Source organism: Takifugu rubripes, chromosome 1 (assembly GCF_901000725.2).
Source record: "Takifugu rubripes chromosome 1, fTakRub1.2, whole genome shotgun sequence".
Lineage (NCBI taxonomy): Eukaryota > Metazoa > Chordata > Actinopteri > Tetraodontiformes > Tetraodontidae > Takifugu > Takifugu rubripes.
The window spans coordinates 7289530-7360489 of record NC_042285.1 but is presented as its reverse complement, the minus strand read 5'-3'; the positions used below and the strand labels follow the sequence as shown (position 1 = coordinate 7360489).

Here is a 70960-nt window from a genome sequence, read left to right as displayed (position 1 = left end):
CACCAACTCCTCTCTCTTCTCTCCTCTCACGCACTCTCTCTCCTCTCTCCTTTCTTCTCTCATTAAGTATTAGTTTTGTGCTGAATGAATTGAAGGAAATGAAATGCTGAATTGCTGTTGATCACATGGTCAGGCATTGAACATGGGGCAGACTGCACAAGACAGCTACCCAGGAATTTTCTGTGCTGAATAAATGGCAATATCTTGTTGATTGTCTTGTTTAGATAGCTAAAGAATTTCATCGGATCACGAGCAAAGACCTCCTGGGGACTTTTAATGCATCCCTTGGCAAATTAGTGCCTGGCCTGCTGAAACTCCACCGGTCTAAGAAGGGAGCTTTTGGGGAGAAGATGGAAGACCTCCTGGATAAACTTGATGAACAGGTGAGTGAAGTGCTCCTTTGCCTGACATTTTTAGAAGAGTATGAATATACTTCTCTCATAAGAGAAACAGAAAAAGATGTTAGCTTCAGCAAAAACACATTAGTGGATGTGTGTCAGTAAAAATGAATGTCAGCATGCATTGCTTTATGTTGTTATTTGTGTTTATGTTGGTATTTGATTTAACAGAATTTTAATTTGTAAAAGTGAAGTAAAATTGTTAACATGGTTGCAGTGTTGTTGTATTTTTTATTTTTTTTTAAGTTTTACATGTTGCTGGGTCCTTTATCTTCATTACTATAAATGAGTCCTGATTTTGCATTGTGTTTAAGTACATTATGTATATAATAATTATATATAGAATATACTAATTGAAATGCTTGTTTTCCACTGAATACTCTTTAGACATCTGACATTGTGTCCCACCGAAAGACAGCAGCACTGAGAGGCCTGCCCATTTTTCTCCGAGAAGATGCAGCAAAGGTTTTCCTGAAGTGCTTGGTAAGTACAGACAAAGTAATGCAAGTAAAACTAATTCCTAATTCCCATGAGATGTTTTAAAGGATGAGTTCATCCAGAATGGAAATATACACCTCCTCAGTGCAGTCCAGATAATTTTATAGTGAGGATTGCAACTCTCACTCCCTTTTTTCTGCTGAGAAGCAGCTGGGCATCGTTGGTGGGTGTTCCGTAGCAGAAAATACTTTTCAAAACTCATCACAAAGTTGGCAGGTGAAAGCTACTGTGTCATTAAAGAAAAAGATGCTTTTTCTTATTAAAACCTCCATGAGTCAAATGACCAGCATGGTACAGAAGTTTAAGTTCATATCAGTAGAAATGTATTTTGTCTTTAGTTTTTCTTAGCTCTCAATAATACATCTGTTTTCTTCAGGACACTGACAATTTGGAACCAGTGCTGAACAGTGCATCTGTTGCCATCCTCACCATCCTACAAGATGACGATGCCGGTACATCTGTGTTAGAGGAGGTAGTTGTGTTGGAAGGGGAAATCGTGCTACATGACATTCCTGATCTCTCTACTGCCTTGGCATACCTCTTTGGCCTTCTGTATGCCCTCAACATTGATTATCCAAAGCAGACGAGGCATACCTTTGAAGCGATTCAGGCCATCTTTTTTGAGCTTGGCGGTTCTCGATGCTCACATCGCATACGGGCCTTGAAAACAAAACTTTTGCTCTGACTATTAATGGGGAAGCCAGACATTACTTTAACTGTGTTCTTTAGCCTGTTCAAGTTTTTGTAGTTGAAAACAGTAGTTAAACCCCTTTGCCTCTGATATAATCATTTGCCAGTTAACAAGAGTTGCATATTTAGTGTTTGAACTGTTCATTATTGTCTATGTTGTTGACAATATATGGTGAGATTTTGCCATGTTGCCATGCCATTTTGCACTGTTCAACAAAATAAATAAGATTTCAGACAACATTCAGTTGTGCTTTGTTTTATTCAATATCTATTTATTGAGCATTTTTCAAATATAATGACAACAACATACATTTTCCTTTATTTATATAGGTAAATTTTCAACTCACTGGAGTAAAAATTGTATGTTTATTCAACAAGAATATCTGTGTTTGGTGAATTTAGGAATACATGGCATTGAAGGAATAATTGTATGTTTATTCAACAAGAATATCTGCATTTGGTGAAGGCAGAAATACATGGCATTGAAACCAGAATTTCTTTGTTAGCCTTCCAGGATTATCCTAATTAGGTGAACAAGAAGATCCAAGTTGGCAGAACTCTTGTCAGAACTTGTAAACCTTAGTTAAGTCAACAACAGTAGGCAAAAGTTGAGAAAACTCAAAAATCTCTTGCATCATGTTGCCTTGAAATTTTACGTTTTCTCAACTTTTTCTTTTTTACAGTGTAGGCAGTTCTATCCTGGACCAGATCAATGGTTCTTTAGTGTCAGGTTATGTACCCCGGTCCTACAAGGTGGCAGTGATTAAGCCGTTGCTTAAAAATACATCACTGGATCCTGATGTGTTAGCAAACAATAGGCCGATATCCAACCTTCCTTTTATCTCTAAAGTTCTAGAGAAGGTGGTGGTGACTCAGTTACTGGAGCACCTGCAGAGAAACAGCCTGTTTGAGATGTTTCAGTCAGGCTTTAGAGCTCACCACAGCACAGAAACAGCACTTCTTAAAGTCACTAATGATCTTCTCATAGCTTCAGAGCATGGACTGGTCTCTATGCTGGTTCTGGTGGATCTCAGTGCTGCTTTTGATACAGTTGATCACTGCATCCTGTTACAGAGACTGGAACATGTGATTGGGATTAAAGGGACAGCACTAGAATGGTTTAGATCATACTTATTTGATAGATATCAGTTTGCTCATGTCCATGGTGTTCCCTCCTCATACAGTAGGGTTAGCCATGGAGTTCCTCCAGGTTCTGACCAATCCTCTTCACCTTGTACATGCTTCCCTTAGGGAACATTATTCGGCAGCATGGGATACATTTTCATTGTTATGCTGATGACACTCAGCTCTGTTTATCCATGAAACCCGAGGAGACAGAGAAGTTAGTGAAGCTCCAGACCTGTCTTAAAGACATAAAGTCCTGGATGTCTTCAAATTTCCTCCTCCTTAACCCAGGAAAAACTGAGGTCATGGTGTTTTGTCCTGAACCTCTCAGGGATGGATTAGATCACATGATCACTCTAGATGGTATCTCATTAACATCTAGTCTCTCTGTGAGGAATCTAGGAGTAACTTTTGATCAAAATCTCTCCTTCAACTCACACATTAAATTAGTCTCTAGAAGTGCCTTTTTTCACTTGGGGAACATCACAAAGATCAGGAAGCTGCTGACGCGGCATGATGCTGAAAAGGTAGTCCATGCATTTGTTACTTCCAGGCTGGACTACTGTAATTCTTTATTATCAGGGTGTCCAAACAACTCTTTAAGAAGCCTCCAGTTGATCCAAAATGCTGCAGCCAGAGTTCTGACAGGTATTGACAAAAGAGATCACATAACTCCTGAAATGGCGTCGCTTCATTGGCTGCCCGTTAAATTTAGAATAATTTTTAAAACCCTTCTTTTGACCTACAAGGTCCTCAGAGGCCTAGCTCCATCCTACCTGGAGGAGCTAGTGATACCTTACCAGCCCAATAGACCGCTCCGCTCTCAGAATGCTGGTCTACTTGTGGTTCCCAGAGTTTCTAGGAGTAGAATGGGGGGCCAAGCATTTAGCTACCAGGCCCCCCTGCTATGGAACCAGCTCCCTGTCCAGGTACGGGATGCTGACTCGCTACTATTAAGATTAGGCTTAAAACCTACCTCTTTAAAAAAGCTTATTGTTACTAATTCTGTAGTTCCAGTTACTATCATAGACAGACAGATTATCATACTTAGGGGGTCGTCTAATCGTTAGGTCACATCTTAGTTATGCTGTTATAGGCCAAGGCTGCCGGGGTCCGGAAACATGATCACCTGACGGGCCTCTGTCACCCCACTGGGTCATGGTCTCCTCTCCCCCTCTCCCTCTCCCTCCTCCTCCTCCTCCTCCTCACCAAGCAGACTAGTTATGCTGATTCTTGTGTAGTTTTTCTGCTTCCCCCCCCCACTCTCTCTATTTATTTACAGGTATCGCCTCCTTCGGAGCTGCATGATGACCTCCGGCCCCGCTGAAGTGATTGTATATCTTATTTTTGTGTGTGTTTCTGTGCTCTGTGCCTCTCCTCTCCCTCTCCTCTCCCTCCCCTCTCCTCTCCTCTCCTCTCCTCTCCTCTCCTCTCCTCTCCTCTCCTCTCCTCTCCTTCTCCTTTTCCTCTCCCTTCCTCTCCTCTTTCCCCTCCTCCTCCTTCTCCTTCTCCTCTCCTCTCCTCTACCTCCACTTCACTCTACTTCTCCTCTCCTCTACCCCTCTCCTCTCCTCTCCTACCTATTCTATCCTCTACCTGTCCTCCCCCTTCTCCTCTCTTTTTACCCAGCCGGCCATCAGCAGGAGCCTGGTCCTCCTCAAGGTTTCTTCCCGTTAAAGGGGAGTTTTTCCTTGCCACTGTTGCTTGTCTGGGGTCAGGCCCTGGGATTCTGGAAAGCGCCTTGAAACAATTTTGATTGTATAAGACGCTATATAAATAAAGATTGATTTGATTTGATTTGGGTGTAGGTAGTTCCTGTGCAGGTACATTTGCCATTCTGTGTATTTGCCAGGAGACACCCGTCTCATCATCTTTGGGTCTTACATAGGCGGTTAACGACGGGTATAGAGATTGAGAAGGACTAGAATAAGGTGGTGGTCCTTCCTCCACTTTTTCTTTTAATTATTTGCCTTTATTGTGACCTTCTTGTCTTTTAACAGACTCATTGTACCAGACTTTTGCACAATGGAGGCCATATTAATCCTCTTTTCTGGGATCAGATTTTTCTGTTTCTTTTATTTCTTTCATTAGGGCCCTTAATGTCTCTGGTTTATCCAATTGTCCATCAATTTCAAATTTATCATGCCACATTTTGACAAAATTTATTGACCCTGGATACCTTTGTTCCATGTATCTACAACATGGAGGATTTTGAACTGGTCTCTTGCCTGTCCTTGTCCCATTCTGAGTTATGTGAGTCCCTACAGGACGTATAGTCTCAGACTTCAATACTTCCTTTAAAATCCTTCGTTGGTACTTGTCAGGCTTCTACCTCAATGAGGCGGACAAGTCTTGCTTCTGCTTCCAACTCAGGAGGATAGTATAGGATCCCCACGACAATTTTGTCGAGACCCCCGATGGGTTCTTGGTTCCCTGAATGAACCTGAGTCAATTGCGGGAACGCACCTTACCCGTCTGTGTCATTGGTTCACCAGAATGTAGTTCGGAGTCCATCACTGGAGGACTTCTCGTCTCAGGAGGCCGCCCAACCGGCCTCGCGCCGAATTCACGACCGAGTTCTTTGATACAGAACCGCCGTTGATGGGTTCTGGCTGTGGACTGTCTTCAGCGGCCGGCGTCCTGCTGACGATATTTCCTCATAGATGTTGGGATCCGGCTCGAAGGACCACATTATGTTAGAGTTGAAACAGAGCAACCTAGCAAAACCCTGCGTGAATCAACAAAAGACACAGACACACGGGTAACCTTGCAAGGGAGAGCAAGCAGCAGTTCACTCTGGAACACCCTCCGTCGCTCTGCTGCTCCTCTGCAAACCTCCTTCCTTTATTCACATCAGCTCATTATCCATGTGGAATTTTCACCTCCTCCCAAGATGCTTTTAGGGTTTCAGATAACAATCTCACAGTAAATCTGGTGCTCTGGACAAGTGTACTAAATCGAGAGAGGTGAAAAACACTCTGTTTCTCCTTCATGCACTTAGGTACTAAACATACAAATGCCTTTAAATGATAACAATGTAATAGTTAATTCTCACACGTACGTCGGCCTGTACCGAGGGCACTGCCACCTCGTCCTCCGGGATGAACAGCCGGTTCGGTGGAACCCCACCTTGATCCGAGACAGGTTGCTGGGCCTCTCGGACTCTCTCCCCCACTTGCCAGGATGCGGCCCCCAGGATGCAGGAAGGGAATAAGATGGGGTCCGGCTCCGCGTCAACTGGATCAGACCATACCCTGAAACCGCAGCAGCTCTCTTCCCACGGCAGACTCCATCACCGACCCTGGCACCTGGACTGCGCCACCTGGCAGCTCCACACGGGGAAAACGCCCCACCCCCTTAACAACTCTCCTAGAATGGTCCGAACCAGCAGGCGTGGGGGTGAGAGCAGAGCGAACCCAGTTGGTCTGACAGGGCACGCTCCAATTCACCAGTCTCCCGGTCGACCAATCGGGTTGTGGCGCGCCAACCAAGGAGCACCACGAACCCTCAGGGAAGAGGATGCCGGGATGGGGAACAGACGGATCTGCTCTCGATGGTTCCCAGAGATGAGGGTGAGAGATTGGGTCTGGTGCGTCACTGCTGCCAGGACTTCCCCGTTGAGAACAAGGAAGCTGAAGCTGTCATCTGCACTGGAAGAGCACGCCCGGCAGAGTTAAGCAGGACAGCACTGAGCAGGCAGAGGAATCATTTGCCGACACTCCTACATGTGTCAACGAGCTTAGTCCTTAGTCCAGGCAATTGACAAGGAAGTGGCCAGTGTGGCCACAATACAAACCAACCTTTGTTGCCAGCCGGCGCTTCCGCTCTGTGTGGGAGAATTGGGTTCATCCCAGCAGCATTGGTTCGCCGGCGACGTCCTCCTGAGGTGGAGCAGGGACCAGAGTTGACGATTCAATTGGAGCTTCACTCCGCCAGGACGGACTCTCCGAACTCCTCACTGGGCATTCGCTATTCCTCTGCCAGCATCTCTCCTGCAGTCAGTTATCCAGTCTGCCTGCCTCACCTGAATACCGCTCCGGGATGGGTCCGTGAGGCTCCCGTGGTGCGGCGGTAACCGGCGGAGGGACAGCTCTCCATGCCTCCGCAGGTGGGGAAGTTGGAGTCTCTCCCGGATTAAGCAGGGCCATCACGCAGGCGATGAGAGTCTGGAGTGAGGTCCAAATGTCCAAGAGGAGCTGGTTGTGCTGCCTAAGCAGCCTCCCCTGAGCCTGCAAGTGTTCGGCATACTGCGTCTTGGTCCGCCAGGTCCATACTAGTCGAAGAGTTCTTTTGAGATTTAGGTTTCTTCCAGGACCCAAAAGCAGGCAAAACACAGTGGTAAAAGTTCAAGACCAAGTCTTTATTCAAGACATCAAATTGGCAGTCCTTCTGGACTGCAGGGAAGCACTCGTCCAGTCTTCTAGGGTACACAGGGAACTCAAGCAGGGAGACACCACAGGTGTCAGGTCCTGCGCATTCTCCAGTCTAGCAGGGCAACATGGAGACCATGGTAAACCACCAAAACTATCCAATGCTGGTAGACCGGCGCTCCATAAATAGGTGGCCTGATGAAGATTGCCGACAGGCGCGCCTGCCTGCAGCGCCAGCTAACGCCCACACCCCCTGCAGGAAGAAACACATAACCACACAAACACTGGTCCAAAAATGTTTGTTGGTTGTGAGCAAGGGTTAAACACATCTTCCTGAAAATTATCATGAAAATTAAATATTTCCAAAACTATTAGGTATTTAAATTCTGCAAATAAACATCTGATGTGAAATAATCTGAATAGAGAAGATTTTGTAAAATTTTGCTAGGAAATAAAGAAATGCAATATATGGAACTGACCCTCTAGTATTCAGTGCATAGCCTTCACTGGGGAAAAATGGATTTAATCAAATTAATAAGCTCTTTGCCTTTTGTCCTGAAATTAATTTGTAAGAAGAGACAAACGATATTGGAAATTCAGTCATATAAAACATTGAATGACTTCTTACATGTGGGACAGTAATATGATTTATGGGGCTTGTGTTTCCTCCACAGTATTTCTGCTTCATCAGAATAGAAATTGGTCCAGGTTTGCCTGGAGGTCTCGTTCCACCCGCCACGTTCATTCCCCCATTGCTAATCATAGGCTTTAAGCTTGTTCAAGTGTTTATTTCAAATTGCCTTGAATTATGGTCCAGGGGACAGCAGAATGACATTGGTTAACATCTGAATTTACCTGCTGACTCAAGGCAACTGATACTCGTGTTTATCCTCAATCACTGGCATCCAGGTTCTGTATAAGTCAATCAGTAATGTGCTGCAATGCTTAATTGTGTCAGGTCAGACAGCTCTGCTTGAAAGGAAAGGAGGGTCTGCACTTATACCAGCAGCTTGTATTATAAATGTATTTCTATGATCTATACCTAGTCTCTCTTCTACCAGTCCTCCCCCTTCTCCTCTCTCTCTAGCCGGCCACCTATATATACTATATAGGGGGGAAATCAAAGACACCCCAAAAATGAAAGTGAAAAAATGATGCAACAGACTGGTCCATTTTGCCAAAATGTCTTTGTAGCAACTCAAAATGATTCTCAGTAGTTTGTGTGGTCCCCCACGTGCTTGTACGCATGCCTGACAACGTCGGGGCATGCTCCTAATGAGACGATGAATGGTTTCCTGGGGGATCTCCTCCCAGATCTGGACCAGGGCATCACTGAGCTCCCGGACTGTGACGGGTATGGTATGGACCCAAGTGCAGTACAAAACAGGCAATGAACTGATGATCAGTTAACAGGTTTATTAACTGTAATCTGGCAAACAAAGAACAGTTCGAGGGCGGGGCAGTGGACTTGGTCGAGGCAGGCAAAAGTTCAGTAACCGGGAGGCAGGCAGAATCAGGCAAACAATCCAGAGGGAGACTGGCTGAGCTCATGGTCAAAACAGAAGACAGAGTTAATTTACCGGGGGTCAGGAAGAACAGGCAGGTCATACACAGGCAGGGTCGATTCCGGGAAAACAGGCAGGTAAACGCTGGAAGGTCATGCATAGCGGCGACAATCTGGCACAGAGTGAGTGTGAGGCTGGAGAATATATACTGGTAGGTGAACTGATTGATGAGTGAGGGCAGGTGTGTGATCAGTGACTGAGAGCAGGTGTGTAATCAGTGACTGAGAGCAGGTGTGTGATCAGAGGGTGTGGTGTGAGCAGGGGAGTGGAAAAGAACTGAGTCCATGGGCTGGAGCAGAGTGTGACACGGACAGTCTGAGGATCAGCCTGGCAGCGCCGGATGGATCTAAACATAATGTCCCAGAGGTGTTCTATTGGGTTTAGGTCAGGTGAATGTGGGGGCCAGTCAATGTTATCAATTCCTTCATCCTCCAGAAACTGCTTGCATACTCTAGCCACATGATGTCGGGCATTGTCATGGACCAGGAGGAACCCAGATCTCACTGCACCAGTGTCGGTTCTGACAATGGGTCCAAGGATTTCATCCGATACCTAATAGCAGTCAGGGTGCCATTATCTAACCTGTAGAGGTCTGTGCGTCCTTCCAGGGATATGCCCCCCCAGACCATTACTGACTCACCACCAAAACGGTCATGCTGAATGATGTTGCAGGCACCATAACATTCTCCACGGCACCTCCAAACCCTTTCACATCTGTTGCATGTGCTCAGGTTGAACCTGCTCTCATCGGTGAGGAGCACAGGGTGTCAGTGGCATAGTTGCCTATTCTGGTGGTCCATGGCAAATGCTCTACGGTGCCGGGCAGTGAGCACAGGGCCCACTACAGGATGTCGGGCCCTCAGGCCACCCTCATGGAGCCTGCTTCTGATTGTTTGATCAGAAACACAACACACCAGTGGACTGCTGGAGGTCATTTTGTAGGGCTCTGGCCTGTGCTCATCCTGTTCCTCCTTGTACAAAGGAGCAGATACCGATCCTGCTGAGGGTTTAAGGACGTTCTACGGCCCTGTCCATCTCTCCTGGAGTAACTACCAGTCTCCTGGAATCTCCTCCATGCTCTTGAGACTGTGCTGGGAGACGCAAACCTTCTTGCAATGGCACGTATTGATGTCCCATCCTGAGTTGGACTACTTCTGCAACCTCTGTACCAGGTACCACACCATGCTATCTAACAGAGATGTTGATCCAAGCCAAATGAATAACTACAACATTAGAAAGTCAGTCAGTAAAAAATAACCCAAAAGAGATGAGGAGGGAAAAAAGTATCAGTGGCCTAAACCTGGAAAGGCATTCCTGTTTTGGGGGCCATCTCATTGTTGCCCCTCTGATGCACCTCTTATTGATTTAACTAACAACAAAGCAGCAGAAACTGATAAACAACCCCCTCTGCTACTTAACTGACCAGATCAATATCCCAGAAGTTTGATGGATAGGTGTTGGATCGCAATACCTCATACAGTATGTGTCACTGCCAATCCGCATGTTCTTTGAATGAAGACTTCAAGAAGAAAAATGCCAATTTCAAAATGTATTTAGCAAATATAACCAATTCAAGATACAAATATTACAGAGCACCGGGCCAGTTCATAACCCTACAAAAACAAAGTCAATTGTCAGGACATGAAGTCTGACAACCTAACTATCCCTTGACCCAGTCTTTTATAGAAACAGATATGTAAATTATTGATGCTAATCCAGTCCAATGCAGTCCTTCTGCTTGGATGACCTTGTCTACTTCTTCCCGTTCCATTGGATGCTGGTACAGTCCTTGTTTTCCGTTTTCCGTTCCCAAATGGCCAGGTCAAAGTTCACATTCTTCCCACAGCTGAACTTCCATCCATCCATCCATTCTCTACCGCTTATCCGGGGTCGGGTCGCGGGGGCAGCAGCCTAAGGAGAGAAGCCCAGACTTCCCTCTCCCCAGCTACCTCCTCCAGCTCATCCGGAGGGATCCCCAGGCGTTCCCAGGCCAGCCGAGAGACATAGTCTCTCCAACGTGTCCTGGGTCTCCCCGGGGGTCTCCTACCGGAGGGACATGCCCTGAACACCTCACCAGGGAGGCGTCCAGGGGGCATCCTGACTAGATGCCCAAGCCACCCCATCTGGCTCCTCTCAACGCGGAGGAGCAGCGACTCTACTCCGAGCTCCTCCCGGATGGCAGAGCTTCTCACCCTATCTCTAAGGGAGAGCCCAGCCACCCTACGGAGGAAGCTCATTTCAGCCGCTTGTACCCATGATCTTGTTCTTTCGGTCATTACCCAAAGCTCATGACCATAGGTGAGGGTAGGAACGAAGATCGACTGGTAAATCGAGAGCTTCGCCTTTCGGCTCAGCTCTCTCTTCACCACAACGGACCGGTGCAGAGTCCGCATTACTGTGGACGCCGCACCGATCCGCCTGTCGATCTCCCGCTCCATTCTTCCCTCACTCGTGAACAAGACCCCGAGGTACTTAAACTCCTCCACTTGGGGCAGGATCTCCTCCTTTACCCGGAGAAGGCACTCCACCTTTTTCCGGTCGAGAACCATGGCCTCGGATTTGGAGGTGCTGATTCTCATCCCAGCCGCTTCACATACGGCGGCGAACCGATCCAGTGATAGTTGGAGGTCACGGGCCGATGAAGCCAACAGGACCACATCATCCGCAAAAAGCAGAGACGCGATCCTGAGGTCACCAAACCGGATCCCCTCAACACCATGACTGCACCTAGAAATTCTGTCCATAAAAATTATGAACAGAATCGATGACAAAGGGCAGCCCTGGCGGAGGCCAACCCTCACCGGAAACGAGTTCGACTTACTGCCAGCAATTTGGACCAAACTCTGGCACCGATCGTACAGGGAGCGGACAGCCCGTATCAGTGGGCCCGACACCCCATACTCTCGGAGGACCCCCCACAGGACCCCCCGAGGGACACGAGGGAATGCCTTCTCCAAGTCCACAAAACACATGTGGACTGGTTGGGCAAACTCCCATGCACCCTCGAAGACCCTGCGGAGGGTGTAGAGCTGGTCCACTGTTCCACGCCCAGGACGAAAACCACATTGCTCCTCCTGAATCCGAGGTTCGACTATCCGGCAGACCCTCCTCTCCAGTACCCCTGAATAGACCTTACCAGGGAGGCTGAGGAGTGTGATCCCCCTATAGTTGGAACACACCCTCCGGTCCCCCTTCTCAAAAAGAGGGACTACCACCCCGGTCTGCCAATCCAGCGGCACTGCCCCCGATGTCCACGCGATGTTGCAGAGTCGAGTCAACCACGACAGCCCTACAACATCCAGAGCCTTAAGGGACTCTGGGCGGATCTCATCCACCCCCGGGGCCTTGCCACCGAGGAGTTTTTTAACTACCTCGGCAACTTCAGCCCCGGAGATACGAGAGCCCATCTCCAGGTCCCCAGGCCCTACTTCCTCACTGGAAGGCGTGTTGGTGGGATTGAGGAGGTCCTCGAAGTATTCCTTCCACCGATCCACAACATCCCGAGTTGAGGTCAGCAGCACACCATCACCACTATACACAGTGTTGACAGTGCACTGCTTCCCCCTCCTCAGACGCCGGATGGTGGTCCAGAACCTTTTCGAGGCCGTCCGAAAGTCGTACAGCTGAACTTATCTACACCAATATGCTGTCCAGTTTTACGATGTATGTTTAACACTTTTAGCTTGACTTCCTCCTGCGATTAAAACTGTCTAAACAACAATCATGTCAAGGACGGGTCAACTGACTGCTTATCTTTATTACTGTGGTGAATTTCTGCTGATGGTAACCAAGATGTGTTGATGAGGAAGGAATCTTCGCAGTTATGATAGATGTTTATTGGAGAGATCAGTCAGGTATCTATTGGACACTGCAGTTTGCCTGAGGGAGGTTTCGTGGTCCTGTTGGTAGTGATGGGACGAGCAACACTGGTGCCAGTGTTGCTCGTCCCATCACTACCAACAGCACTGTGCCGAGAGCTCAAGAGTGAAACGCCGTATCGGTGTGTGTATTGCTTTAAGAAAGAATCATGTGACCGATACAGGAACTGTATCGTTTGGATGTGCCGCGCCAAAGTGTGTTTATAAAGAAACAAACTGTATCAACATGTCATGGGTTTGTTGGATGGAGTTTTGCAGTTGCGTAATTATCGTTCTAAGAAGTTTTCCCCAGTGTGGAATAATTTTGATCTTGTGACGCCAAACAAGGTAAATCTTATTCTTCTTTGAGCATTGTTTACTGTTATATACTATTTTTTTACGGTGGTACATTGCAATCTCTTTATCAGTTTATCAAGTGAATGACCTGTGATACATATGATAGTCAATTAAAGACCCTTACAGTTGCTTTATTCATTTTATCTCGTAATTACGAGATCCTGATCTCGAAATCATGAGATAGGGAGTCTATTTTTTTAACAAGTGAATGCAATGTGCCACCTTAGTTTTTACTCTGTTCTGGTAAGAGGTTTGAATTGTTTTCAGATAAATTAACTTTTTATGTTATTGTAGGTGAAGTGTCGGCTCTGCTCCACAGAGCTATCTTACATCAATAAGAGCACTTCATCAATGCTGAGGCTTTATAGAGCTTGGCATGGCAATGAAGAATTGGCAGATACTCGTGAGAGTACCCCAGGTATGTTGAAATTCTCTCTAAAAAATTGTGATTAAAAAAAACATACATGCAAACAGACAGGCCCCAGGCCTGGTATGGAACCTCCAGCACTCTTGCTGTGAGGCAACAGTGCTAACCACCGCACCACCGTGTCGCCCTATGTCTATTTGATATTGTTTGTAAAAATTACAGTCCTTTTATTAAGCTTTTGACAAAATATTTCCTTTTGGCTTGCAGTTCCTAACAAGCAAGCAGTGGATGAGGCAGTGGTCAACATGATCATCAAAGACTGTCAGCCACTCAGCTTTGTTGGAAATGAGGGATTCAGGGAGCTCCTGAAGCTTATTATACCCTCGTATGCTCTACCAAGCAGGAAGGTATGTTTAAGAAATGTTATTATATTTTTGTACTAACTATATAACTATATTTTATTGGTGTAACAGTATTTGTATGGTTATTTTCAGACCACCAAGGACTTGGTGAGCCAGAGATATGAGGAGGAAAAGGAGAAAACAAAAAAGGACCTCCAGAGCGCCGTTGCTGTTACTTTAACAGCTGATATGTGGACGTCTATGAATATGGAGGCATATCTAGCTGTTACTGGCCACTATGTGGACAAAGAAAGCCATGAACTCCATTCATCAGTCTTGGGAGTGCAGCATTTTCCTCAGAAACACACTCCAGAAAACATTGCCACGGTTAAAAGGAGCCTCATGGAGGAGTGGGGCATAGCGGGAAAGGTCAGGTGTCTTGTCACTGATGCAGCAGCAAACATGACTTCATGTGCTCGAATGCTGCAAATACGGCATACCATTTGTATACCCCTTTCCATGAATTTAATTGTGAGAAAATCATGTGATCAAATCCCAACAATAACAGAAATACGCAACAAAAAACAACACATTGTGACATACTTTCGATCGAGCGTGACTGCTAAAGAGAAGCTCACTCAAATAAGGCAATAGCTGGGAACACCGGTCCATAAATTAATAAACGAGGTGCCAACACGATGGAACAGTACCTACCAAATGTTTGAAAGAATGACTGAGCAGAAGGAGGCAGTCTGAGTGTCAGGAATCTACTGATGCGGCATGATGCTGAAAAGTTAGTCCATGCATTTGTTACTTCCAGGCTGGAATATTGTAATTCTTTATTATCAGGGTGTTCAAACAACTCTTTAAGAAGCCTCCAGCTGATCCAAAATGCTGCAGCCAGAGTTCTGACAGGTATTGACAAAAGAGATCACATAACTCCTGTAATGGCATCTCTTCATTGGCTGCCCGTTAAATTTAGAATAATTTTTAAAACCCTTCTTTTGACCTACAAGGTCCTCAGAGGCCTAGCTCCATCCTACCTGGAGGAGCTAGTGATACCTTACCAGCCCAATAGACCGCTCCGTTCTCAGAATGCTGGTCTACTTGTGGTTCCCAGAGTTTCTAGGAGTAGAACGCGGGGCCGAGCATTTAGCTACCAGGCCCCCCTGCTATGAAACCAGCTCCCTGTCCAGGTACGGGATGCTGACTCGCTACTATTAAGATTAGGCTTAAAACCTACCTCTTTGAAAAAGCTTATTGTTACTAATTCTGTAGTTCCAGTTACTATTATAGACAGACAAATTATCATACTTAGGGGGTCGTCTAATCATTAAGTTAACATCTTAGCTATGCTGCTATAGGCCGAGGCTGCCGGGGTCCGGAAACATGATCACCTGACAGGCCTCTGTCACCCCACTGGGTCATGGTTTCCTCTCCTCTCCTTTCCTCTCCTCTCCTTTCCTCCTCCTCATCAAGCAGACTAGTTGTGCTGATTCTTGTGTATGCTATGCAGGCAGATTCTTTTGCTTTCACCGCCGATTAGACTGGTTTACCAGTCTGCTTAATATGTGGTGAAAAATTGGCAACAAAAGTCAAACAACAAAAAGTCAAAGAAGAAACACTCTAGAAGCACTCTACCTTCGCCATTCTCGGACTTCAAAAACAAAGATGAAATTTTGCAGAAAATAAAAGACATGCCTCTCTCTGCAAAAACTGTCCAAGACAGAACTGTGAAGATGGCAGAAAACGTCACCAGACAGCAGATTGAAGATATCAATTCAGCTTTGGAGTACGCAATCGCCTGTGATGCGTCCAAAGACAAAAATGACATTGAACGAATAGCGCTGTTCTGCCGATACGTGAGTGCTGCCAGGCCACAGGATTGCATTTTTCGTTCAGTGTGGGTTGGGTAAGTTTGAATTTTTATTTCTTAAATACGAGGACTCAAATAGACACCGGGTATTTTATTTGAAATTAAGCATCAACCAAGTGTAAAATGCTTTTTGTTACATGCATAAATAAAATCCTGTGTTCTCTGCAGCAGTTCATTGATTTCATAAATACAACATAGTATAGTTTTTTGTACGTAGTATACAGGTTATATGTGTATATATGATGTCAAAATGGGTTGTGGCTCCGGGTGCTTTTTTTTTATTGGGAGGCGGTCCCAAATGGCTCTTTGAGTAGAAAAGGTTGCCGACCCCTGCTGTAGAGAGTGCATATGGAAAAAACAAAACAAAAAACCCTTGATGGGATTAAGTTTTATTAATTGTTGCAAAATCATGAGAATTGGAGGGGGATGCGCAACCAGTGGGATTTCTGCGACTTAGTTAAAACATTTTTACGTTGGGCATTCAAAGGCATCATCTCGTTCTCAATCCTTTGAATACCCCAGCTGGTCACAGTGACGTGGGGGCGGGGTGAGCACAGGTGAGTCCACTAGCAGAGATGCTGCCGTGGGAAATGTGCGTCCTGTCAAACAAGTGGAAGTCCCTACCGGTGTCAGTCTCCTGTCGGATATGGGCCACATCTGCCTGGGGAAATGCGCCTCGCTCTTCCTCCTCGCTGTTGTGTTTGACGCGGCCGGTCTGCTCGTGCTTCTGTTCGGAATTTTCGGCGATCTGAGTTCGAGCGGCCGCTTCTACGGCGATTTCCTCATTTACACGGGCTCGATCGTTATTTTCCTCAGCCTTATGTGGTGGGTGCTTTGGTACACCGTGAACGTGCAGCTCTTTATGGAGGAGAGGCCAGTCTCCTTCGATATCGGATTTACGTACTGGACCAAGAAGTTGTCTGAGCGCCTCTCCAAAAGCGCCGAGAGTCCTTTGGGAGGCGTGGGTGAGAAGATGAATAAGAGTGCGGGTAATGGAAGGAGATGTGCGAAAATGTGTGCCGTGCCAGGTCGGGTAACGTGGGAAGACAGCGGATCCGTGTCAGGTCAATACAATGGAGGTTTTGATGGAGGGACAGAGTCTGCAAACAAAAACGTGGAACTGGGATTGTTGGAAGTCTCAGTCGTGGCTCCATAGGCGCTGGATAACAAAACGGAGAGACAATTCTGACCAGATCTGGTACGTATTTCACCTTAAAAAAAAAAAAAAGTTTCCTGAGTTTTCCTTCTCAGCGTCCTACCTGTAGGACCAATTCCAGTCAGGCCCCTTCCAAGAAACCATATATTATTTTGTCTGTGTAAATTCTCAGTCATCCAGGTCATTGTATCCAAGGTAGTTTTCTCTGTCAACTGGACTGGGTTTCTTCCCAGTCCAGTTGACAGAGAAAACTACCTTGGACATATATTATTTTGAATTTTTCATCGAGAATTCTTTTTTCTCAGAATTCCTTCCATTAATTTATTTTTTCATGAAATCTATTTTTAATCACAATAAATCTATTTTCAAATTAGTCTTAATCTATGACTTTTTTTCCTTCAAAATCAGATGTTTAGCTTGGTGGCAGAACTGACCTGAAATACAACAGACTTCTTGTATTTAGATGACAGATGGATGCCATTTAATGTTACCAGTTTTATCACTGGATGTTCCTCCAATAAAGACTCAACTTCAGCACAGTTCTTTAGAAAGCAGGTCCTTGTGCCTTTAAATTGTCCTAAAGCATCACATTTACCAGTCAGATCTGACAAGTTAATGCTGTAAATACTTTGCTGGGTATAGCAAGACCATTGTAATGTTCTGTATATGAAAAGAGAGTTGTGAGCCTCATGTTTAAGCGATCATTGAATGACTGCTACTCCAAACTAGTATGGTTTTGGCCCTGCTTTTGCATTTGATTCAGATTCAGGTCCTTTATTGTACCACACGGGGAAATTTACAGTGCAAGAGCACGCAGAGAAAAATAAGATAAAATAAAATCGAATAGAATTTGGAATATACAAGAGGATGTATATTTACAATAATCCAAGTAAATGGATACTCAGCCCCTGTATACCTGTACATAGTACAGAGGGTGAATACAATATACATATCAGAATATATAATATTCAGATTGTGTGAGCGGGCATTATGTTTATTGTGCAGTCTGACAGCAGCCGGCAGGAAAGATCTGCGATACCTCTCCTTCACACAGCGAGGGTGGAGCAGCCGCTCACTGAAGGAGCTGCCCAGTGCTGCCAGGGTGTCCTGTAGGGGGTGGGACTTGTTGTTCAACATGGATGACTGCTTAGCCATCATCCTCCCATTTCCCACCACCTCCACCGAGTCCAGGGGACATCCCCTTACCAGTCTGTCTATCCTCTTCCTGTCCCTGTCCGTGATGCTACTGGACCAGCAGACAATCCCATAGAAGATGGCTGATCCCACCACAGAGTCATAGAAAGTCCTCAGGAGTGGTCCCTGCACTCCAAAAGACCTTAGCCTCCTGAGCAGGAACAGTCTGCTATTGCCCTTTTTGACAAGGGCATCTGTGTTGTGTGTCCAGTCCAGGTTATTGTTTAGGTGAACACCCAGGTACTTGTAGGACTCCACCACGTCAACATCCGTTCCCAGGATGTTCAATGGTGCAGGCGGAGGGTTGTTTCGCCTGCGGAAATCCACCACCAGCTCCTTGGTTTTGCCAGCGTTGATCTGGAGGTTGTTCCGCAGGCTCCAGTCCACAAAGTCCTGAATAAGTTCCCTTTACTCCGTATCGTCCCCATCAGTGATGAGGCCGACAGCAGCATAGTCGTCAGAGAACTTCTGGAGGTGACATGAAGACGTACTGTGTGAAAAGTCCGCGGTGTAGAGGGTGAACAGGAAAGGAGCCAGAACTGTTACCTGCGGGACACCAGTGCTGCAGAGAAGCCAATCTGACTCGGAGCCCTTCACCCTCACAAACTGTGGTCTTTGCGTGAGGTAGTCCAGAATCCATGTTGTGAGGTGGTGATCCACCCCAGCTACCTGCAGCTTGTCCCCCAGCAGCCTTGGCTGGATGGTGTTGAACGCACTGGAGAAATCAAAAAAACATGATCCTCACAGTGCTTCCAGCCTTCTCCAGGTGAGTGAGGGAGGTGTGGAGGAGGTAGATGACAGCATCGTCCACCCCGATGCTCGGCTGGTAGGCGAACTGCAGCGGGTCCATGAAGGGGCTCACCAGTGGGTGCAGGTGGGCGAGGATGAGTCTCTCCAGCGTCTTCATCAGATGAGACGTCAGAGCTACCGGCCTGTAGCTGTTGAGCTCCTTGGGGTGCGGTGTCTTTGGCACTGGGACGATGCAGGATGTCTTCCACAGCTGTGGCACTCTTCCCAGCTTCAGGCTCATTTGTGTTGTAAACTCTAGTTTTCTGGTCCAGAAAGATGAAATACTTATTCAAGTTATCATTGTTATTGTATAAATTGCATCCAGAAGATAAATTTCCACACACAATGAAATTAACTAAATATGGAGGGAGCATGTGACATTTGGGAGGCTGTGACACTGGATGTCTGTAATAGTAAACAGGATAGCACGACTGCCCTTACAAATAATGCTAATTATGTGAATTTGCATTGTTTTGATTGCATTTTGGGTGCTTTTCTGGTTCTTTTTCTGGGTATTGCTAACACAGATGTGCCTGTAGTTGCCCCTGCAAGAGTATTGACGAAACCCACAGGATAATGCCCAGTCAAAGAACAAGCTTGGATTCAGTCATCTTTGGCAATTTCTTTGGCGGTTTCATAGTACAATCATAGTACAATATAGGCTACAGTTCTTATTATAAGAGCCTATTTTCTTTTTTGCTACTGTTCCCTATTCTATTAAGTGAAGCAAATGCCTAATCTTTTTTTTTCCAGGTGGTGTAGAGCTTTCCTGGAACAACAGACTGAACACAGGAAATCTGTGAACTCAAGTCACCTAATACATTTTTCTGAAGGGAAGTGCTATGCAAAGTTATGCAAACCTGTTGATTCTGAAATTTAATTTATTTTCAAGAATAAAGTTTACTATATTTTCCTCACTATAAGCCGCACTTAAAACACTGAGATTTTCTCAAAAATCGACGGTGCGCCTTATAATACGGTGCGCCTTGTGTGTGGACTAAGTTCCAAAATCTGCTGTGTGCCTTTGGTGGGTGCACTACGGTAAACGCTCTGCCCATCGCTTAGCGGCACACCTATGCATAAGGACCCCCTAAAATGGCACCGGTCAAGTGACACGCGTATGAGGCTCACTTTAAACCATCGAGTATGCGGCTGAAAATGGCAATCGAGCAGCTGCAAGACATTTTAATGTAAATGAGTCCATGGTCAGAAAGTGGAGAAAACACGAAAGTGAACTGCGCCAAGTAAGGAAGACGAAGCTGAGTTTCTGCGGGAACAAAGCACGGTGGCCCGAGCTGGAAGACCGAGTGGAACAGTGGGTTGTGGAACAGCGAACAACCGGAAGGGGTGTCTCTACTGTCACCATTCGACAAAAGGCCAAAGCAATTGCTGAAGAAATGGACATTGAGCACTTCCAAGGTCTTGGCATTTTCGCTTTATGAGGAGGCGGCATCTCTCCATACGTGCGAGAAAAACTGTGGCGCAGCGGCTGCCCATGGATTACCAGGTTCGGGTGGTCATCTTCAGCACCTACTGCCGCGACAAGATAACCGGCAAAAACATCGCGCACAGTCACATCACCAACATGGATGAGATCCCGCTGACTTTTGACATCCCTTTGACCCACACAGTGGAGAAAAAAGGGACCAGCATGGTGGCGATATGCACAACGGGGCACGAGAAGTTGTCCTTCACCGTGGTTCTCGGCTGCCATGGAAACGGACAGAAATTGCCACCAATGGTGATTTTCAAGAGAAAGACGTTGCCGAAAGAAGCGTTTCCTGCCAGAGTTGTGGTCAAGGCAAATCAAAAGGGCTGGATGGATGAAGAAAAAATGAAAGAGTGGCTAAGGGAAGTGTATGTGATTCCATGCGCGCCCACCTCACAGACAGCATCAAACAACACATTAAAAGGTGAATTCAGAGCTCACCATCATCCTGGGAGGACTCACAAAGGAACTCCAACCGCTGGAAATTGGTGTGAACCGGGCTTTTAAAGTCAAATTGCACGCTGCGTGGGAGCGCTGGATGACGGAAGGCAAACACTCCTTCACAAATACTATGTGGCAGTGGTGGGCAAGTTATGCCACCATATGCGGCTGAATTGTGACGCATGGGCTATGATACCATCTTCATGTATTGTAAGAGCTTTCGCAAAAGCCAGCATCAACGTTGAAGCGGAACCGGTCGGCAAGTCTGATTCAGATGATGAAGAAGAGGAACTCGGGATTTTGGACATTGAAATAGCGCAGTTGTTTAATTCAGATACAGAACATGAAAACTTTGATGGTTTCGTGGCGGAAGAATGAATATTTTGTTCAATAAACGTGTCAAAACTCACTGTTTTACTTCAGTTATCATTTTTTACTGCGTTTTAGTATGCGCCTAATAATACGGTGCGCCTTATGTATGTGTTAAATACAGAAATACCACCCATAACTGAGACTGCGCCTTTTAATACAGTGCGCCTTATGGTCGCAAAAATATGGCACGTGTATATATGAGGACAAAAGTCCTCATATAATCCAATATCCATCCATCCATCCATTGTCTACTGCTTATCCAGGGTCGGGTTGCGGGGGCAGCAGCCTAAGAAGAGAAGCCCAGACTTCCCTCTCCCCGGCTACTTCTTCCAGCTCGTCCGGGGGGATCCTCAGGCGTTCCCAGACCAGTCGAAAGACATAGTCTCTCCAACGTGTCCTGGGTCTTCCCGGGGGCCTCCTACCAGAGGGACATGCCCTGAACACCTCACCAGGGAGGCGTCCAGGGATCATCCTAACTAGATACCCAAGTCACCTCATCTGGCTCCTCTCAATGCGGAAGAGCAGTGGCTCTACTCCGAGCCCCTCCCGGATGGCAGAGCTTCTCACCCTATCTCTAAGGGAGAGCCCAGCCACCCTACGGAGGAAGCTCATTTCGGTTGCTTGTACCCGTGATCTTGTTCTTTCGGTCATTACCCAAAGCTCATGACCATAGGTGAGGGTAGGAACAAAGATCGACCGGTAAATCGAGAGCTTCGCCTTTTGGCTCAGCTCTCTCTTCACCACTACGGACCGGTGCAGAGTCCGCATTACTGTGGACGCCGCACCGATCTGCCTGTCTATCTTATAATCCAATATATTCAGTCAAATAGTCAAGCTTGGCAACTTATTCTCTAGGAATCTTGCCTATTGATTTTACCAATGCTAAGGTAATTATTCCATATTTGTATTTTTGACTATTTTGATTGTTTATAAAGTACAATGCACCATTTTATTTACTTGTGGTGAAACACCCTATTTACAGTGTGGCCAGTGTACAGTGTAGCTTCACTACAATTCCTGGTATAACACCTGCTGAAAGGAAAAACTGAAACAGTCAAACATATGCCTTTGATGGTTTAATAAAATTAAGGTTATTTCAAAGTGTGCAGTGTCTACATTTGTTCTAATCTTCACACCTTTATTTCTACAGTTTTTCCAAGAAGTCAACTTTGCAGAAGAGAAATAATTGGAAAGCTTTGTATTACTAATTCATAGCTCAGCACAGACAGTTGCATTATAATCTCTCAGAGCTGTGTAACAATCCTTCCATCTCTGTGTCAGGTTTCACCTTACACCTTGTTTGTATATCTATGGTCTTGGGCCAGTGAACTGTGTGACCCCTGCCTATATTTCACTATTTAACCTGAAACTATATTGTAAAGGGAGAGGGCAATTAATTCAAGAGTCCCGACACTGTAGTACTGCAAATAATTACACAAATACCAATTAAATTACATAAATAAAATAGTACAGATTTACTTCTTTTTCCCTGCTACTTTAAATATAAGTCCTTCTGATCACCCATACCTGAGAGATTAATATGAATTGATAGACAGATATGAAACGCAGAGGTTAACTTGATAAAATAATGCATTTGCATGTTTAATTTGGAGTGGAGACTGAGAATAGAACACAATTGTGAAGTACTTTTAAATTACTGCAATATAGTAAGTAACCAGCAGATGGGAGTAATGCATTATTGTTCTTATTAATGTCAGACGTCTGTGTAGATTCTCAATCATCCAGATCATAGTATACCAAGGTAGTTTTCTGTGTCAACTTGACTTTTTTTTCTTCTTTTTTGAAGACGTTTCGCCTTCTGTCCAGAAGGCTTCTTCAGTTCTGAACTCGCTGGGGACAGAGCTTGAAAACATCCTTAACATACAGAGAGGATAAAATTTAGAACATATTAAGTAGGTATCGATTTCTTACGACTCATAGAAAAATGCCTTATTTTGCTTCAGCAATCACTAATGCCGCTTGTTTAACAGACGGTGTTTCAGACGGTGGTCAAGAGTAAAATGCGCTGCTAACGGCTAAACGCAGCAAACACAAAAACACATAACAAATGTAACAGAAAAACGACGAAAAAGAAAAATCTTGCACACAAACTTGAACCAGGTGCAAAACATACAAATCCACAAAACAAGTGCAAAAGAAATGCAACTACAAAACCCCCCACAAAAGCCCAAAACTACTGCAAGAGAGAGACGCGACGTATTCACTCCACAACCTTAACTACACGTCGTTCTGTACAAGGCCACTAGGGGTAACTGGAAGGCTTGAAAGAGCAGCAGAACAGATTAAAGTGAGCGGTGCTTGCCGTTTCTTAACTTTGACCAGAATAGAAAGGCAGGCCAGTGCTGAGGAGCGCGACGTCCCTAACAACACTGTACAGTCCTTAGAATGTAATGATTGGTCAGACAAAAATACCTTGATTTATAAGACTGGTATGCCTGACTGACCAATCACTGTAATCTGACTGTTTTTGGCGTTTGTGTTTTTTTTCCGCATTTATGGGTTGGTAAGTTTTTGCTCCACAGTTTCCGTGATTGTTACATTTTTCTTTTGTTTTTCTGTTGAATTTATTTTGTTTTGCATCAGTTTTGTGTTTGGTCGTTTGCAGCGCATTTACTCTTTTGCAGTGCATTTTGCCCCTGTCGTCCACCGTAGTTTCCGGTAGGTTTTATTTAAAGGTAGTTTATAGAATCTTGGCGTCGTATTTTAACCAATAACTTTATCTCAGATTAGTTATTTCATCAGGAAACATTTGTGTAACAGGTGGGATGACGTAGAGAGCTGTTATATCACGAATAGAACCCGATACAGTAGCTGCTAGCACTGTACCAAGATGGTGGCAATTTAGGCACGTCCCTCCACAGTCAACGCGGCGGCAATATGTATGCAACATTATTAGCAACATTGTTTTGAATGTAACACAGTCACTAATACGTCACTGCCAAGAGTAAACGAGCAGTATGGCCCATGGTCCTTCGGCAATTTTACTCATTTATATTGTTGCAGTGCTAAAAAATAGCACTGAATACAACATTTCATCAATGACTACCAAAACGGTGAGAAATGCGGTACACATTTGAGCTTAATTTCTATTCAGATTTTGTGGAGACTGCTAGTTAACTAAAGGTTAAGTAGATGAAATGGCTTTGAAATGCTTTTTACGGAGCATGATTCATGCACAGTGATGCGTATTAAAAAAAACGTATTTTAGAATCTATTATGTCAAATGTGCATTTGGAGTGTATGCGTGTTTCTGACCATATAATGCAATGATTTTTGCAAGTGTTGTGAAATTTACTTGGAGATTTTAAACTTTTTTCTAAATTTCAAAATTTGTTTCTTGTGAACCGCAAATAAACAAAACAATGCAATTGTTGAGAAGGGCTGACAGGTCTGTAGACAAATGGACATTCCGAAATCCTTCATATAAAATACACGTTCTCGAACTCCTCATTTAATCTCTGCAGCGCGTTTTACAGATAACCGTCTGCGTGTCAGCCCCGCGCTGCAACCGAACTCTTCTGTATAGCTATTTTTATTATTGTCACAATTGGTAAACATATAATGTATCAACCTACCCCTGCGGTATTTCTATTGGTTGAAAGAAGTGTCTGTCGATGCATTTACGCCCGTTTGGCTGCTTTTGATTGGCCGAAGTCCCATTTTTTGTCCTCGTCTTCACGGCGGTGGGTTGGAGCCGCTGTTCTCCCCCGGTCTGGCACGTTCCTAGCCAAATTATTAACGGTGTAATATTGGATTTCCCTTAATCATAAAGACCAGAAGCAATCTCTTCTCTATTTCTCTGTAGCCGCTAACACATTTCCGTCTCATAAATATTTCCAAAGCTCTAGGAGACCACTCTGAAGATGGCGGTGGTTAGCGGGATGTTGGGGTCGGCTGTAGCCCGACTCGAGGGCCGAGAATTCGAGTATCTGATGAAGAAAAGGTCGGTCACAATTGGGCGGAACTCCTCCCAGGGTTCAGTGGATGTCAGCATGGGACACTCTAGCTTCATCTCCCGGCGACACCTCGAAATATTTACTGGGGGAGAAGGTGGCGCTAGCAACGGGGAATTCTACCTCAGATGCCTCGGAAAAAATGGGGTGTTTGTTGACGGGGTGTTCCAAAGAAGAGGGGCTCCACCTTTACAGCTTCCACGAATGTAAGTTCTATAGCAGTCTTAAATTTGGTGTAAAGAAAAAACTTAATTGTAAGATTTGTTATTGTTTTGTTGTTCTGAAGTGATGCTGCACGTGTTTTGTGTGTGTGTGTGTGTGTTTGTTTTAAGTGCAGTGTGGGAAAAATGTCACAAATCCTCGTGAGAGTAAAAATGCGTGCAGTCGTCGCAAACGCCAAACAAACAAAAAACGTTGTTTCGGGAGTAAGTCTTGAATAGTTTCCTGCTATATACGTCAATAGGAGGACGTCAGTCAGCAGCCACATATGCTTAAGGTCTGAATTAGAATGGTCAAACTGAATATTTCACACATTTGCTCTTTGGTCTTAGTTTTTGTTAAACTGGGGACATGATCGATAGTGTGTACATGAACTGGATGTGAAATTAACAAGATGGCCGAAGGGATTTAAATGATTGGTCATGTTAATAACAAACAAACAAACAGACAAAAAACACGCAATTTGGCTTAAGTCATTTGCTTTTGTCCCAATATGCTAACTACAGTTAGCAACATTGCAACGGTTTATGATCTTTAGCCGCTCCGTAAAATACTGCAATATGTCTTATTCTGCATGTTGCACGTAGTAGACCTTCTTTGCCTTCAACAATTCACAAGTGAAGCTATTTTTAATACTTAAATGCATTTGATCCAGCACAATATTAACCTGCCCGCATGCCCTGTCACTATCTTTACACCTTTTACCCAAAGTGTTTTTCCATTGGAATAATAACATTTTTGTTCAAGGTCACGTTTTAAATCTAAGAACCCTTTTCATGCTATAATTTAGTTTAAAAGGCCAGTAAGTGGTTGAAATAAAAGCCCATATTGATAATAAATGGAAGACATGGTGTGTTACAGACTGATCATAGTGGATGCAGAACAACATTTCAGTGCTTCGCTCTTCATTTTAGATAGACCTCACTGGATTTTCTGGCCAGCAGGCAGCACAAGCTTAATGTTTGTGACTAACTTTGGCTCAATTACAGAAGAAGGACCCTAGACAATCAGTTACTTATGATAACAATAATAAGAAGTCGTACCACATGCATTTTTGCATGTAATATATGTGTTCTGTCCTGTTCTGACCCTCAGACCAGATCAAAAAAAACTTTAAAAGAAAAAGAAACCTGAAGGAGAACCAGAGATGAAGGATCTCTCTCCCTGGGATGGACAGACATGCAGTTGATGCCACATATACAGTGAGCATCATTAACAGCAACAGTTTTAATAATCATATAGTGATATGGCATTTGACATCTACAAGGACAATAGCAACAACAGCAGTAATAGGGACAATAAGAGCAGCATTTGTTTAGTCTTTTTTCCCCTGTTTTTTTCCTGACATCTTTTTTTTCCTCCACAGTATTTAAAAGTTACATATAGTGTGCAGGATTGCTACTAGAAAATAAACTCGGCAATGGACTTTTATGTTTGCAGCATTGGATGATAAAACAAGGTTTGACACTTGTTGGCATTGACTGTTTGAAGTGACTCATTTCCCCCTTTTTTTCATGAAGCGTGCCATTTTGTGTGTCCCTGATTTTTTTTGATTTTTTTTCCCCCTAACCATCAACACTAACACTTTGACTTTCATTGTTAGGTGTTGTTTTCGGTTCCCCAGTACAAGTATAAAGATCACATTCACAGCCCTCTCCAGTGACAAAAAGGAGCCAAGGAACGTGCCGGAATCACCGGTCAAATCTGTCCAACCTCAAATTTCCCCACTGACCATCAACATTCCTGACAACATTGCCCATCTCATGAGCCCACTTCCTTCACCTACTGGTACTATCAGGTGGGGCTGGCTTTTTGTTAATGTTGTCTAATCCATGATGCGTGATAATTTGCTGAATTTAATCTTTAAATTTCTGAGTAGCCTGTTTTTTTTAATTGTTTCCTAAGTGCGGCAAATTCCTGTCCATCAAGTCCACGTGGAGCAGGACTATCCAGTTATAAAACAGGCCGTGTTATGGCCTCAGATCTTATAGGAGACAATTCCCAATCAGAAAATGATAAGGAAGCCTCAGGTGAAGATAGTCCAAAGGTGAGAAACTCAAATGGCAGATGAATACTGCTTTGTTTTATTGAAGAAGAAATTCACATCCAAGAAAATGCTGGACATATGCATTCCAACAGTCAGTGGATTCATAATTTTTATCCCTGGTTATTTATTAAAATCTTTTAAAAAAATAAATAAATTCTCGCAATAACATAACTTGGAGTATTCTGGTTCAACAGCGCTAAATCTAAATACTTATTTCTAACATATATATATCTAAACCTATCACCTTAGCAGCCCATGGCATGTTAAATTTTTTGTCTTCTTTTGCAGGATGACTCCAAACCTCCATATTCATATGCACAATTAATAGTCCAAGCCATCACCATGGCCCCAGACAAACAACTGACACTAAACGGAATATACACCCACATTACCAAGAACTACCCTTATTACAGAACTGCTGATAAAGGCTGGCAGGTCAGAAGGTTTGCTTTTTCTTTTCATACTAGTATTGCTGGAATTTGGGTTAATTTACAGTTAATTTTTGTAGAAGTCTTGAATGAATCGCGGGGGGGGGGGGCAACACGTCATCTCTTAAAGTGCAACATTGCATTTGTGTATTGTGTTGCAGAACTCAATCCGCCATAACCTATCACTCAACCGGTACTTCATCAAAGTAGCTCGCTCTCAGGAGGAACCTGGCAAAGGCTCTTTTTGGAGGATTGATCCTTCTTCTGAGAGCAAGCTGATAGAACAAGCCTTCAGGAAGCGCAGACCCAGAGGAGTGCCCTGTTTTAGGACCCCTGTGGGCCCGCTATCATCCAGGTATGCAACACAGAGAAATCCATAGTATTACTTCACAGATATGTTTTAGTACTTGTAGAAAACATCGTGTCATTAACTTATAGTCAACCAATGAAATTGGGCTGCGAGATAAATCAAATTTTAATCGAATTTTGTAATATCAATTTTGATCTCTTTGCTGTAGACAATCGATTTTGATCTCTATCATATCTCCATGCTGCACGCCCCAAGGTATTGAGGCTCTTCCTTCTGGTGAGAGCACTCTCTCCACACACCTGTGTACGGATGGTGTCTGCAAGGAAACGCATAATTTCATTGCTAAAATTAACAAGGGCAAGAGGAGCAGGACAGGCCTATGGAATTGCTACACGCAAGAGAACAATAACTGGCTAAGAGTTCTTTTGAAAATTATGCCTGTAACATCAGTGATACTGTTTTTATGGTGTCTGATCTGGCCAGTCTGTTCAAAAGGACGCGCGTAAGTGATTAGCAGATGGAGAAGGTGCTATGAAGACAGACCTGTAGTCACTTCATTCTTCAAATTTGTTCACCATTTTCTAAAATAAAACACCTGTTGTCTTTTGTAGTTTAAAAAATAAATCAAAATTTAAACCTGAGACTTTGGAACAGGTAGAAATATGAATCAAGTGTTAGATGCAAGCAATTGTGTATCAAGATAAGGTCATTAAAAAACTTTAATTGTTTTAATAACCAACCTGTGATCAGATTTGATCATTGATGAGCATCCCAGTAGAAATTTCAACAGTTAGCTTGAGCTGGTTGGGTTAACACAATCAATCATTGTTTATCTGTCTGTTTCAGGAGTGCCCCAGCTTCTCCCAACCACACAGGGGCACTATCTGCCCATTCAAGTGGTGTCCAGACCCCAGACAGCCTCTCAAGAGAGGGTTCCCCTGTCCCTATGGAAGCAGAACACACCCCACCACATGCTCCTCAAACCACAACTGTCCAACCTAAACTTGCTGTCATTCAAGAAGCCCGTTTTGCACAGAACTCTCCTGGTACTATTACTGTTCATTATTTTTATGTTGCTATAAACTAGTGCTGTTGATTTTCATCGTCAAGCTTAGCAAGTTTTTATCAACCAATCAATCTTTATTTATATAGCATCTTTTACAATCAAAATTGTTTCTAGGCGCTTTACAGAATCCCAGGGCCTAACCCTAAACAAGGAACGGTGGCAAGGAAAAACGCCCCTTTAACAGGAAGAAACTTTGAGCAGGACCAGGTTCATGTAGGGGGACCCTCCTGCTGATGGCCAGCTGGGTAGAGAGAGAGAGGAGAAGGGGGGAGGACGGGTAAAGGATAGAATAGGTAGGAGAGGAGAGGGTGAGGTGAGGTGAGGTAGAGGAGAGAATAGGCATAGTAGAGGAGAGAATGGGCATAACATAATATTATAACATAGCATTTTTATGCTCTGTTGTAGAATATGAAGTTGTTCAAACTTTAGCAAAGAGCATTAACAAAGTTGCTGAAAAGAAAAATGCATTTTATATTTCACTTTTTGTTTATGATTACGGTATAGGCTCCTCCCTTAACAACCAGCCAGTGCTGATAGCTGTGCATCGCCCCATGCCTCAAACAACCATGAAGCCTGTAACCTATGCCATGGCAACACCAGCCATTGTAACCACGGCAGGTAGCCCAGCTCCTGTGATGCAGGCAGTGCAGGTTGTCCACCAGATCCCAGCTGTCACTATGGCAACAGTTGCTGCACAGTCTGTCGCAACAAGGAGCACAGAAACTCAGGAAAATGGAGGTGGAGAACACCAAGAGATCAAAGGTGAGTTTATGTTGCTTGACCATGAACCATTGCAACAATTTCAATGACACAAGAAGGATGTTTTCTGTTTTAACCTGTTTTGTTTTGCTACTCCATAGTGACCGTGGAGTCGGTTCCTTCAATCGCAACCTCTTCTGTAGGTGGAGTCAGTCGCATCATCCAAAGCTCTCAGGCAGCTCCTCTGACAACTGTCACCATTGTGCAACAAGGACCACTTGCCCAGCACCAGTTGCCAATCAAAGCCATTACACAAAATGGGACTCATCTGGTCCCTATTGGTACTACTGCAAGCACAGGTGAGAGTCACGCATGCTTCTTTGTTTATCACACAACAGTATAGATATATCAATGTGACTACCCTGACTTGAGTTAATAAGGAAGATGGTAAATGCACATTACTAATGTACCTTTTAGATAATGATATTTTTGGATGGTTTGTGATTTAGAGAAATTAAAACAATTATTGGAACTATCCTGATTGGGTTAAATACCAGTGACTCAAATTAGTCATCATCTGGATATTTACAGTTGGATTTAAAAACATGTCTTGAACAGGTTCTCTGACTTCAGACTTATAAAACAGGTAGTAAGAATATTAAGTACAGACATTTTTACAGATATTCTACTGTAATTACTTCACTATAAAATAGTCTCTTCCAGTTAGCTTCTCAGAATAGTAGCTGTATTTTGGAGTGATGCGTACTGGCATACTAATTGGTCCACTTAAGTACTCTTTGTTTTAGGTTGAGTTTTTACATTTTTTCCTCTTGCCTGTTTTACAGATATTGCTGTGAGCATTGGCATATTTACTGTCTTCATTGAAAATGAGATGCATTGAGGGTTTGTGGTGGTGGTGTGGTGTTAAAATGGTACTTTTTTGTTATCTAATAGTTGCTGCAAACCCTCTTCACCTCCTAGCAGCTCACGCTTCAGCCTCAGCATCCCTCCCCACCAAGAGGCAGAATGGAGTACTGCAGGAGCAGCCTGAGCCCAAGAGGGTCAAAACTGAAGAGCAGGAGGCCGGAGCAACAGCTAACAGCAACAATGGCACCAGGGACAGAGCTGGAGAAGGGGGGTTTAGTAAACAGATCGATGACTAGTAGCCTCTCACAATCAAGCTGTGTCCTTGCCCCTGCTTTCCTGTACACGTTGAGCCTCACCTTAATCCCTTTGCCCCACCTGGCTGTCATCTCCTCCACAGTGCCAAAAAAGTGAATGGATGTGGAAATGTCTGTGGGACATGAAGGAATGTGCAAAACCAAGACTAGAGAATACATGTGAAAAAATCAAGACCAAATGGAAAATGGCATCCTGGGGCTGCTGATTACTGTGAAATCTAAATGTTAAGAGACCCTTGTGACAAGAAAATAAAGGGAAACTTTAAAAAAAAGACATTCTGGGATAATTGAAGAGTCCTGATACTCTCTAAAGGTCAAGAAGAGCCTCATACTGGTAGCATCCTAAACAGTGCTTAACTGTGTCTGATAGAAAAGACACATATGAAACCATCAGTTGTATGTTTCACAAAGGTGTCCGTGTTCACTTGCGGACATTCCCATCTTTGGCAGCTAGTCCCCTCAGCCCCTCTGTTGTGCGTAGAAATGCAGTATTCTGTTGTACAAGTGTAACTTTGGATCTTTCTATGAGTGTTTCCTCTACACAGATAATATCTATCTAAAGAGAACTAAAAGTTGTAAGTGGGGTCTTTAAAAACATTTAAACATCACGTTAAACAGTTTAGGAATTACTTTTTTGTTATGTGGACTTTGTTCAGTGAAATGAATGTAGTTTTTGTTTCCTTTTAAAGATGAACACTATGAGAGGATGCTCATTAATTTTCTACTCGATCATGCAAGAGACATTTCTTTTCATCACTGTGCATCTTTCTTTTTTTTCAAATAACCTATGAGATTAAAGTTTATATATTCCCATGTGTATTTGACCATACGTTTCTTGGCGCCTGCATGTTATGGATCTAGAGTCAATGTAATTGAACAGAACCTGAATATGGAATTGGCGAAAATGTAGACTGATTCTATGCTGTTTGAGTCTGACCAGTGTTGCACTTAACTCTGAGTTGTTTTTGCATTTTGAGTTGTTCCCCATTGTAATTGCCTGTCTGTTACCTTTGTGTTGGCAGTCTCTTTGCTTGATTATTTTATTCTGTTTAGGATATTAAACAGTCCCTTCTATGTTATACGAGGAAAAACAAGTTCTGAGTGTTCTGTTTTATCTGCTAAATTTTATTTATATACGGTATATGTGTATGTATGTATACACACATTCACTTATGTATATGTGCATGTATACACACATGCACATATGTATGTAAATATGTGTGTATGTATGTAAATATAGTGTATGTGTGTGTGTGTGTGTATATATATATTAGTGTGTGTGTGCATATACTGTATATGTATGTGGGTTGATGTTTGTATGTTACAGCCACATTAACTCTGAAGTCTAGAATGTATATTGCTTCCATGAGAAATGTTGAAAGCAGATCTGATTTGTTAGAATGTCAGCATGAAATTTATTTTCATTAGATGACTTTCAAGCTGTCGCACAACCGTGCAGGTAGGGTTTCCTCTCACAAAATGAGGTCAAAGGAGAAACATAAAAATTCTGATTAAAAATGCTCACCTTTAATCTCAGGTTAGTTAGAATTCTTTCAAGTTCTGACGTTTTCATCATTACGTGTATTCATACTTTATATGTACTCGTACATTTTTTCCACAAATTATTTCCATTTTGCCTAATTTTATAATCATACAGAGGTAATATTTTGTTCGCTTACAAAATTAGATATGGAAATGTTAGAATATGCATAAAACCTTTTGACAGCAGCATATGTGTATGATGACACTGAAAGGTAGGTTAACTGCCTTTAAACACTAACAACCTGAGTGAATCAGCTGAAACCATTTTGCTCAACTTTCATAGGGCTTTCCAAGTGTTGATGGAGTGTTTGAATAAAACATAGGACTAATGTTCAATGATTTGTACAAGGCAAGAGGTACATTTACTTTCTGGTAGGTCAAGAGCCAGAAATAGCCCATTGCGTTTAATAGAAAAAAAGCAGTTATAGTTATTCCCATTAAATTGAACTGTAGGCATTAAAATCACGAGAAACTGGCCTACTGCGCCAAGTTCACCTGCAAATATACAATGTGATGTGGAAAAGAAAAACTTTGAAATGCCTTTCTGCACTAAAGCAATAAAATGAGTGTAATGATGCTACACACAAAAAAAAAAACCAGCTGTGTAATATACATGAACATATTTCTGCCACAGGCAATCCTGTTTGACAACCTCAAGCTTCCACATCAGAGTCCTTGTTCAAGATCAGCTGTAGCGCTATACAGAGATGCAACTCAGACTTAAAAACACATTTGCTGACAGGAAAAAAATTATTTAGGGATCTCAATTTCAGGCCTGTAGCTGAGGCTAATTGTTTTCTATACGAGCGGCTAAATACAGGGAAAATTTATTAGTGAAAAAGAAAAAAGATTTACTGTCTTAATATGGTGGTATTTGTGTCAGAAACATTTTTTCCATAAACAAATGAAGTTATTTAATATATGGGTGGAAAACACTTATTAAGAATATTTGATGGAATCCTGCACTCTTTCCAGCAGGGGGGTAACAAGAAGTATGAAAATGAATCACTTTCTAACTTACACCCTAAATAATAAATACTTTTAAGTTTCTCATTTGGTGGTTTTGGCGACAAGTTATGAAAATTTTTTTCCACATCAGCATCCAAGAAAATAATTATGAGAGTATTTCCGAATGAAAATTCTATTAACAGTGTGAATATATACATATTTAGTATTTTTTGGGTTAGTGTATGGTAACAGAATAAACAATCACATATACATTCTCAGGTAAAAATGACAAAACAAAAACAACTCCTTCAAAGTTTTTTGACCAGGTAGAAATGCATTTAAAAAAAGGAAATAAACATTGGACAAGGTGTGGGAAAAAGATGACTGAAATAAAGTAGATTTACTTCGCTAACATTTGTATAACTGTATGCTTGTGTGGCAGTTTGCTTTGTGTCTATACGGTGTCTCTAAGAACAGCTAATGCCCATGATAACTCTATAATGCACAGACTTTTACAGATATTATAAACCTTGAAGTTCTGATCATGATGTGATCCTGATCCACATAATGTTGCATTAGTATATACACATATATATTTACACAATGATGCATGCACAAAGAGATTCCTTCCAGCTTTCCAGGCACATCCTAGGTTAGGTGGTGTTAGTCAACAAAGTTCCATCTGTCACCCGATTTAAAAAAAAAAAAAAACCTATCCACCTTAAAATTCCTGGGAGGACAGCTTTAAAAGCTGCACAATGTCCACTGAGAAAAATAACTCCCTCTTTTCTAGAGTGTTGGGTATGGAAGTCAGATTTGTGTCTGCATCCCTTAAACAAGAGGCCATCCTCTGGTATGTTTGTCATTTTTGCTGAGTCTGTGCTTTTCTTGTCCATAAACTGTTGCTCTTACACAGAGTTTGTCAATGTAAGTGCAACAAGTGCCCCCCCTTCCCCCAATGATTAAAAAGGCAGAGTGCTTATGAATGTAACTGTGGGGTTGAAGGTCATATTTTCTCATCTGTCATCTCCAGGAACTGGGCGTACACATCTCTGGAACACTCCCCTTTTGGGTTGAACAGGAACTTGTAATAGCTGCCATCAGCACAAATTGCTGTACCATACACAGAAATGAGAGGGAAACAGTCAGCAAATGCACAACCTGGAAGACAGTTTGTCATGTCGTGGTGCACACAGTCTCATATCCAATTTGCTGTAAACCTCCATCTCACAAACACTTTATATCAGTAGTTTCTTTAATAATTGAAGTAAATGCAGATTGCATGCAATCTAATGGTTAGGAAGAAAAATATCATTAGATGAGTGTAGAGGAGGCTGCTCTTATTGAACACAGCTTGTGCTGTAAATATGAAAAGGTGGACTTTGCGAGTGCACAATGATGTGCTTTAGCTGTACCAGAATTTGGTTTCTAACATTTGTTTGTTCTCACAGATATTAAATTATAACTGTAAATTAAAATCACCTATGACAGCATTGGGTTCTGTTCCAAAGGCACATACACAGGGAGATCCTGATGGAACTTGGAACCTGGAAAAACTCCACTTGGAGCTAAAGTATTTAGGAAGAAAGCTGGCTGAGGCCAAACTGCAGAGGAAAGAACCAAATCAATTAGAGTATGCTTGGGGACACTGTTTAATGTCAATATGACATTTTCTATTTCCTTTAATCCCAAAAGAGACATAGACAGCTTCAAAACAGACTAACCTTGACTGTTTGTTCCGTTTGGGGTCCTCTGCAGCAAAGATATGCACTGTACCATGGTCACTGGAGACACAGATGAGAGATGCATCCTGGTTGAAATTGATACTGAAAAACACAGGGGCAAGGTCAGCTTTTAAGACCTCAGTCCAGTATCAAGTAAATTACTGAGTTTTTACTGAGTTCTGCTTAACTAATAAGGTTTTAAGTTCTATATGACATAAAATGACCCAGAACAAGACAATATCCAGGAAATTGAAACACAATGATGAACAAATTTTGTCCACAATATCTCCTACAACCAACAGAATGATTTAACTTGTGTGTGAGATGAGTATTTAAATATAAATAAAATAATTTAAAATCAAATAAAACATTGCAAGCACCTCAAAATGGATGATTTGTTATTTCAGTAATTGATATTTCTTTATCTATTAAATGATAAATGTAATCATAATTAGTGCTGCCAAAATTAATTCTTCAATTGATGTTTAATCATGAAATACAGTGATCCCTCGCTATATCGCGATTCATCTTTCGCGGCTTCGCGGATTTTTTTTGATTTTTTTTTTACAGTGCCTCTGAATCCTGATTGGCTCAGGGGCTTTACTGTTGTCTAGAAATAAAATATTGACGCTGTACTGTATTGATTTTTCACTTGTCAACAGTTTTCGTTTCTGTACATTCTGCCAACTTTACGTTTGCACTTGGTCGCTTAGCAACCATGGTGAGAATGGCCACTGAACTTCAGCGCACGGCACAAGAATGGGACCCTTTGATGAGTCGTTCATTGCAGTTCTCAAATATAATTGAAGGTGGCATATCCGTTTATAAAAATCTTCTTGCCCAGAAAAAGAAAGAGCGCCAACAACTGCCTATAACAATGTTCTTCTCTCGGAGAAAGACTCCTGCGCCTTCCGTAGAAACAGACGCTACAGCGGAGCGGAGTCAGGACGCAGAGGCACAGCTGGGACCGTGAAATACGCGAGTGACAATGTTTCCAATCTTGTACAGTATTACTATATTAAAATTATTGTTTTACACAAAGTTTGGTCTTTAAAACAGGTTTTGATGTTTGGTTTCATTCTACTGTTCAGTATTGCATTGTAAAATAATTAAAAAAAATAAAGTTGCTACTTCGCGGATTTCACTTTTCGCGTGTTACTTTTGGAACGTAACTCCCGCGATAAACGAGGGATCACTGAACATCATCATGATTGATCTGAGTAAAATTTTGAAAGCTTTAAACCAATCTGCAGCAGAGAACACATGCATTTCGCACAGTTTGTCAGAGTAGTATTATTGACACGCAAGTACAAAAAGCATTTTGACAGCATTGGTAAGATGGATGATGATAAACAGCACGTTTCCCTCCACACTATCATTTAACATTGGTGTCTATTGGAGAGACTAAAGTGGGAGACGACATGATCTAGCAGAGTGAAAAATCGCTTGAAAACTTTGCTGAAAAAATTGCTATAACTCCTCCTCAAAACATACTAGAAAATTCAAATACACACTCTTGTAGGTACAAGCCCCTGCAACCCCACACATGTCAGTTTTAGAACACTCAAGTTAACATTAAAAGGAGCTGTCATGCCAACAAGTCTGCTCTTTAACTCCCATATTAAATGCAGCAGAGAAAATATTTAAAAGTGGAAAAAACTTTGTATTCAATTTGTCATTTTTCCTATACAGTTTAAGATCATTTCAGAAGATTTCACAGATTTCACACAGTTCTAATGAGCCTCCACCACATCTGTCATTGATAAGTGGTTCAAATCTGTGTATGTGGATTCTGCGATTTCTTCAGCAGTTTCTGTCTTTCACAATGCAGGCCTATTCAGCTAATGAGTCAACAGCTTCTGCCTAATGTCAAATTTTAGTGTCTGCTACATTTTAAAGTTGTTTTTATCCTACATCATTTGATGTCATAGCACAGAAATTCACACAAATACATTTTAAAGTCTCCCGCTTCTAATAAGCCCAAATACAAAGGATCAATAAGAGAAAGGGAATGGAGTGTTCAGGCACTGAGAGAAGCTGATGGTGGAATTATAAGACTAGGCCAGATCCAAATGCACACAGTCACAATTTCTGTGGAATTGTCTAGTTATAATGCGTCTTGTTAAATTGTCTGTTAGAAAAGTATTAGAACACTTTAGAGAAGCAAACAGCATTATTCTACTCACCAGTAAATGTTGGCAGTCTGAGAACCCCGTCGCAGCTCCTGTATGAGCTGACCTGCAGACGTGTCAAAAATTCTAATGAGAGTCCCCTGTGGAAACACAAATGAAAAACAGAACAATTACAAAACACTAGCCGAGATGATAGATTTAGACACCCAAAGTTACTGTCAAGATCAGTGTGGCTCACTTTCTCTGATGCGGTGGCTATTCGTGTGCCCTGCAGATTCAGAGCAATGCAACACAGTGCTCCCTCATGAGCAAAGATGTCAACTGGGGGTTTTTCTGTGTTAGCCAAATCCACTATCTGGACATGGCCTGAATGAGTCCCTGGAAAGGCCAACAGGGAGTTGTTGCTGTTAGGACACAGCACACAAAGGCCTAGAAAGGACAAGAAGGGCAACTGGTTTAAAAGTCAGACTTCAATGATGACCTTTTCACACCTTTTTTTAATGCAAACTGACCCTTTGGGTTGTAGCAAGTCTCAAACACGTGCAGCTGATGGGGGTTGTGGGTGAAGGTGAAGACTTTAATCATCGAGTCTAGCACCACTACAATCCTACGAGGAGATTCAGGTTAAGGTTTCAACAAAATGAAGAGAACTCTTCCAACATATGGGTCAATATGACAGTCACTCAAGTGATAAGTTCAAGTTTTGGTTAAAGATTAATCCACACACTTGCAGTTATAGGCTAAAACATCAAAGGGGCATGAAAACAAATATATAAGAATGGCCAAAGTCACTTTATCAGGTGGAGCAGCTTTAGAAACATCAGTTTGTAATGAACATTTTTTTTATACCTGTCACGTCGAAGCTTTACTGCTTTCACCTCAGTCGAAAACTCAATCTCAATGACTGTCTTCTTCTTTAGGTCATCCCATATCATTACTGAGTAGCACGGAAAAAGGGGGGGAAAAAGTAAATTTTAAAAAGGTAAATTTAGTACAATGAATAATATTTAGAGGGCAAAATAGCAATGTCCTTTCTAAATAATTTACAATTGTCTGCAATGGTTTTACCAGAGAGGTTAATTAAATTCTATGCATTGTTTAACCTTGGATTCTCTTGCTCTTTCAATTCATATGACAAAATATAACAACAATTCAGAGTTCCACAAGGTAAACATGATATAAGATAGCAAGCTGGCAAATTATGATGTGAATAAATCCAGTGTCCTGAGGGCAGGAGGCAACCCTGCATTCTACATTTGGAAGGTGTTCCTTTGAAAGAACAGCAGGACATGCTCTTAGCTAGCACCCAAAAACAAAAAGCAGCAGACACTGGCTGTGCTAAATAGTGTGCTAAACACCTGCAGACAGCCCAAAGGATTTCAAAGCACCTGCTCAGTTTATAATACATGCTAACCAAACACTAGATTTCTCAAGAAGATCTGTCTAAATGATTTATTAAAATGTGCAACTAAAATATTCCAAATGAATCTCAAAGGTTATTTTCTTTTTTACTGAAAAAACATCCTTACAATTCAAAATTTAACTGTTCTAAGCATTCACTAGTGATAGCTTAAGCATATTACAGAATTATCATAAGTGAATCTAAGACATAGTGCAAAATGACATTATGAGCCATTATTTAAGAGAAGAGCCATCCAGTAAAGCATTACTGTAAATGTCTGAACGAAAAATGTACCTTTGTTTGTTGGATACTTGGGTTTCTTTCCTCCTCCAACTAGTGCCAAGTAATTGCACCTGAATAGCATCTCCACATGGCCGACCCCACCCTCCATAAACTCTGAACAAAAAACACAATTAGTAAATACAAGCATAAATGCAAACTGCCATGCTTTTTAAAAAGATTTTTTTTAAAAACACATCTACACAGAAGAATGAAAAGTAACAGAATAGATGTCGGTATAATGAGCACTTTGTCCTTCAGTCAATCAATAAGCTTTGAACAAGAAATTAAAAACACCAGATTTTACAAGAGAAATGGCAATATCCCACAAATGGCAAATGAAAGCTCTTGGGTGAGACATTTCCAGCAGAATCATTTTAATTCCTGGACTGCTAATGTTTATACTGTTTGTATATAGATTATATCAAGTATGAGGTCACATGCAATGTCACCTTGTTTCTCCTTTTCTTTAAGAGGATCTGTGTTGTAGACACGAAATCCATTTTCCATTCCACAAGCAAAACATCCTGGACAGAAAAAGGTCTAACACTCAGAAATGGCTTTAATAAGCTGAAGAGAGCAATATTAGAGTCATATATATGGTCATAGTTTATGGTTTCCATGTGATCACTTTGATTAGTCCATTTTTACTTTACATCATACACACACACACACACATACATACATATACATACACACACACACACACACATACATACATATACTAACACACACACACACACACACACACACACACACATATATATATATATCGAGAACTAGTATAAGTCCGAAAAGGTACCTAACTAAAGATGTCTCATAGCTAACACTGTCAAACGAACATTTCCCAAGATATCACTATGTTAGTAGGGAACTATTATATCAACGTTACTTCAATCAGGTGCTCCATAATCGTTTTACTACTTTAATACGTCCTTAACCTCCCTATAATTTATTATTTGCTCCTGTGCACTAACGACAATAAAACCTGGAACGTTAGCTTTAGCTGGGTAGCTCCGTTAGCTTAGCAAAATTGCTGAGTTTAACACTAATTACATTTAGTGACATTAAGCGTAAAAGCTCGAAATAATTATTACAGAGGATTCCAGATTATTATACAAATAAAATGTAAATAGCTGTATTAAAGTATTCCCCATAAATGAGTGCTTTGCAGCATTAGCATTCACGGAGCTGATTTCCTTTTGGGAAAACCATATGGCAGCGCTACTTCTTACCATGATCCTGGTTAAATCCAGCATAAAGAAGTCCATTTCCGTGAGGATTAGACGGTAGTAAGTTCATTTTTGATAAAAGAAAACGAATGTCAAGTCTAATAATATATATATGTATACATTTATCATTAACGAATTATTCTAATCAAAATTCTGCCGAATACAACCAGAAGACGGCTACCATGCCTACCCCAGAGTCTGTTCGGCAGAGCACAGGAACATGGTTCCTGTTGCGACCAAAAGTCAAGATCAGTCTACCTTAAACTTTGTTTTTGAACTAAAATAAATGTATTCTACTTAAATTGTTTTATGACGTCTTCGATAACGTTTCAATTTAAATCAACGCGTTAGAATACGTTAGAAAAAAGAGAATAAGAAAGGTTTATCAAATCTTGGACAGAGCAGAATAAGTAGTATTCTAGCCTAATGGCTACGGCACTGGCATACTAAGCCAGAGAGCAAAGGTACGATTCCTACCTTCGCAGAATATGGCGCCACCAATTCTTGATGCTTGTTTATTTCACCATTTTTTTTGTTTATGACAAAATAATTAGAGGAAATTATTTTAGTAGATACAGATCAGTCTGAATAACAATAAGGTCGGTTCAAAAGGTTATATATGACATGGTGTAACAACACTTAATTTCTGTAGGATGAACTATGACATTTGAAGGTCACAGGGAGAACAGGAATAGCTTTAGTATGTTTTTAATCATACTTTGTTGCGCGTCCCTCTGGAAATTTATAGTTTATCAGACTGTAGCTAAACTGCCATCTCTCAAGTGACCACATCAAATCATTTGGTACCAGTTATTTTCAACTTCAACAATACACTCATAAGCCATGTAAAACTTTTTCTACTTTAATCACCAGATGGTTTTCAGCCCTATTGATCATTGTCAGTTGAGAAAAAATCTTGACTAAAATCACTTCAAATATTTATTTAAAGAAATGTGGAACCAAGGTTTGCATCACATGCACTTTTTTTTTGAAAAATTCAGCACACTGAACTGTAAAAAAAAAAATACAAAAAACATAATGTGCTATATATTAACAAGGTTCTAAGTCAAGGTGTGAAAACCAGAAAAATACACCTGAAAAAGAAACAAACTTGAATATGTTAGTGAACTTAAACATCTACATACTAAAGCGTCTAAAGAGAGACCAAAACAGATTCTTGAACTTCTGGTCTTCTTGACCTTAATAAACATCTAGGAAACATCCACTATGTATGAACAAGTCTTTTGTGTCTTTTTAACCCATGCAAACTTGAAAAGCCTTTGTTGCACACTGCACAGACATATGGTCTTTCCCCTGTGTGAGTTCGCATGTGTAAGGTAAGGAAACAGGACTGGACAAAACCTTTTTGACAGATGCTGCACTTATAAGGCCTTTCACCCGTATGATATCTCCTGTGTATCTTTAATTCTGCAGAGGATCTGAAAGATTTGTCACAGTCATCGCACTTAAAAGGCCTTTCACCTGTATGAATCAAAGTGTGTCTTACTAAAGCATCTTTACCAAAAAATCCCTTTCCACAGTGCTCACATGGGAACCGGAATCCTTTGTGATGAAAATTTTCATGCTTAAGAAGACATCTCCTGGAAGTAAAAGATTTCCCACACTGAGGGCAGGCAAAGGTTGGTATAGCTTTCTCTATTACTGATTCACCAGCATGATGTACACGCTCCACATGCCTTGTTAATGTTACTCCATGCCGAAATTTCTTGCCACATTCCCAGCAGAGGAATGGATATGCTTTAGTGTGTTTTTTATGGTGCTCCACAAGATCAGAGTAAGACCTGAATCTTTTGGTACAAGCGGTGCACTGGAAAGGCTGGTAGCCTGTGTGTTTCCATTCATGTCTGATGAACCGCTTCAAACTGCCAAAAGTTGTTTGACAGTGTGTGCAAGTAAAAGGCTCGGTGGGATTGTGGACATCAATATAGTGCTTATGAAGGGCTTTGAAAACAGGAAAGTTTGCCTCACACTGGTTACACTGAAAAGGAGTGTGAGACTCTCTGTGCATTTCCAATGCCTCTGTGTCACGCACAAGTTTCATGCACACTTCGCAGTACAGTGGGTTGTGAGTTTGTTTGTGGGAATCCAATGTGGATTTGTACCTAAACGCTTTGTCACATTCATTACATCTAAAACAATGCTTAATATCTTCAGGCCTATCCGGGTCTACCTGTTGTTCATTGTAGCAAATGTTTCTCATATGGAATCTAAATGTCTGCCTGCACTTAAACTCAGCACTACAGTGAGGACAGTAGAACGGACCTTCTAATACACTTTTGTTTCCATCTGGACTTTTCTGTCCACACTCCTGGGAGGCCCTCTCTTTAGAAAGAAAGTTGTCTGGGTCCTGGCCTGTGGCAGCTGATGTGTGCTCCTGACTGGCTTTTTCACAAGGAACCAGACCAGAACAGTGTTCCTCTACATCTGCTACAGTCTGGTGATTGTTTCCTTTACTGCTAACATTTGCTTTAGTTGCACCCAAGCATTTGTGCTGTTGTAAGTACCGCAAGCTTTTATACCACCTCTTGCAGGTAGGACAGGAATAAGGCAGCTCTTTTGATTGTTGATCCAAATGATGCTCCAGAAGCACCACTTTGTCTGTTCTCTCTTCCAAGTCATTGCTCTCTGTTGAACCTTGGGATCTGGCAAACTTTTTAGGACCAGTTTTAACACTATTAGAGCCCTGCATCCTTTCTGATTTTCTCCACTGTGACAAGTAACGTTTCATCTTGAGTCCCCGGTTCTTACGCACCGGTCTTTCCCACAAAACAAAATCAGGGTCCTTTTCTTTAGCCCTGTTTTTGGTTTGAACGTGGAAGTCTACATCTAGGGGACATTTCTTTTTCCTTCCGCGTCTGCCCGGTTTCTTCTCTACACCACCAAGCACTGTCACCTGGCCATCTTCTCCAATGATAAGAGTTCCAGACTGCTTAGCCACACACTTCTGTGCAGGTTCCATCTCACTAGATTTTAGGTCTTTGGCAGGATCTCCATCCATTTCTGCTTTCACGTCATTATCAAGAGCAAACCACTGTGTCTGCATGCACTCTTCAGAGTTCTCACTTCCTTCCACAAACACCTCATGGTTGTCAGACTCCACCTCCATCTCTGTGCATACTGTTTCCAAAAGTTCACCTGCAGCCTCAGTTTCTGCCTGATCATTGACAATCACAACTCTTTCGACATGAGGGAGACACAGAGCTGATAAGATGGCAGTGTCAACAATGTAAGATTCTGGAAAAAAAAGAAAGTAACAATTAGATCAGAGATTTTACATTTTCTAAGCATTGTTGCTAGGGCTGCAGCTATTGAATAATTTAGTAATTGGATATTATATGCATGTTTCGGAGAAAGAGTATCCTTTAGCAGGGGAGGGAGTGGTGTGACAACTTTGTAAAAAACAGGGAAACATAATGCAGCTATTACATTTCAGACCTCACCTATGTCTTTTAACTGACTTAGATCTTGTTGATTTCCCAACAAGATCTTGAGATCCTGAGCTTGAGAGAATGTCTGCATGCAGTCAGTCAGGATGGAGGAAGTATCACTCAGCAAAGATGCAATCTGGCAAAAACAGACCAAATTTAAAGTCAGGCTAAACCAAGAAGTACAGACAAATATAAATAGAAGCAGTTCGGCATTTGCAAAGACCATTGTATAATTGGATAAACTAATAAATAAAAAAACAATGGAAATAATGAAAATGTGGGAATATGAAGTACAAGAAGTCTACCTGTTGAAGGGTTTTGTTGGGAAGAAGCTTTTCAAGCCTAGACAGAAATAACCACATCAGTGTCTGGATTGCTTTGTCATATGTGGGGCCAAAATCTCCTGGGAAAACATCCTATAAGAATCAGACATGTTATATTTTAGATGACAAAGATTTTCAAATAAACTCAGCCATTTGGTTTTAGTATATCAGGAATTAGCTAAACACTAAACAATTTCTAACCTGAACAATTTCCAACGGCACTTTATAGATGTTACTATTTTTGTACAGTTTATCCTTAATGATTTAATCTGTTAGACAATAACTAATTTAAGTGTTAGGGTTTCAATCTTAGAATGTTTAGCAAAATACAAAAGATGAAACACATATTGTGAAGTTTGGTAGTATTCCGATGTTCATAGCTGCTCTATCATTAACCAAGCTTTACAAAAAATTGTACCTGGAAAAAGTTGCTTCTCTCATTCGGATCTCTCAACAAATTTTGGATAAGGCTCATGAACTGTGGCTGAGACTTTCCTTGTTCCGTATTATCTGTCTGCAAAGAATGTTAGTTGAAAAGGATGTGTCTCATTGAAGTGGTGTACCCAACCTTTTCTCCTATGAAAATTTCAACTTTTCTTCCTAATCTCCACGGGATTTAGCATTAATATATTGCTTATATCTATAGTTTTAGTATAAAAGCACATATAACATCTTCCTGTAATTTCAATAGAGCTTGAAGTGTTTTTTTTTCCCATTATAGAACTAATCTAACAATGCCTAACTTTCTAACTTTACCAGATATTGTTGTATATGCATGATTTTTTTTGACTCACTAAATGTACTTAATGAAAACATAAATAACAAGAACATTAAAATGTGGAGATAAATTAACATTAATATTGGTTTATAGACGATCCTCACATTTTACATGTACCGTATTTTCCGGACTATAAGTCACACTTTATTTTCATAGTTTGTCAGGGGGTGCGACTTGTTACGGAGCGACTTATATGTGAAATAAATACATTATTACAGAATTTTGCATGTTCATTATTTTCACACTGACAACCACAAGAGGGTGCTCTAGGCTTGTGTACATGTACCTGAGGAACGAGTTCCTCTCAAATCAAATCAAAATCAAATCAATTTTTATTTATATAGCATCTTATACAATCAAAATTGTTTCAAGGTGCTTTCCAGAATCCCAGGGCCTGACCCCAGACAAGCAACAGTGGCAAGGAAAAACTCCCCTTTAACAGGAAGAAACCTTGAGCAGGACCAGGCTCATGTAGGGGGACCCTCCTGCTGATGGCCAGCTGGGTAAAGAGAGAGGAGAAGGGAGAGGACAGGTAGAGGATAGAATGGAGAGGAGAGGAGAGGAGAGGAGAGGAGAGGAGAGGAGAGGAGAGGAGAGGAGAAGTAGAGTGAAGGGGAGGGAGAGGAGAGGAGAGGAGAGGAGAGGAGAGGAGAGGAGAGGAGAGGAGAGGAGAGGAGAGGAGAGGAGAGAGGCACAGAAGAAGAAGCGGCACAGAAGAAGCGGCAATTCGGCTATGGAGTGAGACTTGATTGTTTGATAAACTTGCTCGGATGTTCTTTCTGCTATAGTTATCTGAATAACTGTTAATATGTTACATTAACAAAGCACGTACTCAGTTCGTTGTGGGTCATGTAGCTGAATGTGTTACGTTAGCATACCGTAACCCTATTGCTAATCCATTATTATTTTAAATTGCCTTTCAAGATGAAATGTATGTTCTTGGTCTCGGATTTTATCAAATAAATTTTCACCCAAAATGCGACTTATAGTCCAGTGCGACTTATATATCTATTTTTCTTCATTATGCATTTTTTGGCTAGTGCGACTTAAACTCCGGAGCAACATATAGTCGAGAAAATACGGTAATTCAAACAGATCAAGAAAACCCAATAAAAGAACAAACAGCTTTTAATCAAAAGAGAAAGTAGAGCCCCATAAAGCTCTAAACATGGAAATCTTAATGACAGCACACATACCTGCATGTTCCACAAAGTTTGGAGGTCCTGCATTCGGTCAAGATGTGGCTGTATAACCTGAAGGTTTGCTGTTTCCTCAGAGCGACACAACTCCAGGATGAGCTACAAGAATAAAGTAGCAACAGTCAATAAGCAAACATTATTTAAGAGTCATAGTCAAATCAATTAACAAATCCTTTCTTTTCTTGGTCACAATATCACTTTCGGCAAATCATAATGCCAAAAACTGAATCAGGACATCAGGAAGAACCAAAGACTGCTATAGATAGTACTTAATATATAGATAGTAAAGATGGGCTTAAGAAACTTCACCTAGACTCCCTTTGATTGTTCAAAGATGTTTCCCAGATGTACTGTGTTAGTTTACTGAATGCTGCCATTAGTAGTCGTTGGAGATCATTTGCCTTCTTATAGGGGTCTAGATCTTCCCAGTCATCCTGTGAAGTTGTGGGTGTGAATTATAATTTTTTTTTGGTGTAAATAGAATGCTTAATCCTGTCCTGAGTTGGCTCCCCTGAGTTCTAGTTAATGTCAAAGTGCAGATCAATATGATATATTGTATGGTAATGTTAAAATGATCCAAACTCTAGATTTGGGAAATGTAAATGTCCTCCTTCTTAGTCTAACCAATCATAAAATGTCAGAATTATTTGCTATTTTCAGTGTATTTATGTAATATGATGTTGTCATATCTTGCATTTGAATGATGATAGCCGAAGCGCCAGATACTTCCCAAGCAGATCCGGTACCTGTATCAGCTGTCACATAACTTCCTTGGCAGAGGTAATAAAAGTAGGCTCTGCACTGAAATAGTGATTGCAAACAATACCAGACACCAAGATCAAATACCAGACATAATATTTGAATTCAACATTTACAACATTATAGCTTGGAGTAAAGCAATAATAAAGTTCATTGAAAAAGAGTAGGCATGGTATTCTGCATCAATGCCGTTTATTCTTATTTGGAGCTCATAACTCTCTGGGTTGAGTGCATGTTAATATTTCAACTATGTCTGGTTGTATGAATACAAATTCATCTTTGCTCATAAAATACCAAACCATTGAATCCTCAAATTATATTAATCTAACAGATATGTATGTATGCTATTTATGTAGCTGTGAAGTTTGATCACAACAAATGTTTATCTTTTCTTTTTATATATCCACATTTACTTTCAAAAAGACTACCAATCCTGCCTCACCCGTGCTCTGAGGCCCAAGGTGAGTTCAGCCCGTTGCCTTGTAGAGAGAAGCTGTGGCACAGTCTCCGTAACCATAAATACAAATTCCTCCAGTAGTCCATAATCAGAGACACTTTTCTGCTGCACCGTCTGCCAGATTGCTGCAGACACAAGTCGAACTGGTGGGACCAGGAGCCGCAAGGCAGACAAAGGAAATGTGGAACCTGAAATAATCAAAGGCTGAATTAAAAGCTATCCAGGATGTAACACAAATAATAGAGAATAAGGAGATTAATAAAAGCAAACAAAAACTGCAAAGATGAATAATTATACTCTTGCCCTAAACTATCAATTACATTTTTTTTTTTAAAGGGGGGGGGGCAATAACAGTTGTGGAACTTAAGCTTTCGTCCTCTAGTCAACAACCTAATAACATTAAAGCGTTTTGAGTGGTTTGCTTCATTTAACGAAAGGTTTGTCAATCCGGATATTGGTTGATTTAATTTCACACGGAAGAGACGTAAAACACATTACTTTCAATATTGTTAACAAATACACAGATTAGTGGCAGCCATATTGTGCTCATGTTAACGAACAGTTTTTGCAAACTGAAGAAGTTATTTGATGTGAAATTATTTTATACTAGGCCACTTCAGCTAATCCCCTCTAATTGGCAGAGCACAACGGACATCACGTACAAATATTATAGGTTATCACATAAAGACCCCAGTCACTATACAACACTATCAATGGATATTGGGTGTGGCATCGGTTACAGTTTACATTGAAATATATTTAGGATTGAACAAAAAAATGCAATTGTTAATCTCGATGTTAGCATTAGCATTCCCGCGCGCGGGGTATGTTGGGGCCTACTCAAAATATACCCGAGTTTAGGCTTACCAGGCAACTCAGAAATATTTCTATCCATCCTGCTGATACACTATGGTTACATTACAGCAGAGTAGATAAGCTCCAATTTTTTGACCCAGTCAAAAATTAAAAAAAATGTCTTTGAATTCCAAAGGCAAGTTAGTCAAGATGTCAACTCAATCGTCTTGGTGTGCGACTGCGTATCAACAATTGTCTCCCGTTCCCTTCCGCATTACAGTCCGATATGATACAGCCGGCTGTCGAAGGTTCCTACTGTTTCGTTTTTACACTTATTTCACTGAAAAGTCCCATATTATGAAAAAAAAACCGTTTTGCCCTACATCTTTGCTCTGGTTTTTAGAGCGAACAGCGTGAGTCGGTTCCGATTTTTTTGTCCTTTTCTGTTAAGCTACACGTCAAGATGTGGCAGTATTCGTTTGCTGTTGAGGCGCTTGATTTTCCTCAGTTCCAATATTTGCACTGTTTTGTGTTTGTTTTTCTTTTACGCATTTCAGTGTGTATTTTGTTGCATTATTAAAACACGTTATTTTACTGTAAATACTTACAATTTTTAAATATGACCTTTTGTCTATTCTCTCTCTAGGAGAGTGAGAATTTTCATATGATCATGTTTAATTCCCTTCTTTTCTGTCTAAATGTCCATCTATGCCTAAACTATTTTCACAGTTATGCAAAATTTTATTGCTAAGAAAACTTCAAAAAGGACAGTTTGTAATGGGGTACGACACACACACACTTTTGAAATTGACTCTTTTTTTTCTTCTTAGTGATTAAACCTTTTGTAATAGTAAAAACTTCAGTTTTGGCATAGATGGATATTTTCTTCAACACAATCATATTGAAACTTTTTTCCACCACAAATGATCCTTTATTACGTTTCCTAATTGAGAGAACATTAGTTTGGGTAAAAATACACATTTTATATCTGTTGCGATTTAAACATGATGACATCGAACCTGTCGTTCCAATCACAAATTGTCATTTTCAATGTTTCCTAAACAAATTTGCATCAGTTTAGGCTGATGTGAGTTCAACATAATCATTGTTGACATGATTTTTTTCAGCCTTGATCCCAGAGGCAGAACGGCCTTTCTTTCAGAAGGTACCTGTCTGCATGCATTTATTTCCAAAAAGTACCAGAAGATTGTTCTTTTCAAAAAGTCACCCAGAATTTTTTTGCAGGTCAAAAAGAACCATGAATAAAGCAGCCAATGAGTCAAAAAAATGCACAGAGCAAAACCCTCGTGGTAAATCAAAACCAATGAGTCAATCAACTGGAACATAAGTCGCTGCTGTACCACCTCTGGTTTCCGAGATATCTGAACACTCACCAGACCAACTGTACCTCTCCGGACTTATGATGATGCCTTATGCTGTCTGCCGAATGCTAACAGCCAGATTTTATACTCACTGAGGAATAGACTGTAAGACAAATTTACGACCAGATCCATCCTATACATATCTTGTGTTTTTGGAGCGCTCTTTGCCTGTTCCAGCATCTTCCAAGGACATGAGGCACTGGGGGCCCAGCAGACAACTGATCTTTGCAAAATGCACATATAACATTCAAAACTGAGCATGAGCTGTCAGATGATGACTGAATGTGTCTAAATGAAGCAAAAACACACCAGTACATGCTTACATGGATCATAGCGTTGATTATTAAAGCTGACTATTTTGGATGAATATATGGGAGTCATAGCAAAAACATTAGTACACACTTAGGGCAATCAGAGTTTTAACTTCAGCACTGAATTTTTAAACCCTTCATCATTTTGAAACTGTTGTTCCAGTCATAAATTACCTTTTTCAACATTTCCTACGCATTATTATATTTTCATCACAACCAATGTTCCATTTCTGCCCAGTTCTACTTGGCGTTCTGTCAAATTGTTTTGCTGCCTGGCATGAGCCAGTGTTCTGTTGAAGTCTTTCACTGTCTAGCTGCTGGCCAAAGTTCAGGTTAGTTAGAATAGAGTTGGCGACACCAAGGCCTCCTAGCAGGCGTACGGAAACGTCAGCGTATTCACACGCTTTGATTGGATAGTCAGAGAGTGTATGAGCCAGAGCTAGCAAACTGCATCTGTAGCGAGCTGCACAAGCAAAGATATTGTTGTGTTGATGTAATAGCTGTTTTGTCAACCCACAATGGCTGAAGTAGGAGAAGAAATGGATTTGGTCGCAGATTTACTGTCAAAGCCATTTTCAAGACGGACTTTTCAAGAAAAGCTGGACATTGTTAAGCAAGGTCGGGCAACTCCGAAGCTAGCAAGCCTTTCGCAACCGGGAAAAGGATTTGTCCGCCACTTTCAGTCCACTAACTATGAGCGATACTCCTGGCTCACAGGCTCCGAGGAACGCTGCAAATTGTATTGCTGGGAGTGCTTGTTATTTGCCACTAATCGATATGGTGTTTGGAGCCACACTGGATTTGTAAATTTGGCTTGGCTTGAGCCGGATCCCAAGACCTGGAGAGGAGCGCCGTGGGACGACCGAACGCCGAAGTCTGCGCGCAGCCAGAGTCAGTAGGACGTCCGAGTGAAAGACCTTTCATCACGAGTTGACGGAAGGCTGGTCTTCGTCCCTCCCAGGGCGACCATCTCTAGTGATGGGAAGAAGGCACTAAAACAACTCAGAGAAATCCCATAGAAACAACGGAGTGAGTATAAAACACAAAAAGCACTATACTGAAATACTACGGTATTACCCTGCCTAGTCATCGGGAGAGAAGCAGAGGCAAGAGCGGAGGTACTGAACTAGATATCCAGTAGGGATTGAGGGTCGTTCAGTTGGAGACCAGAAATCTCCACCCAAATACATAAAAACTGATAAATAAAGTGCAAACATGGGCAACATTCCACAAAAGGTGCTGAATTCGAAATCCCAGCATCATGTAAACACATGGAAGACAAATATCCAGGTTCATGCTCACATGGTCAACTGTGGATGACTAAGTCCGATTGGGATGGTTACTTAGACAGGCCAGGCAATATTACAAAATTAAAAGAAGATTTAATAGAATATGAAAAGAAACATGCAAAAGTAAATATAGGGTTGACACAATGTCACCTCTGGCTCACTGAATCAAAATATAGAAGAGAAAAACAAAATCAAGAAAAGCAGAAACGAAAAAGAAGAGAAAAATAAGAACCCCTTTTACCCATCACTGAGTGCGTACGTGAGAGAGGAGGACAACGAAACAGGAGGCAGAAGTCGACTGATAAGCATGCCTCCTCCGTATGTTCCTCCACCTCTTGTTCCACCAGCTCCCCCTCAGGCGGTCCCATTGGACCCGCCCAGAGCCGTATTTCCCCTGGCTCCGAACACTAATCCCTTTTTGGGCCCCTCTCCATTGGGAGCCCAGAGCACCATATGCAGGACAACACTGTGCAGATGTACCCAATGATCCAGGTTGCAAACCCACAAGCTGGTGTGCAGGGTCAAGAACCTATTCTCTTGGTGTATAGAACCTGGACTCCAGAAGACTGTAAAAAACTTGTGATGGCATAACCTCGCCCCAAATGGATGTAGAGTTGTGCATCCAAGACATAAGACAGTTAGGAAGTTACCATACTAATGATACTGAAACCCAGCAAGTCCTCATGTGCGTTAATGGTAAGAAATGGGGCACTGTTAGAGGAGATTGGATCCCAGTGGATCCAGCCACTCAACAACCATGGCAGCCTGGCAGCCAAGAACTAAATGACAGGCCTCTGTCACTCCACTGGGTCATGGTTTCCTCTCCTTTCCTCTCCTCATCAAGCAGACTAGTTATGCTGATTCTTGTGTAGTTTTTCTGCTTCTCCCCCCCCTCTATTTATTTACAGGTATCGCCGCCCTCAGAGCTGCATAATGACCTCCGGCCCCGCTGAAGTGATCATCATATTTTTATCATATAAGTGCATCATATTTTTTGTGTGTGTTTCTGTGCTCTGTGCCTCTCCTCTCCCTCTCCCTCTCCCTCTCCTCTCCTCTCCTCTCCTCTCCTCTCCTCTCCTCTCCTCTCCTCTCCTCTCCTCTCCTCTCCTCTCCTCTCCCTCTCCCTCTCCTCTTCTTTCCTCTCCTCTTTCCCCTCCTCCTCCTTCTCCTCTCCTCTACCTCCACTCTACTTCTCCTCTCCTCTACCCCTCTCCTCTCCTACCTATTCTATCCTCTACCTGTCCTCCCCCTTCTCCTCTCTCTTTACCCAGCCGGCCATCAGCAGGAGGGTCCCCCTACATGAGCCTGGTCCTGCTCAAGGTTTCTTCCTGTTAAAGGGGAGTTTTTCCTTGCCACTGTTGCTTGTCTGGGGTCAGGCCCTGGGATTCTGGAAAGCGCCTTGAAACAATTTTGATTGTATAAGACGCTATATAAATAAAGATTGATTGATTGATTGATTGATTGAGACTTGACAGACTGTACGAGCGCATGCAAACTACTTTTAACAGACGAGCTGACTACAGCGCCATTACGGCCATGAGACAAAAGACTGACGAAAGTTTTGAAGACTATAGTATCAGAATGAAAGATGTGTTCCGGAAGAATAGTGGAATTCTGTATGCAGAAGAACCAGAAGGTCCCTACCAACAGCAGTTAAAGCAAGCTATACATGGGGGATCAAAACCAGAAATAAAAGCCTGGGTAGAGAGACAGTTGATTTTGGAATCTGTCCCCTAAACCACTATGAACAACATGCCATGCATGCTGAAAGACAATGTCAAAAGAGTAAGAATCAATTGACAGGCATGTTTTTCAATGCCAACCCTGTCCCAAGCCGAGGTCGGGGGCATGGGCGAGGCTGAGGCGGAAGGGGAGGAGGAGGCAATTCCCGTGAAAATGATCGGTGTCATCATTGTAAAAATTATGGACACTAGGAACGTGACTGCAGAAAGAAACAACGTGACCAGACATACAATAGAGGACAGCAGCAAGGTTCTAATCCACTTCAGCAATGACTAGAACCGAGAGATTTTTTCCCTGATGGACACCCCCTAAAGGGATCAATAAAGTACTCTTGAATCTTGAATCTTGAGATGTCACAAAAATTAAAACAAATCAGGGCACAAAAATTGACCAATTTGAAAAAGATGACTAAGAAGATGTTTTAGATTTAGAAACCATCTTCCTGTTTGCTGAAGGCAAACCAGAAACACAACTGACCGTGTTAGGCAATTCTTTAACATTCCTAGTAGACAGGGTGCAGGTAAATCAGTAATTAGAGATCCAATAGCCCTGAAGCCAACCTCTACACAGATTTTTGTGAGATCAGCAAATGGTCTCGTAACCAAAGAAAAAATGTCAGCCCCTGTAGATGTTTGTGACCCTGTAAGTGGAATCACACTTAAAGCCCCTTTTGTGATCTCCACCACATGTCCCATAAATCTATTAGGAAGAGATCTTATCTCTCGGCTCCAGTTAATGATTCGCACCACAGCCGAAGGGATGTGGTCTGTAGATAGAATGGTTAATCTGTGGGTAAGAGAAGGAGAGACGTACAGTAAATACTGGTCTCTCAACATTCCTGAAAAGCAGCCCCCTCCATTCTCTGACCCAATCACTATGATATATGGTAAAGCTCTGTCATACTTACAGCCTGAAGCCCAGCTCCACAATCAAGATGACTTGCATGTAACCATGCACGTGGAGCGCACAGGTGAATTCTGTAAATCAGACTCACAAGGCACACTAAGATATGCAGAGCAGTTTGCTAAACTTAAAGATTCACAAATGGTTGTAATTATGCATATATATATGTGTGTGGTCAGACGGCTGTCTGTACGGCAGGAAGCCTTTCCGCCGAAGCAGCAGCGCTATTCAAAGTGTCAGGCTCTGTACCACATGTTTCTATTGCTAAACCGCTTAAGAAAAGATGGCAAGACTTGGGATGTGACGCAAAACACTGGAGCAGCCTGCCCTATAAGCCTAAGGGTGAGGTTGATTTTAATGATCAGTTCCAGGTGTGGCGTATTCCCCTTAAGACGTGGTTGCTGACTCATCCAGCAACGCACCTCACAGACCAGAGTTCATGAGAAGAAAACCTCTTCCTCACGCAGGAGGAAGAGGAGAAGCTGAAAGAGCTGCGAATGTAGGTCTTATAAAAGGAGCAGAACCTGTAAAAATAATCCCTAAATCAGATTATAGACCATTCCAGAGACAATATCCCCTTAAGACTGACGCACAGGAGGGTACTGTTCCGATATTTAATGCACTGCTTGAAGCAGGAGTCATCAGAGAGTGTCCTGAATCTCCTGTAAATACACCCTTATTTCCAGTAAGGAAGGCACCACCATCTACCGGCTGGCAGATGGTGCAAGACCTGCAAGCTGTAAACGCTGCAGTGGTCCCTAGGTCTCCCTTAGTCGCAGATCCACACACTCTGCTGAACGACTTAAAACCCTGAACGTCAGTGGTACACGGTGATAGATGTATCCAATGCATTTTTCTCTGTATCAGTACATCAAAATCAAATCAAAATCAAATCAATCTTTATTTATATAGCGTCTTATACAATCAAAATTGTTTCAAGGCGCTTTCCAGAAACCCAGGGCCTAACCCCAGACAAGCAACAGTGGCAAGAAAAAACTCCCCTTTAACAGGAAGAAACTTTGAGCAGGACCAGGCTCATGTAAGGGGACCCTCCTGCTGATGGCCGGCTGGGTAAAGAGAGAGAGAGGAGAGGAGAGGAGAGGAGAGGAGAGGAGAGGAGAGGAGAGGAGAGGAGAGGAGAGGAGAAGGAGAGGAGGAGAGGAGAGCAGTTGTGGCAGCGTCTGAGGCAGTAAAAGCCTCCGCAGGAGTGGTGCTATATCACGAGCTAACTTTGCTAGTTCCACATGCAGTGTCAATACTGCTGCTACAAAGTAAGATAGCGTTCCTGTCGCCCGCACGTCATCTTTCCTGCATGGCAGTGTTGCTGTCTTAGCCGAATCTGACGATTCGTCGCTGCACGACCCTAAACCCAGCAAAGCTGCTACCCACCGCAGAAGAGGGACACCAGCACAACTGTCTGGATGAGGTCTCCACCACGGTCCTGCCGCGACCAGATCTCAGTGATGTCACGTTGACTACAGGACAGACACTCTTTGTGGATGGATCATCAAGAAAGGATGACTGTGGACGTACTATAACTGCCTATGCAGTAGTCACAGCAACTGAGGTGGTGGAGGCGAAATCACTTCCCTCCTCCTATTCTGCTCAAGCGGCAGAACTCGTCGCACTCACACGTGCCTGTGAACTAAGTAAAGGGCAGGACTGTTACCATCTACACAGATAGTAAATATGCATTTTCCACGCTGTTTGTGTTTGCTCAACAATGGAATTTGAGAGGGATGAAAACGTCGACCGGCAAACTGGTCATGCATGCAGAACTGTTATAGAAAAATTATTGGCTGCAGTACAGCAGCCACGCAAAATAGCTGTATGTAAATGCACTGCACACACGAACAACACAGACGCAGTCTCACAAGGCAATGGCTTTGCTGACAAAGCCGCAAAGGCTGCAGCAAATAACAACACACTTCTTGATAATGATGAGGAATAATTTACCTTAGAATCTGTGGACGACATTCTAAAAGAAGGGCAACAAAGTGCTCTAGGAAAGAAAAAATCCATGTGGAAGAAGCGAGGAGCCAAATTGGATGATAAAGGACTGTTAACCTTAGGCAATAAAACAATCCTCCCCCGGAATATGCATAAATGGACAGCATTAGTGAGCCATGGGCCATGCCATGTCTCAACAGGAGTGATGGTACAGATGGTTAATGAACATTATTACACTATAGGATTTCACACATGTTCAAAAAATGTTTGTTCACAATGTGCTATTTGTGTAAATCACAGCCCATAGGGAGCCCTTAAGGCCCCTGCAGGCACTACACCTTTACCAAATCATCCATTTCACACAGTTTTTCTAGATTTTATCCAACTAACACCATGTGAAGGTAAACAATATTGTCTAATAGTGTTAGATGGATTTATTAGATGGGTAGAAATTTTCAGTGGCAAAAAGTCCTGTGTAGAGAGATCATTCCCAGGTTTGGCATTCTGAAGGTCATCTGGAGCGACAATGGAAGCCATTTTGTAAATGAGGTAGTGACAACTGTAGGAGTAACTTTGGAAATTGATTTGAAGAATCACTGTGTATACCACCCTCAGAGTGCAGGGTTAGTTGAAAGAGTCAACGGTACTATTAAGAATAGACTAAAGAAGTGTATGGACGAGACAGGAAAGAACTGGATGTTTTGTCTCGACCTGGTGAAATTAACACCACACAAGAAAACAGGCATCACACCTATTGAAGCATTATATGGTCGGCCTTATTGCCTACCATACTTTGCAACAACAAATGGGTTAGAACATGTTGAGGAAACAATAGCAGATTATCTAAAAAAGGTGTTACTCAACCGATGTGTGAATGCTGTAAATGTTCTGCCTAGTCCTGTTTCTCCCACAGATTCCACCCCCCAGGAACCCATTCAACCGGGCGACTACGTGTGGGTGAAGAAGTTTGTGCGAAAGAGGTGGAACACGCCTAGGTGGGAGGGTCCTTATCAAGTACAGCTGGCCACAAGGACTGCAGTTCGAGTGGATGGGAAACTGTCGTGGATACACCTTTCCCATTGTAAGAGACAGAAAATTCTTCCAGGTAAAGGCGAGGGAGCAGTGGCGGACTGTCCGTAAACGGCTCACGGCCTGTATAGGCCCAGCAACGGCTGAACCCCATTGGAACCTGTGAAGGAGAGCTAAAAGGAAATGAAGTTGCTCTTCCTGATTGTGGTGAGTGCTGTGACGGCGGGACTCATGAGTGACGGCTCGTGGGATCAGCTGTTACTAGTACTTTGGTGGAAGAACGATCTCTACTGGACGACGATGAAGAGGAATCAGAAGAAGAATGGATAAATGTGATGAAGAACTGTTTAAGATGCCTTAAGCTGTACCCATGTTGAACTCTGAGTGTAAGAAATGTGTTTTTAGGAAAATGAAGTAATGCATTAAAATTTCATGAAAATGTGAAGATGATGAGGATCTTGGTGCATTTAACGATAAACAGGAGGGAAATGTGAGAAGAATTATTGTCATTACTATTATCGTCCAAATGCTATGATGTGTAGATTTTAAGTGTTTGAGGAATGCTGTTAAGAAAAAGGAATGTGTGAATGTTTAAACTAAGTGCTGGAGCTGTTTACAAAACCAGCACTTAGAGGTATCCTGTTCGTTAAGACAAGGAAGTCGTAAAGATGGGAAAAGTAGTTAGGAGACAAGGAATCGTGAGGTCCTGTTTGACATAAATCTTGTTTGCACCAATAAAAGAGGCGAGCAAGCAGCAGACAAGCAGAGTTGACAGAGGAAGCTTGAACTGCTGCTCAGCTCTCCCTTGCAAGGACTCCAGCGTGGTTTGTCTGAGTCTTAACATAAGAGTAAAGAACAGCGCGGGTGACAAACTTCTCACCCTCACAGTACTTATACAAGCCGCACCGGATTTTAAGCCGCAGGTATCCCACATAGTAATATGAAAAATTAGATCGAAAACATTCAGTACCTGTATATGTTTTTGTTACCATAAGAGATGAGTCACTGACAAGTGGCAGACCTGTAAGAAACAACAGCCACTCTTTTCAATTGTATGTTTATACAGAGACCTCAAATCCAAATTTTATCACGTCAGGATTTTTTAACTTTTCTTTTAATTTAATCCGCTTAGCAACATAAACAAATATATTGTACCGGTAAATGCTTTTTTTTTTTTTTTTTCAAACGGTGTCTGTAATGCAGCTACCTTGAAATATACGTTTGTATCAGCTACACACAAATTACGTTGTTTATGCTTTTTTACTCAAACAATGAACAATCTAAAAAACCCCAATGGCCCACCTCTAAAATCTTCTATTTTCATCGCAGTGGCGATTGCTTTTGCCTTCCATCTGATTTGTACAGCGGAAACACTGCGGCCACCTGCTCTCTGTGTGTTCACCCAGTCTTCCAGAACATTTTCAAGCTCGGGCCACCTGCGATGTTTACGTCTAAAAGCTTTTGTTGTCTTTTTGCTTTGGATCAGTTCTTCATGCTGGCATCTCCACCTTCTCGCCATTGATTACCATAATGTATGCCAAGATTACGCGCGGCAGCTCGATTTCCTTCTTCAACCGCTAGAGTGATCGCTTTTAACTTAAAAGTCGCATCATATGCTTTTCTTCTAGTATTTTCCTTGTTGATGAGGGTTAGTAAAAATGACTGAATCACAATAGTTGTGATAGTGCGCCACGAAAAAAACCATAAATAAGCCGCACCGTAGAATAAGCCGCAGTGTTTAAAGTGTAGAAAAAAAGTAGCGGCTTATAGTCTGGAAATTACGGTATATGTTTATGTGCTGCATACTGGGCAAAGATTCCTGCAGGGGGCGTGGAGGAGTCGATGGGCAACAGCTGGCATTGCAGGCAGACGCACCTGTCAGCAATTTCCATCAGGCCACCTATTTAAGGAGGGAGCTGTTATGGAAAGTCAAGGAGGCCTGGACCCAGATGCAGAGTAGAAGATACGGCTCTTTATTGATAACAAAAAGGTGCAATACGAAGGAATCACTCAAAGTAGCAACGGAAACAACTCTAGCAAAGTAACAACAGAAAATCTACAAACTAAAAATCACCATAAAGGGAAAAAAACGTCGAGAAAAAGTACAAACGAAAACGCAGTTACGAGGCACTGGAACAAACTCACACGCTGGAAGTAAACACGGAAAACAGGAGGCGAAAAACTGGAGATCACAGAGGGTGGGAGCTAGACGCTGTGGCGAAACAACAATCCGGCACCGGAGGCAAAGAGAGGGGAGTTTAAGTAGCCGCCGAATTAAGGTAATGCGCTGCAGGTGCGCCAGAGGCTCAGCGCTCATCAGAGTTCGGCCTGCCCCTGCCTGCCGATCCTGCAGGTGGGGGAGGAGGCGAGAAACCCGAGCCACAACAGGAGCGCCTGCCTACCAGGGTCGGAGTATTTTGGTGTTTTTGGTGTCTTGTCTTTGGTGCTTTTCCTTGCTTGTATGAGGTCTCCATGCCATCCTGCTGGACTTGGGAAATGTGCAGAACCCGACTCCTGTATTGGCTCCGCGCTGGAGCTTTCTGTGTGTCCCGGAAGTTTGAACTAGTGCTTCCCTGCAGTCCAGGAGGACTGCCGTTTTTTGTGTTGGTTAAATTAAACCTATTTTTGGACTTTTTATCACTGCGTTCTTGCCTGCTTTCGGGTCCTGTTAAAACCCAAACCTTAACAGAATACTCCGACCAGTATGGACCTGGTGGATCAAGACGCAGAGAACCTCAGCGAAGGCTGCTGGGTCAGCAAGACCAGCGCCTCACGGATATTTGGACATCGCTCCAGACTCTCAACGTGAGTGTAACGGACCTGCTCACTTCAGGACGGGCGGAGCAGGGTCCGTCTCTGCCAGCCGCAGAGGTGCCGAGAGCTGATCCTCACCTGGCTACCGCCGCACCGTGAGAGCCCCACGTACCTATCCCGGAGCGGTATTCTGGTGAGGCTGGCATGTGTGCCAGTTTTTTGCTTCAGTGCTCCCTAGTTTTCAACCTCCAGCCCCTCACCTACCCCAGCAACAGGGCGAAGATCGCCTTCGTCGTTAATCTTCTCTCCGGGAAAGTGGCACAATGGGCCACGGCAGTCTTGGAAAACCAGACACCCGCTTCTTCCAGTTTCCCGGCCTTCACAGCTGAATTAAAGCGGGTGTTCGACCACCCTGTCCAGAGTGGAGAGGCGGCCTCCCAGATCCTGTCCGTGCACGCTCCTCTGGGGGCCAGGAATCTGTCTCTGCACAATTTTTGGTGGACTCCGGCGCAGATGACTACTTCGTCAGCCGGGACTTGGCCATTCAAGACTCTGCCCGAGCCAAGACCCGTCCTTGGCCTCAACGGGGAAGTCCTGGCCATAGTGACGCGCCAGACCCAACCCCTCATCCTCGTTGTCTCCGGGAACCATTGGGAGCAGATCCGCCTGCTCCTCATCCTGGCATCTTCTTCCCCAGGGGTTCTCGGGTCTCCTTGGCTGGCTTGCCACAACCTCCAGATCGATTGGTCGATTGGACTTCATTACCGGTCTGCCCCCCCAGGAGAGAACCAGGAGAGTGAGTTGAAGTGTGCCCTGTTGGGCCAACTGCCTTCGCTCTGCACTCACCCCCACGTCTGGTGGTTCAGACTCTGCCAGGAGAGCTAAGGAGGTGGGGCATTCCCCCGTGTGGTGTGGCCAGGTGGCGCAGTCCAGGTGCCCGGGGTCGGTGATGCGCTCTGCCGCGGGAGGAGAGCCGCTGCAGTTTTCCTGGAGGCCGTATCCTGGCAAGTGAAGGAGAGTCCCAGCGACCCAGCAATCAGTTCCGGATCCAGGTGGGGTCCCATCGAACCAGCTGTTCTTCCCGGAGGACAAGGTGGCGGTGCCCTCGGTGCAGACCGACGTACGCCGGTGTAGGAGGGAGAGGAAGCGGGTCCGCGCTGCACTCCTGAGGGCCTCCCAGCGCTCTCCAGGGCAGGCCAATCGGCACCGGACTCCAGCCCCGTCCTATCATCTGCCTACCAGGGTCGGAGTATTTTGGTGTCTTTGGTGCGTTTCCTTGCTCGTTTGTGCAGAACTCAACTCCTGTGTTGGCTCCGAGCTGGAGCTCTCTGTGTGCCCTGGAAATTTGAACCTGTTGTGAATTTTCTTCTGGTGGTAGCCAAGATGTGCTGATGAGGAAGGAATCTTCGCAGACACCGACTTGGTTATCATAGATGTTTATTGGAGAGAACAGTCAGGTATCAATCGGACGCTGCAGCTTGCCCAAGGGAGGTTTTGCGGTCCCGCTGGTGAAGAACTCCGAAGTGTTTACATCGATAGCTCCTTCTTATACAGTCAAGTAAACACATTCTTCTCTGATGACCTCATGATACACAATATAGGAAACCCAATGGCATAGAGTTCAGTTAGTACCAAAAATGGGAATAGTAGAAAGGCTTCATGCTACACATCCTCATATGGAGAACAACCAGGAGCCTACGGGCTCCAGCATCACCTCTTAGCAGCTTCTCTTAGCAATAACACTTCCATTGCAATCTTAAAATAAGGCAGAAGTCACAGGACACATGTGGAGCATAGCCTGCCACCAGGCTGGCTGCTAAACACATTGCGGGCTTACAGAAGTAAAGGCATGCACAGAATAGATACACAGGCTTCAGATACTACACCGGCCTGGAGGGTTACCGGGGCCCCATCCTGGAGCCAGGCCTGGGGCTGGGGCTCGATGGCGAGCACCTGCTCTCGGGTCCTGTTAAAACCCAAACCTTTACAGACACAGCTTCCAGTGAAGAGACACCAGAGCAACATACACAGTCAGGGAAAGCTGAAGAGAAGCGGGAACAGCCATCAGTGCCGCTGTGGCACTACAAATCACCCCTGTACAAAAGAAACCAGAACCGCCATAAGGGCAGTATGTGCTAAGACTGGCATCTGCAAGAGGAGAAGCGTTAGAAGAGCTGAGTGGAAAGATGACAGGAAAGTTCAGAGTATCCTTTGGAAAAGACACAGACAACAAATACAGAGCCAGCCAGTATGCAGCAGAAACTCAGGAAGGAAAACAGAAATCCTACAATACATTCATTACTCTGCCCGGTGGAAGTATATGTCCAACCCCAGAGTCTGAGTTAGATCGAAGAGAGTACAGGAAAGTAGAGCAATGAGGCCTGCTCAATGGAACTAAGAGGAAATGTTTGGCCTGAAAGAACAGCAGCTGGAGAAACGACAAGAGGAAGAGCGAGAAGTAGCAACCAGCGCCGGGAAAAACTGCCAAGCGCAGCCACCCCCACAAACCCCGGCAGTGTGTAGTACACTTATGCAACTAGACATACTACATTGCATGAATAGTATAATGGAAAAATAAAATGTTTACAGATTCTGGATGAAGAATTGAAGGAGCTGAAAGAAAGGCCAAGGGAACCCATCCCGCAGCCATTAACAATGCAGCTGTCAGCAAAAGATGTCAGCATAAGAGAGGGTCAGATGATGAAGATGATGTGCAGTGCCAGCTAAACTGCTTTGGAGACACCCTGCAAGCTATGTTTAAAAAACAAAACAAGGAAGCAAAAGAACTTTGGCGTCAAAACAGAACTGAGTAGGAGGAGAAAGGATAGAGAGGCATAGAAGGAGTGCCCATGAGCCATTTGAGGGAGACCGGATGATACTCTGAAGTGGAAGAGGGCTCCATCAGTCGTATGGACCATCTGTATGATGTCGTCGTGAGACAACATGTCCTTAGGTGTTGTTAGAGTTGAAACAGAGCAACCCAGCAAAACCCTGGATGAATCAACAAAAGACACAGACACAGGTGGCCTTGCAAGGGAGAACGAGCAGCAGTTCACTCTGGAACACCCTGCTGCTCCTCTGCAAACCTCCTTCCTTTATTCACATCAGCTCGTTATCTTTTTGGAATTTCACCTTCTCCCTAGATGCTTTTAAGGTTTCAGATAACAACCTCACAGTAAATCTGTAAATGAAAAACACTCTGATTCTTCTTCATCTACTTAGGTGCTAAACATACAAATGCATTTAAACGATAACAATAGAATAATTATCCTCACATTTCCCTCCTGTTTATCATTAAATGCATCTAGATTCTCATTATCCATAATACATCTTTTCACTTTTATGAACTTTAAATGTATTACTTCATTTTCCTAGACAATACATTTCTTACACTCAGAATTCAATGTGGGTGCAACTTAAGACATTTCAAACAGTTCTTTGACATTATGCAGTGCATTAGCCCAATCTTCTTGTGAATCCACTTCTTCTCCTTCGCCCAGTAGAGGTCATTCTTCCATCTGCAGCAAAGCTCTAGTAACAGCCGAACCCACGAGCCGATCAATGCAACCCCGAACAAGAGATACTACACAACAAGCTAATATGGCTAATACTATCAGTACTATCCTGATTACTGCCCCTATCTTGAACAGCAGTTCCCTCCATCTTAAAATCATACTCGTAAACCAGTCTAATGGGGGACTGCCGTCGTCAATCATTGCCTTCTGTAATTTGGTCAAATTCTTCAGTGCACCATCTATCAAGTGGTCATTGCATCATTTTGTGGGATAAATTTGCAACAGTAATCTCCTACATCACGCAAATTCCTCCTCTAGATGCTGTCAATAGATTCTATTGCCCTATTCCCCCAGTTCCCTCCTGTCCCTCTGTCTCAGTCATTTTCCACTCTCTCTTACAGCAGCTACATTCCGGTCGTCCTTGAACAGAGAGATGCGAGCTCACATCAAGCATCATGAACATTAAGCATTAACAAATAATAAGAAACATTAAGTAATGAGAAACAATATAACAAGAATAAAGAATATAACAAGGTAAAATCAAATAAGAGATAACTTTATTATAATGATTTTAACATTTCCCTCCTGTTTATCACATATTTGCTTCAAATTCTCATAGTCATTAACATGCCGTATTTTCACAACCATAAGGCGCACCGTATTATAGGGCGCACCTTCAATTAACGACCTATTTTAGAACTATTTTCATACACAGGGCACACTGTGTTACAAGGCGCATAGCATAGAAACTGCGTAGTGCCTGTGGTTTCATGACGCATTCACTAGATTGAGCTGCGCTAAAAGGAATGTCAATAAAACAGTCAGATAAGTCAGTCAAACTTTATTAATAGAATACAAACCGGCGTTCTCACAACTCCATTCACTCCCAAAATGAATAAACAGCTGTTTTATTATTTTTCCCGAGTGACGGTAAAAGCGTAACACAGTTTGTTTAATAACAGCGAGTTATAACAGGCAGTGCAACATTTTTATCACAAGTGGATAGTTGAGTTTAATAAATCTTCGATTTAGTGCAACATTTTTATCACGTAGTACCGTTGCGGTAAATCAAACGTTAGTGCAAACACAATATACGGTAACTCGAACTCTCGAAGTAGTGCAAAGCAATAGCAATAGCAATAGCAATATAACAATAGCAATATAACAACGTTGTTCAAACGATAATGTCCATATTCACAGTATGACCAGCCTTGTTAAGTTGTAAACACACAAAAGAAACATGTAAAGCTCATTTTATCAGTTCATTCCTCATCCAGGAATCCTTCGAATTCTTCTTCTTCGGTGTCCGAATTGAAAAGTTGTGCGAATACGGCGTCCAACATGGCCGGCTCCGTCTCGTCAAAGTCGTCATCAGGGTCAGTGTCGCTGGTGTTGTCTGGCATTTCAGTGACAATCCCTGCCTTCCTGAAAGCTCAGACCACGGTCGAGACTGATATATCAGCCCAGGCATTTACGATCCACTGGCAGATAGTAGCGTATGCTTAATGATTTTGTTCACGGGATAGGGCCAATATACCTGGGGGTGAGTTTTGTGGACTCCGTCTAGAGGGGGAGGTCACGGGATGAGAGCCACACCTGCTGGCCCACCTGGTAGTTGGGAGCAGGTGCTCGGCGGCGGTCCGCCAGACGTCGATTGCGCTCCGCCGTCCTTCCCAGTGCGGCCCGGGCCTCCCGCCACACCTGTCTGATCCGGCGGAACTGGGCGCAGGCAGAGGGTACTGCCGCGTCGGATTCCTGGCTAGGGAACAATGGAGGTTGGTAACCATGGTTAACCATAAACGGTGACAGGCAGGTAGCTGAGCTGACGAGGGACTTGTGGCCGTATTCTACCCAGGGCAGGTGTGAGGCCCAGGAGGACAGGAGGCAGGAGGCCACACAGCGCAGAGAGGACTCCAAACTCTGGTTCGCTCGTTCTGACTGCCCGTTGGACTGAGGATGGTAACCTGAAGAGAGGCTGGAGGTGGTTCCCAGGGCCCGGCAGAATGCTTTTCACACCTATGAGGTGAACTGGGGTCCACGGTCTGATACAATATCCTGAGGGATTCCATTTAGTCGGAATACATGTTGTACCAGGAGCTTTGCCGTCTTCAAGGCAGTGGAAAGTTTAGGGAGGGGAACAAAATGTACCGCCATGGAAAAGCGATCGACTACTGTCAATGCGGTATCGTTACCTTCAGAGGGGGGCAGACCGGTAATGAAGTCCAAAGCGATGTGGGACCAGGGACAAGGGGGAATGGGTAAAGGCTGCAGGAGTCCTGCGGGGGGCCTGTGAGAGGACTTGCTGCGCGTGCACACTGTGCACATGGCGACAAAGGTCTGGACGTCCGCAGCCATGGATGGCCACCAGAAGCGCTGCGGGATGAGGGCCAGTGTGCGGTGGACTCCTGGATGGCAGGCTATCCGGGAGGTGTGCCCCCATGAGGGCACTGATGACCGGGCGGACTGTGGGACAAACAGCCATCCCGGCGGGCATCCATCGGGGATCAACTGTCCCTGGAGAGCCTCCTGTACTTCCGCCTCAACCTGCCAGTGGACCTAACCCAACACACACTCCGGGTCCAGGATGGTCTCCTTGGAGGGCTCCCTCTCCTTCAGGGAGAACTGGCGGGAGAGTGCGTCTGGCTTCGTGTTCCGTGAGCCAGGGTGGTAGGTGATGTTAAAGCGGAACCTGCCTAGGAACAAGCCCCAGCGGGCCTGACGCAAGTTCAGGCGGCGGGTGGTGCGCAGGTAGGCGAGGTTTTTGTGGTCCACACGATGAAAGGTTGAGTCCCTCCCTCCAGCCAGTGCCTCCACTCCAGCAGAGCCAGGACCACTGCCAGAGTTACCTTGTCGTAGGTCTAGTAGCTGGTTTACAGCCTGCCTTCCCCTTACCGGGTGATCAAAAACCCGTTTCATCTCCACTATGAATCTGGGGTAGTCGTTCATTAGCTCCTGATGTTGTGTGGCGATAGCTATGGACTGTCCGGTGAGTAAACTCATCATGAAGGCTACTTTAGCTTGCGGGGTGGAATAAGTGAGAGGTTGCTGAGCGAACACTAACTGGCACTGGTGCAGAAACTGGGAGCATGTCCCTAAATCTCCCAAGTACCTGGCTGGTATGGGGATATAGGTCTCTCGTGGCTGTGGAGCTGGGTTGATCGGCGGGCTGTCAGCTGGACGCGACTCTGTATTTGGGGTGCGGCGGGGAAGTCGTTCATCCAGACTCGCCAGCTGTCCACTGAGTTGGGAGACGCCTGCCGTGATTCGCTGCATGTGCTCCAATAGTTGACGCAGAGCCGACTCCACCTGGTTCACTCGTGCCACTTGCGCAGAAAGTGTCTGCTTCCACAGGTCTGACTCTGCTGGGTCCATGTTGGCCGGATTGTTCTGTTACGGAACAGTTAAGGAGGCCAGGAACCCAGACTGCAAACAAAAAGGTTCTTTATTGACACAATGTCCGAGACGATCAAACAAAGTAACAACAAAAACTCAGAGAAAGTAACAATGCAAAGGCAAATGAAAAATCACCATCGAAATGGGAAAAAAACGTCGGGGAAAGAACCAACTGAAAAAAGGTGACTAAGCACTGGAAAAAAGCATTGTTTTTACCAAAGATGCTAGGTCTGCTAAGGCTGGTGAAAATAATTGTCACGGTTGTGCTTGCATTTGATGGCAGACACACCTTTGGTGCTATCGAAGGAATACTGCTGTTGTCACATTGGTCCTTTAGGTTGTTATTTACGCTTCGCTTGTCATGACGTATTTTGGTAATGTTCAGTCTTAGACTTGGGGGTTTCCAGAGGTACCATACAAATAAAAACATGCATATGAAGAAAAGACACACTCCCCAACATTTAATTGTGCACAAAGGTCTTGTGGTGCAATTTCCTAATGGACTGAAACTGAACTGCTGTATTCCACACCAAGGTGTGAAGGGACAAATGCTGATGAGTCCGACACCCTCTCCAGAACAGGGGGTGTGGGCAGACTTTTATTGGGGAGAACTTGAGCCAGAGACCTCACCTGGTGTCGGTGTTGTGGCATTGTTTCAGAGCTGGGGGCCCTGGTTGTCGATGCTAAGTCCTTTTGCCCTGCCAATTGATCCCTATCATGTCACCCTATTTTATGACCATGAGAATAATGAGGTGTATCAGGATGCGTTTAGAGAAAAGTTACAGGGAAATTTTTGGATGATTACATCACTGTGTTTGTTTGTTGGACCTGAGGGTGTGGCTGCGCAGGTTGACCTTACTGCTGAAGAAAATGAGTAGTATGAGATGGCTGAGGAAACGTGTCCCCACGTTACCCTTGCCACCCATGCTGAACTTCACCTTGGTCCTATGATAAAAAGGTTAAAGAGTGTCACAGATTGGACCTCAAATCAGATTCCTGGCAATCCCTCGCAACCACTAATTTAGTAATTTTACAACATCAACAAATTCAGAGGTTTCATGGGAGAGAAAAGACTGATCATCCAGACAGTGCAAAAATTTTAAATTCACTTCCAGAAACCTTGTGGTCCTTGAGCCCAACAGATGTGGGGCTGTGTCCCACTATTGACCCTGTGCCATTCAGAGTCTCAGATGACACCCCTATCTGGCAGAGTCAATATAAACACAGACCACCTGCTAAGGCATTCAGGAAACAATAGAAGGGCTGTTAACCTCTGGGGTTCTTGAGCATTCCACTTCAGCATGGAATACTCCTATTTTGCCAGTTGAAAAGCAGGAAAAAGGGAAATATAGGATGGTTCATGATTTGAGATGTATTCATTCTATTGTGACAACACCCACAGTGCCAGTTCCCAACCCATATACTGCGATATCAGCTTTGTCTCCCTCCCATAAATGGTTCACATGTATTGACCTGGCTAATGCATTTTTCGGTCTCCCACTTGACCCTGCTGTGCGTTTCATTTACATATAAAGGCAGACAATTACTATATACACGTTTGCCACAGGGATTCATTTTATCCTCTGGTATCTTCAATCAGACGCTACGAAAGTTGTTAGAGGACCTCATCCTACCAGAAGGGGTGGTCTTGATTCAATATGTTGACGATATTTTACTAGCGGCTACATCAGCTGAGTTTTGTTTGCAGGCAACACAGACACTCCTTAAACATTTGTGGGAAAAGGGCTTTTAAGTCTATAGAAAGAAGCTTAAGTGTTGTCGTCTCTCTGTGACGTTTCTAGGTAGGGTAGTTTCTGCCCAGGGTACAGGTGTATCACCAGCTCACAAATCCTCTATTCTTGAACATCCTAAACCAGAGACTGTGAAGGCAATGTTGTCATTCTGGGTCTTGCGGGCTATAATAGACATTTTATTCCTGCATATTCGGGACAGACTACGCCCCTACGTGCAATGGTGAATGAACAGGGAATGCATAATTTGACAGCTCGGTTAACATGGACAACTGAGGGAGAGAAAGCATTCATTGCCCTTAAACAGGCACTCACCACAGCTGCACATTTGGCAGTTCCAGATTATAAAGATCCTTTCTTTTTGGATGTTTCTGAAGGAGAACATACAATGGTGTTCTCTTTCAAAAAAAAGGGGGGTGACAGGAAAGTATTAATGTATCCAAGTATAATACTGGACCCCATTGAAAACAGACAGCCACCATGTGTAAGGCATGTAGCAGGGGTAGCAAAACTTTTACAAAAAACAGCACATTTAGTGATGGGTCATGCTTTGATAGTTCTTACAACACATAGTGTGGTATCACTGGTTAGCTCAGCAGCATTCACCATGACCTCACTTAGACAGACCAGGATGGACAAGATTTTAACTGCACCACACATAACATACGCACATGAAGGGATCAATATGGCAGATGGTATGGGAGAGGGTGAACCACACAGATGTGAGGAGAAAGTGAAGAAAGATGAAAAAATCAGAGTAGATCTTAAGGCGGAGCCGTTAAAGGATCCAGATGAAATACTATTCACAGACGGCTGTTGTTTCAGACACCCACAGGAGGGGCTGAAAGCTGCCTATGCAATAGTTAGAAAATTAGAAGAGGATTTTGAGGAAGTGGAAACAGGAAAGATAACAGGTAAAGAGTCAGCACAACTTGCAGAAGTGAAGGCAGTTATTAGAGCGTTAGAAATATCAAAGGGAAAGAAAGTCACTATTTATACAGATTCAGCATATGTAGTGGGAGCTATCCAGTTAGAACTTTATCAATGGTTACGGGCAGGGTTTAACACAGCATCAGGCTCTCCTATAAAACATGAAGCAGAGATGAGGCAATTGGCACGGGCACTCATGGAACCAGCAGAGGTTGCAGTGCAAAGGTCACAGCAAGGAGAACTCTTTAAAGGGAAAAGGTAATGAGGCGGCAGATCAGGCAGCAAAGAAGGCAGCAGGTTATAAACCAAGTTACAATTTGTTGTTGGTAGAGAAAACAGTTCAGGAAATTTCACCAAGATATGACAGGGAAAGACTTAGTTGTGATCAAGAAGAAGCTTCTCCACAGGAAACAGTTTGGAAGGAAAAGGGGGGGAAGTGAAAGTTGAAGGAATCTGGCTGGTCCCCAGACGGCAGACCTAACACATTGGTGGCATCCATTCTTGCCAGCCATTGTAGAAAATTATATCAGAGAATGTTCAATATGCACACACTTTAATGTAAAATCAACAATTCGACCACATGAGGGAAAGTTTCCAGTTGCCCCCATGGCAGGGCAAGAATTAATGATAGATTTCACTGACATGAGAGTTAATGGGTTCCGATACCTCTTGGTGGCAGTGGACGCATACACTGGCTGGCCAGAGGCGGTTCCCGTAGAAGCAGAAGATGCAAAAAGTGTTATTAAATTTTTGATTAATTCGACACATGGTTTCCCCAAACAAATTAGGTCTGATAATGGAACTCATTTTAAGAATAAAGATTTACAATCCATAGGCCAGCCCAGCACTTTTATGAAATATAAATCTTATTTTGTTCAACTAAAAATGACTCTCAGTTTTCTCCCAACAGGGAACCTCTGTAACCACAGTCAGTAAAGATCCAGGAATTCCACTCACAGCTGAGTGGGTTCTTCTGAGAGTCGTCAAGCAAAGTGGTCAGAGCCCAGGTGGACTGGTCCCTTTGAAGTTGCAGAGCGAACATCACATGTTAACCCTAACCCTAACTCTGGTATCACTGGAATCAATGTACCCCAGCAGGTAATTCACAGAGAACGCTTGGACAGATCCAGGAACGTCTAAAGAAGACGGTACCATGATTAAACTTTGATTATTCTTGATTACATCAAAGGGAGCGGTCAATGAATTGTTAGTATTGGCCTAGCTTAGGCTAGGTCACAAGGGGGATTGAAGAGAATTGTCTTTATCTTGTTATGATGTGTTCTACCATATGTTCCTGTCTTCTCTTAGAAGTACTTGAGTCTACATGGTAGACTCATTAGCAATGTAATTAAGATCAGAGACATTCCTTTGGCAGGATTGTTGTTTAGACCATTGTAATCTCAGGAGCCAGTCAAGCAGGAGGTGTTAAACACCCATTATAAAACGGGACATCAGGGTGGGGTTGATAAGCTTATTTGCATGTGAACTTTGATCTGGCCACCTGGGAAGATAATGGAGAAGAAGGACTGTACCAACACCAAATGGGACTGCAAGAAGAGGACGAGGTCATCCAAGCAGTGGAACTGGATTGGGCTGTATGAGCATTGATAATTTGCATCTGTGTTTCTATAAAAGACTGGGCCAAGGGATAGTTAGGTTGTCAGACTTCATGCCCTGGCAATTGACTCTGTTAATGTAGGGTTATGAATTGGCCCGGAGCTCTGTAATATTTGTATCTTGAATTGGTTCTATTGTTAAATACATTTTGAAATTGGCATTATTCTTCTTGAAGTCTTCATTCAAAGAACACGCGGCAGTGACACACGAGAGGTATTGTGATCCAACAATGTGAAACCTGTTTAATTGTGCGTTATGCTAAACAGTTCGACAGTGGTGATGGTGTTTACGACAATGTCGTGGCAATAAATCATCTGTATCAGAAGAACTGTGGTCCGTGCTTCTCTGACGGCAGTGATAAGGATCATATGAAAACTAATGTTGCAATCACATTTTGACTTTATTGACTTTTGCTCGTCAAGGAAATGTCAGTTTGGGCATGGATACACTTTTTTTCCCCAAAACAGAAGTGATTGCAACATGATCATATTAAAACTAATGTTGCAATCACATTTTAACTTTATTGATGTTTGCTCATTGAGGAAACGTGAGTTTGGGACTGGAT

General features: G+C 43.1%; 3 protein-coding genes and 2 long non-coding RNA genes across 12 annotated transcripts; 2 read left to right on the top strand and 3 right to left on the bottom strand.

Annotated features, from left to right (window-relative positions):
• Positions 1-22458: 22458 nt before the first annotated feature.
• On the bottom strand, positions 22459-24611 carry LOC115250453 (uncharacterized). The gene is made up of 2 exons (XR_003889003.1): positions 24482-24611; positions 22459-22760 (listed from the first exon to the last, which is right to left on the bottom strand). It is a non-coding gene; the product is annotated as an uncharacterized lncRNA (long non-coding RNA).
• On the top strand, positions 23279-31903 carry foxk2a (forkhead box K2a). 7 transcript variants are annotated; one of them, XM_029838823.1, is made up of 10 exons: positions 23279-23409; positions 24749-25065; positions 26682-26876; positions 26984-27125; positions 27414-27560; positions 27715-27908; positions 28710-28909; positions 29434-29691; positions 29790-29987; positions 30583-31903. In XM_029838823.1, the coding sequence occupies exons 2-10, from the start codon at positions 24770-24772 to the stop codon at positions 30789-30791; spliced, it is 1839 nt and encodes a 612-aa protein (XP_029694683.1). In that variant the 5' UTR covers positions 23279-23409; positions 24749-24769; the 3' UTR covers positions 30792-31903. The 7 variants fall into 7 exon arrangements, with proteins under 7 accessions (XP_029694683.1, XP_029694677.1, XP_029694672.1 ...); XM_029838817.1 differs by lacking the exon at positions 23279-23409 and adding an exon at positions 23851-23959; XM_029838812.1 differs by lacking the exon at positions 23279-23409 and adding an exon at positions 24564-24649.
• A 411-nt stretch (positions 31904-32314) lies between these two features.
• On the bottom strand, positions 32315-40854 carry wdr45b (WD repeat domain 45B). Of its 2 annotated transcripts, none has more exons than XM_003961259.3 (10): positions 40072-40854; positions 39289-39363; positions 38852-38953; positions 38005-38092; positions 37668-37762; positions 37394-37584; positions 37210-37295; positions 35024-35125; positions 34782-34903; positions 32315-34412 (listed from the first exon to the last, which is right to left on the bottom strand). In XM_003961259.3, the coding sequence occupies exons 1-10, from the start codon at positions 40136-40138 to the stop codon at positions 34306-34308; spliced, it is 1035 nt and encodes a 344-aa protein (XP_003961308.1). In that variant the 5' UTR covers positions 40139-40854; the 3' UTR covers positions 32315-34305. The 2 variants fall into 2 exon arrangements, with proteins under 2 accessions (XP_003961308.1, XP_029694762.1); XM_029838902.1 differs by having other exon boundaries at positions 35024-35083.
• A 140-nt stretch (positions 40855-40994) lies between these two features.
• Positions 40995-48123, bottom strand: LOC101065953 (zinc finger protein 135-like). Its single transcript, XM_011602573.2, has 7 exons — positions 47901-48123; positions 47019-47221; positions 45815-45916; positions 44259-44354; positions 43823-43933; positions 43530-43653; positions 40995-43323 (listed from the first exon to the last, which is right to left on the bottom strand). The coding sequence occupies exons 1-7, from the start codon at positions 47926-47928 to the stop codon at positions 41294-41296; spliced, it is 2694 nt and encodes an 897-aa protein (XP_011600875.1). The 5' UTR covers positions 47929-48123; the 3' UTR covers positions 40995-41293.
• A 997-nt stretch (positions 48124-49120) lies between these two features.
• On the top strand, positions 49121-51873 carry LOC115250455 (uncharacterized). The gene is made up of 2 exons (XR_003889008.1): positions 49121-50550; positions 51719-51873. It is a non-coding gene; the product is annotated as an uncharacterized lncRNA (long non-coding RNA).
• Positions 51874-70960: the final 19087 nt, after the last annotated feature.

Excerpts from the sequence above, each read along its gene's own strand:
- LOC101065953 (XM_011602573.2), bottom strand. The coding sequence starts at position 47,928 with ATGGATAGAAATATTTCTGAGTTGCCTG. Across the intron at positions 47,222-47,900 it reads AAATATTTCTGAGTTGCCTG|GTTCCACATTTCCTTTGTCT; the intron begins GTAAGCCTAAAC and ends TGATTATTTCAG. Across the intron at positions 44,355-45,814 it reads AAACTTTGTGGAACATGCAG|ACAGATAATACGGAACAAGG; the intron begins GTATGTGTGCTG and ends CATTCTTTGCAG.
- wdr45b (XM_003961259.3), bottom strand. The coding sequence starts at position 40,138 with ATGAACTTACTACCGTCTAATCCTCACGGAAATGGACTTCTTTATGCT. Across the intron at positions 38,093-38,851 it reads CAAGTATCCAACAAACAAAG|TAATGATATGGGATGACCTA; the intron begins GTACATTTTTCG and ends CGTGCTACTCAG. Across the intron at positions 35,126-37,209 it reads CAGACTGCCAACATTTACTG|TATCAATTTCAACCAGGATG; the intron begins GTGAGTAGAATA and ends TGTGTTTTTCAG.
- foxk2a (XM_029838823.1), top strand. The coding sequence starts at position 24,770 with ATGGCGGTGGTTAGCGGGATGTTGGGGTCGGCTGTAGCCCGACTCGAG. Across the intron at positions 26,877-26,983 it reads TCACCTACTGGTACTATCAG|TGCGGCAAATTCCTGTCCAT; the intron begins GTGGGGCTGGCT and ends TTGTTTCCTAAG. Across the intron at positions 27,909-28,709 it reads GTGGGCCCGCTATCATCCAG|GAGTGCCCCAGCTTCTCCCA; the intron begins GTATGCAACACA and ends TGTCTGTTTCAG.